Source organism: Medicago sativa, chromosome 3 (genome assembly GCF_051527215.1).
Source record: "Medicago sativa cultivar Bolivia chromosome 3, Bolivia_mono, whole genome shotgun sequence".
NCBI lineage: Eukaryota > Viridiplantae > Streptophyta > Magnoliopsida > Fabales > Fabaceae > Medicago > Medicago sativa.
In genome coordinates, this window is record NC_140751.1 from 99,102,610 (window position 1) to 99,174,698 (window position 72,089).

At 33.2% G+C, this 72,089-nt stretch overlaps 8 protein-coding genes and 1 pseudogene across 12 annotated transcripts; 4 read left to right on the forward strand and 5 right to left on the reverse strand.

Moving 5' to 3' along the window:
* Positions 1–2,938: 2,938 nt before the first annotated feature.
* Positions 2,939–8,930, forward strand: LOC146942751 (xyloglucan O-acetyltransferase 1 pseudogene; annotated as a pseudogene). The gene is made up of 3 exons (XR_015030047.1): positions 2,939–3,334; positions 4,656–5,537; positions 8,632–8,930. The product of XR_015030047.1 is annotated as a xyloglucan O-acetyltransferase 1 pseudogene (transcript).
* Positions 8,931–12,188: 3,258 nt separating this feature from the next.
* On the reverse strand, positions 12,189–19,172 carry LOC146942752 (uncharacterized). Its single transcript, XM_085750056.1, has 2 exons — positions 19,158–19,172; positions 12,189–12,629 (listed from the first exon to the last, which is right to left on the reverse strand). Exons 1-2 carry the CDS (start codon positions 19,170–19,172, stop codon positions 12,189–12,191), a joined length of 456 nt encoding a protein of 151 aa, XP_085606182.1.
* Positions 19,173–22,263: 3,091 nt separating this feature from the next.
* On the forward strand, positions 22,264–26,486 carry LOC146942753 (alpha/beta-Hydrolases superfamily protein). Its single transcript, XM_085756820.1, has 7 exons — positions 22,264–22,763; positions 23,606–23,644; positions 23,883–23,953; positions 24,049–24,113; positions 24,269–24,358; positions 24,449–24,541; positions 25,756–26,486. Exons 1-7 carry the CDS (start codon positions 22,405–22,407, stop codon positions 26,167–26,169), a joined length of 1,131 nt encoding a protein of 376 aa, XP_085612946.1. The 5' UTR covers positions 22,264–22,404; the 3' UTR covers positions 26,170–26,486.
* A 3,274-nt stretch (positions 26,487–29,760) lies between these two features.
* On the reverse strand, positions 29,761–30,490 carry LOC146942754 (lachrymatory-factor synthase-like). Its single transcript, XM_085756821.1, has one exon. It carries the CDS (start codon positions 30,406–30,408, stop codon positions 29,890–29,892), a length of 519 nt encoding a protein of 172 aa, XP_085612947.1. The 5' UTR covers positions 30,409–30,490; the 3' UTR covers positions 29,761–29,889.
* Positions 30,491–39,148: 8,658 nt separating this feature from the next.
* Positions 39,149–46,609, forward strand: LOC146942755 (uncharacterized). 4 transcript variants are annotated; one of them, XM_085756824.1, is made up of 13 exons: positions 39,149–39,871; positions 40,291–41,132; positions 42,014–42,135; positions 43,264–43,341; positions 43,902–44,067; positions 44,145–44,789; positions 44,916–45,110; positions 45,190–45,270; positions 45,373–45,456; positions 45,571–45,711; positions 45,792–45,916; positions 46,008–46,083; positions 46,200–46,609. In XM_085756824.1, the coding sequence occupies exons 3-13, from the start codon at positions 42,119–42,121 to the stop codon at positions 46,350–46,352; spliced, it is 1,761 nt and encodes a 586-aa protein (XP_085612950.1). In that variant the 5' UTR covers positions 39,149–39,871; positions 40,291–41,132; positions 42,014–42,118; the 3' UTR covers positions 46,353–46,609. The 4 variants fall into 4 exon arrangements, with proteins under 4 accessions (XP_085612950.1, XP_085612951.1, XP_085612952.1 ...); XM_085756825.1 differs by having other exon boundaries at positions 40,291–40,366; XM_085756826.1 differs by lacking the exon at positions 43,264–43,341.
* A 6,553-nt stretch (positions 46,610–53,162) lies between these two features.
* On the reverse strand, positions 53,163–55,451 carry LOC146942756 (protein FAR1-RELATED SEQUENCE 5-like). The gene is made up of 2 exons (XM_085750057.1): positions 55,243–55,451; positions 53,163–55,124 (listed from the first exon to the last, which is right to left on the reverse strand). The coding sequence occupies exons 1-2, from the start codon at positions 55,351–55,353 to the stop codon at positions 53,163–53,165; spliced, it is 2,073 nt and encodes a 690-aa protein (XP_085606183.1). The 5' UTR covers positions 55,354–55,451.
* Positions 55,452–61,867: 6,416 nt separating this feature from the next.
* Positions 61,868–62,720, reverse strand: LOC146942757 (lachrymatory-factor synthase-like). Its single transcript, XM_085756827.1, has one exon. It carries the CDS (start codon positions 62,625–62,627, stop codon positions 62,118–62,120), a length of 510 nt encoding a protein of 169 aa, XP_085612953.1. The 5' UTR covers positions 62,628–62,720; the 3' UTR covers positions 61,868–62,117.
* A 2,436-nt stretch (positions 62,721–65,156) lies between these two features.
* LOC146942758 (lachrymatory-factor synthase-like) lies at positions 65,157–66,036 on the reverse strand. The gene has a single exon (XM_085756828.1). The coding sequence runs from the start codon at positions 65,854–65,856 to the stop codon at positions 65,335–65,337; it is 522 nt and encodes a 173-aa protein (XP_085612954.1). The 5' UTR covers positions 65,857–66,036; the 3' UTR covers positions 65,157–65,334.
* A 4,785-nt stretch (positions 66,037–70,821) lies between these two features.
* LOC146942759 (uncharacterized) lies at positions 70,822–71,885 on the forward strand. Its single transcript, XM_085756829.1, has one exon. It carries the CDS (start codon positions 71,041–71,043, stop codon positions 71,629–71,631), a length of 591 nt encoding a protein of 196 aa, XP_085612955.1. The 5' UTR covers positions 70,822–71,040; the 3' UTR covers positions 71,632–71,885.
* Positions 71,886–72,089: the final 204 nt, after the last annotated feature.

The window sequence follows — 72,089 nt, forward strand, 5'->3', positions numbered from 1 at the left end:
AGTGTCAAAATTCCACAGCTTCGTACTAGAAAAAGTGCTTAATTATAATGAATTTCTCTGTTTTTTATGCACATGAAACCCATCTAGAAACACACCCTATTGGGAATTAAGCTGGCAAGGATCCACAAGATCACAAATATATCATATTGAAAACAAGAAATATTGGACCAAATAAAGTTGATGTTGATCGATTAGTCCTAATTTCTTGCTTTCTTGCCCTTGCATTGCCTCTGCTTGTCTTTTTTATAGACAAATATTAGGTTATGTGAATTTTTGTACGGGACTAGACTACATCCAACCTCATTGCTGTCTCTATAATGTTTCTGGTTAACATTCTGTTCTCTAAAGACTGTATTGAGTAAAATTTACTAATTTATATTCGATCTTTATAAAAAATCTATTATCAACTTAATTTTTATATTTCTTCGGTGGAGTTTAACATGGGAAAGGGGAATCCTTTCCCACCATAGGAAAGTTTTTTTTTACCATCAGATTAAAGAGGAGCATAGATGTTATTATGGTCTGTCCACACTATATATTTTTCCATCATCATCTTCAACTATGAGAATGCAAATCTGCAATTCACCACCACCAAGAGACTACAATCTTCATCAACTTGTTCCTAAGAAACTCAGAAAATTAAAATCAAGGAACAATCCAAAAACAATCTTCATGTAATTAAAGAAACACGCTCCAATTTCTTCGACCTCACCATCCTCTCTTTATATGTTCACTTTCTTTCCCGTTTCAAAACCCATTTTCCCTTTATCAATCTCAAATTTCAACGATGATCTTGATTTATATTTTCGTCTTTTGTAAATGGGATTTGGGTATTGAGAACCAATTTAAAATGGTTCAAAAATATCCAATTAGAAGAAGAAAAAAAAACATAAAAAACAATTATTCATAACCAGATCTGATGGTTCTTTGATGAGGGGGATGGAGAAGGACTGTTCTTGATGATTCAACTCAACCAAATGTATGTAGTTATACAGTGTACAATTTGGTAAAGAACCTGTGATTGCAAATTGTGATTTAAGATTCATAAACACAAACAAAAACCAATGTTCAATTTAACGAAAAAATTGTGACCCATTTGGCTCTCAAAATTGAAGTAACAAATATAGAGAGAATAAAAATACTGGGAGAAGTTTGTCAAGATTTGTGTGATTTAAGTTGTTGGAATGGTAGTCATGATTGGTGTGATCTTGCAAAAGCTACTGGTGGTGGGTGAGTGATGAAGGTGAGACAAAAAAATATGGTAGAGAGAAGTCTATGATAAAGCTATGTTCCTTGCTTAATCTAAGGGTCAAAAAAACTTTCCCATGGTGGGAAAGGATTAACCTTTCCCATGTTAAACTCCACCTATTTCTTCCATATATTTTCTCAAATATGAAAAAGTTTTTATGATAATTATAAAGACAGTGTTTTTTTTCCTTCAAAAAAAAAAAGACAGTTTTTTTTTTTCTTGTTGAAAAATGGATAAATTGTTGAATTAATTGAGCAATCTGTTTAGAAAAGCAACTCTTCTGACTTATATTTTTTCTCTTCACACACGGTGAAAATACCAAAATACTCCCAAAAGTAGTTAACTGCCGTGGAAATATTTTAGTATTTTCGTAGTGTGTGGGAGTAAAAAGAGAAAGCGATGAGAGCAATTTCCTCTATTTGGGCCGTAAGTTTTGTAGCCCACCACACGTAGCCCACGAACCAAACATTTTAAAGCCCAACCGCCAATGAGTTGCTTATAGGGGAAGAAGAACATTATACCCTATACCCATACATTTGTACCTTCACCCCTACAAATCACTTATAATTCCAATTTTACCCCTTTTTCTATTTAATTGTTTGCACATTTATTTTCACCCTTATTTTTAACATATCCAAATTCAAAGTTCACCCCTACAAGACATTCAAGATATGTATGTTTCGGATAACTTTAATTCAAGTGACATTTACGATTCAAATTTCTTACCGAATTACTGTCAAAATAGTTTCCGCTGTGTTTTAATTTCACAAAATTCATATTACCTTTCCAAATATTCAAACCGTAAAACAAAAATAAAGCTACATCCAGTTTGTTGTTAATTCTCATAAAACTAAGCATAACACTTCTAGAATTGGTACCTGTGTTCTTTATGATCATTTCCATGTTCATTGTTTACAAACACAACGTTTCTGAACTCCTTTCCAATCATTTTAGAAAACAATTAATAATAAAAAAACTCTGTCAGAATCCATCATATTCATTTTGGAATCCTTTATAATCTTTTCCGGTAAACGCCTAAACACAAACAAGAACCGTCAAAAAATCATAGAACCGTCGCAAAGTCGTGTCAAAATTGCAGAAAAGTCGTAACAGATCTGAACCAAAATCGTGATATGCGTTGAAATTGTTGTTAACCAGATCCTAACCTGAAACACATATTGCTATTTTCGGATGTCGTAGGGTGATGTTTCCGGCAGTAAAACACAAACTGGAAGATTGAGATTAGTTATTCTAGAACTCACTCTCATTGATGTTTGAAATCAGTGATTCGATGATTTTTGGGATAAAAAAGTTTATGTAAGGGATGAATATTGTTGGGGTGCAACCTGAGTTTTGTTTTTCGGAAAAGTTGAAACATGTTGTCCGGTGTAGAATTGTTGGGGTGAACTGTTGGGACAAAACAAACACTGAAGTAGTTTGAGGGTAAAATGGGTAATTTGTGTAAAATTTTAGGGTGAGAGTATAATTGTAGGGGTATGGGGTATAATTTCCGGGGAAGAATAGGGGAATTATTTATTTCCTTAATTGTAATGTACACAAATTTGTAAACACGGTCAATATTTCATTTCCCAAAAAAAAAAAAGATTTTAATTAAAAGGTTTTCCTTAGTCAAAAAAAAGTTAAAAGGTTTTCCCATAAATACAGTTTTCAAATTGCAATGGACACAAATTTGTAAACACGGTCAATATTTTATTTCCCAAAAAAACGATTTTAATTAAAAGGATTTCCTTAGTAAAAAAAAAAGTTAAAAGGTTTTCCGAAAAATACAGATTTCAATTAATGTCAAAAAGTTAGCTAGAGATCCGAGGAATCTTCAACTTTAATATAGAATTAGAGAAGTGTTGATGTAGAACGAAGCCAGAAAAAATAAGAGGAAAATACTTTGAAGGAAGATGATACGTACAAGCACATTCAAACATAATCTCATCAGAAGATTTGATCCCTCTATTTTATATGCTCTGCCACCCATAGGTTTAATATGCCTATATTTTTACTGTCACTCTTTTGCTCCATTTTTAAGTACCATCACTCACCACTCTTCACTTTCTGCTTCTATACCTGCAGGTAAATTCTCTAGAATTGATATTGTTACTCGCTAGTGTATATAATGATTTCAATCTTCTATGTTTATTTTATTATAGGTTTTAAATTGCACTCTTGCTACAATCTCTGAAAGTATTAAATAGAATAGGAGTGTTAAGAACATTCTTTTTTCAATACTCACTCGAATATTTACTCCTTTATAAAATGAAATTCATAAAAGACCTATCACTCTATGTCAGATCCATTTCAAAAGGGATGATGAGATCTAAATTTCATCCAATAATAGAATGAGTAGTAGAGAGAGTATTGGAAAGAGAGTAGGTATGACAACAGGACGAAAACAAATTTTGCCTTTCTCGTTTCGCAGCTGTTGAGGTTTAGGTATCCTCATGCACACTTCGATTCCAATGGGGTGAAAAATAGAACCCTAAACCCATATGCAATCGGATTTGGGTATCCCCACTCCGCCTAATTTCCGTATGAGCTTGGATCGTATTTTGTATTTTCTTATTAAATAATAATTAAAAAGCTAAAACTATGGAGATGTAAATAAATTATCTGTCAGTGCCAATAAACATTTTGTCAACGGTATGATCTATCTATTCCCTTTAATAATTGGGAAATGTTAACGAGTGTCCCGCGCACTCTTTAAGACCTTTAAAAGGTAACTTTTCTTGAATTTTTTGTAATCAATGCATTGAAAATTGAAATATTTGCCTTTTTTTATAGAATAATTTCTCCTTTTGGAATGTTTAAAGAGTGTCCCAGGGCACTCGTTAACAAGACCCTTAATAATTTTGGAGTTGTCAGCGTCAATATACATTTTGGAAAAGAAAATGTTGGGAGTGCCTTGGGCATGTTTGGATAAACAACTTATTTTTTGCTTACGGCACAAGCACTTATTATGATAAGTTCTTATGTACTACAAGCTTACATAAGCGATTTCTTTAACAGATGATGAAATAAAGTTAAATTGTTTTACCTGTATCTTTTAAGCTGTTTTCATAACCTATTTTGAAGAATTTATGAAAATAAGTTGAAAAAAGTTTATGAAACTTGCACAAATTAACTATTGAGAAGTGGAAAATTGCATATTTGAATTTATGTTTTCGTATAAAAAATGTCTTCGTAAGCTCTTAATTTTTTTTTTCAGTTTCACTTAGTCTAACTGCAAAACTTGTCCATACTAAGTACTATTGAAAAGTGGAAAATTGTAGATTTCACTCCGCATATCATCATATCAAATATTTATGTAGCCTTTTAAAGGTAGTTACTTGACTTAATAACTGGTTTATATCCATCAGTTTGTTGGCCTATATCTTTTATTTTATCTTTTTGGCAGAAAAGGAAAAAGCCTATGAGAATACATGCGACTATTCCAATGGCAAATGGGTTCGTGACAATAGAGCTCCTTTGTATAATGGAACAACATGCAAGATCAAGAAAAGTCAAAATTGCATCGTCAATGGAAGACCGGACTCAAGCTACCTTCATTGGAGATGGAAACCAAGTGAGTGTCATCTTCCAAATTTTGAACCAAACACATTTCTTAAACTCATCAACAACATGCACATAGCTTTTGTTGGAGACTCTTTATCTAGGAACCAAATTGAGTCCCTTATATGCTTATTATCCACTACTTCAAAACCTAAACGTGTCCGCCATTTAGGCTCTAGAAAGTGGTACTTTCCTTCTCACAATGCAAACTTGTCCTTTTATTGGTCGCCTTTTCTTGTGAGGGGTGTTCAAAGAAAAAACAAAGGGCCAATTTATAATACATTGTATTTGGATCATGTCAATGAGAGGTGGGCTAGAGATATAGATCAAATGGACTTGATTGTGTTATCATTTGGTCATTGGTTTAAGATTCCTTCAATTTACTATGAGGGTGAGTCTATTATAGGTTGTTTTAAATGCCACGATCTTAAATTTAACTATACCGATATTGGATTTTATGTTCCCATGAGAAAGGCTTTAAGGACTACTCTTAATAGTATAATTGAAAGGAGAGTTGTTATAGGGAATGGAAATGATGTGATTGTGAGAACATTTTCACCATCTCATTTTGAAGGTGATTGGGATAAGGGAGGCACTTGTTTAAGGAGTGAGCCATATGAAAATGGGGAGAAGAAACTTGAAGGAATGGATGCTGAGATAAGAAGTATTGAGATAGAGGAAGTGAAAAATGCTAAGGCAAAAGCTAAATGTACTTGCAAAAAGTACGGTAAGGGATACTAGGGTTAAGTATCGTAATCTAGGGTTTAGACTGATTATTGGATGCCTTGAGAATGCTCTCAAGAGTAGTATTTATAGCCTGTTATGGGCTTGGGTTTCGGTTGCTTGGCTCCCAAGCAACATGGGTATTTATGTATTTTGGGCGGTTTCTGGAAGCTTTTGGAAGCTAAGGAAGGCGGCATCCTTAAGAGGACGCGCCTGGACCTTGGCAGCCTTTCTGGAGGGCGTCTGAGCCCTTCTAGAGGGCGTCTAAGCCCTTAGGAATATTATGACGGTTCACAGCCCCCCAAGCACGAGTCTTGGGACAAGGCGAAGTGATGATTTATGCTGTTTTGCGTAGATCTGTTTTAGATAGGTATTTCGTATAGGGGTACTCGTAGTCCTTGTTTAAGTCTCAGTGAAGTTATTCTGATGGTCCACTAAACAATTTGGATTTAATTTGGAGGTGCTTGATATAACAAAATTGGCATTGTTGAGACCAGATGGTCATGCAGGAGCCTACATGAATCCTTTTCCATTTGCTAATGGAATTCCAAGGTATGTACAAAATGATTGTGTTCATTGGTGTTTGCCAGGACCTATAGACACTTGGAATGAGATTTTTTTGGAGATCATGAAGAAGGGGAAGAACCACCCACATAAGTGAGACATTTCTCAATTGTTAATTATGACCGATGAATGATTTATTATTTTTACTTTTATTATGATCTCTTAACGCTTAATAGAAAATACACTATTAATATTATATATAAATTCTAAGTTACGAGTTCTTACTTGTACCAAAAAAAAAGTTACCAATTCTTACAAAATGATGTATGTATATACCACCATTAGTGTTTGATAGATACCTTAAAACAAAATCGTAGGTTTTTTTTTTTTTTTTTTTTTTTTTTTTTTTTTAAGGAAAAACAAGATAGTAGATGTTATCAACAAACATTCAAATTCAATTACAAGTTGAGCATACCTACTCACAAGTAAGTGTCTATCTGTGAAGCCCGGATACGAGATACGATACGGATACGATACTGCACCGATACGCCGATACGAGAAAATTTCAAAAATCAAGATACGATACGGCTGAGATACGTTAATAAAAAAATTATATAATTAAATTTACAATATAATTATAACCATTTTTTTAATATGCAAATATATTAACAAACACAAGAAACCAGGCTCGTAGCACATTAACATAAATATAAATAATATTGACGATTAAGAGAGTGGTCATTAGTCAATTACATACGCAATATATACCAAAAAGAGCATCATCAGTGCTATACATCAATGCTACACTATATCCAAAAGGAACATTGTTAGTGATATACTATATTGATCCAAAAAAGAAGCACTATATCCAAAAAAGATCACATCACTACTAAGAGTTAACACTAACATGTAACTAACTTGTACAATATAATGTTTTTATTCTTATTATTTTTTTTTTAAAAAAAGAAAAGAAATCAAAATAATATAAAAAAAACACAAGTATCCATGAGTATCGGGACGTATCGGAAAATATCGGATAATTATTTTTTAAAAAAATAAAATTTAATATTTGGATACTCTCCGGATACGTATCGGGAAGTATCGGGCAGGTATCGGTGCAGGATACGCAGGGGATACGATATGTCATCCATTTTAAAGTATCGGGGCTTCACAGGTGTCTATAGGTCCTAAGAAAAATAAGTCATTCCCTCTCTACCCCTCCAAAATCCGGCATTCAAACATATTCTAAGAAAATCAAACAATAATAAAAGTCAACTAGCCTTATGGATAACATGTACTCCTAGTGTGCTTAGTTATTCCCAATCCCTTACAATTCCTTTTGTCTAAACTTCTTTTAGCTATATCCCTCATAGACAAAGTTAATGAGAGTTTGGGGTTAAGTCTGATTGTGGCATTATATTCCTGGCTGAAATCAATCTGAGACTTCAAAGCATCAACAAGTGTAATAACTTTAGTGCTTCACCCTACTCTATGTTTAACAGCTTCACAACAAAGTCCACACACCCACTTCCCACAATAATCTTCTTCAACTTCACTCATATAAACTCCCTTAATAATAAATGAATAATTAGGCGTAAATGAATTTGCAGTGTTTTTAAATAATGCAATTAAATGACTCCGAAAATTTTGATATCTAAAATAAATGTAATTGAATGACTCCGAAAATTTTCATATCTAAAAAAAATTATGACCCAAACATTCTTGACGAAATTAATTTCACGCGCACCATTCTTTCTATAAATACCCATATGTGCACACTGTGATACTCACTCATACTCTTACTCAACACTTTATTCTTTCACACCACACATTGCTTGCTATTGCTATGGATTTCTTTGGTGAACCTAAAATCACTTAATGCTCCAATTGGTCAAGCAACAAACAAAATGATAAAGACATGTAAGTAGTACCACTAATCTCACTTTTTCTACTTTCTACATTCTTTTTCTTTTCTTCCTATTTTTATTCTCAGCATTTATACAAGTTACAACACAGTATCATTTTCTTGTTTTATGTTACTATATCAATAATCTTTCATGCAATTGCACAATCATGATGTCGGTGTTTGTTTGATCTCGTTTGGGCAGTCCAAACAACGATCTCGATTGGACAATCCAAACAAGCATATTATTTTTATTTTTTTTTATAATTCCAAACTTATGGAGCTTGAATCTAGACCTTCTGAATTGTGATTGGCAAAAGATTTGTTTTCTTGTTTTTTCTACCATATAAAACGTATTTCGGATTTTTTTTATTTGTTATTTTGTTTTGTTTTTATGTGACTTTATTTTTTTGGTTTGTGAATTCTTTTGTTGGGTACGATATTTCATTATTGGATGTCATTTTATTTGCTTTTATATTTTAAAATTTAGTAAAATAAAATAAAATTTAATAATTTACAAATTTTGAAATAAACTTTAGTTTAAAATGAATTTTGCCTAATTATTCAACAAAACTATAGAGTATCAAATGATTTTTGATTTTATTTTTACTTTTTACTTGTGTTTTTAATGTTTACAAAACAAAGGATATTGGTTTGTTGGAGTCTCAATGGCAAACTTAACTTTACATAGATCTTAAAAATTTCACCTATGACTTCATCACCCCAGACCTTGCAGAAATTTTGAAGATAGATAAGGTGAAGAAAGAAGAGGAATTTGGAAATGAAGTGTTGCCAATGACATACACATTGCCTATCAGTAAGAAAGAGGTGAAGAAACAAGAAGAAACGGAAAATGAAATGTTTCCAATGTCATCATCATTGCCTCCTACTAGCTTTAGGAAGAATAGATCACCTTCTTTGCAATTTGATGAAATAAAGAAATATTTTAATGTTCCTCAGACAACGACTGCTACGAATATGAATAATTAGGAAAATTGGGAATGGCATAAATATTCCAATTTTTGACGCGCCTTGGCTAAGGAATGGAGGAAGCATCTCGGGTGTAGGACAATCAAGTGAGGTAATTCAGCAAACGAGAGTGCACTCTCTTATTGATCATAATAAGTGTTGGAATGATTATGTTATTAACTATTATTTTGATCAAGACACCGTTCAAGAAATTCTTAGATATCCTCTTTTTCATCAAGTTGAAGAGAACAAATTGATTTGGAGAGTTGAGAAAAATGGGCAATACTCTATTAAGAGTGCATATAGATTGTGTATGGAAAGTATAGCCGATAACTCTCATTTGACTCGACTGGGAAACTGGTCTAGTATTTGGAAGCTTAAAGTTCCTCCGAAGGTAAAGAATATGTTATGGAGAGTTTGTAGGGGAAGTTTACCAACAAGGGCAAGATTATTGGATAAAGGGGTGAATTGTTCTTCTATGTGTGTCATGTGTGAAGAAAGCTATGAAGATGTGAGCCATGTGTTGTTTGATTGCCCACGAGTAAGAAAGGTTTGGCAGGATAGTTTACTTTTCAGCAAGGTAATTTCGGTGATGCGAAGGAATAATACAGCGGCTGAAATCACTCTTGCACTGATGCAAGAACTGTCACAAGGTCAAGCTGAGTTATTTGCAACAATTGTGTGGAGTTTGTGGAAGTCTCGCAACCTAAAGTTATGGCAGAATGTTGAGGAGACATGCCAAACTATTTTGGAGCGAGCTAGGCAGTTGTTGACTAATTGGAGAGTTGCAAATAATATGCGAATGCAGCGAGGGCTGGATGATGTTGTTGCTGTCGCGAACACAGCAGATCAGCGAGCTGCTGTTGCTGCCACGAACATAGCAGAACAGCGGGCTGCTGTTGCTGCTGTCACGAATACAGCAGATCAGCTGGCAGCTGCCGTCACAAACACTACATATCAGTTGGCAGCAAGTGCTATTGGTGTTGGGCAGCAGGAACAAATTCGGTGGAAGAAACCGGGTATTGGAAGGCTTAAGTGTAATGTAGATGCGTCATTCTCGGATAATTTAAACCGTGTAGGATTTGGTTTTTGCATTCGAGATGAAGCTGGAAATTTTATAAGAGCAAAAACAATGTGGTTAAACCCCGTTTGTACACCGGAAGTTGGAGAAGCCTTGGGTCTTTCATATGCTATTATTTGGGTGCATGATTTACAACTTACAAATGTGGATTTTGAGTTGGATGCGAAGAAAGTTGTAGATTATTTTAACAAAGGTCATAATGTCGGAGAAATCGTGCTACTTATTTTGAAAACTCTAAGGTAGAGTTTAGTCGGAGACAAGCGAATGAGGTCGCTCACACACTTGCTCGAGAGGCCAATTTCTTAGTTAGTCCCTAAAATTTTAATGTTGCACCTCTTTGTATTTCGACTTTGATTATTAATGAAAAACTATAAGCTATTTTCTCTCCAAAAAAAAAGTAATTTTAGGTTCACCAAAGAAATCCATAGCAAGCAATGTGTGTGAAAGAATAAAGATTGTTGAGTGAGTGAGTATCACAGTGTGTAGAATGGGGGTATTTATAGAAGGAATGGTGCGCATGAAATTAAATCGGTCGAGATTGTTTGGTTCATACTTTTTTCAGATATCAAAATTTTCGAAGTCATTCAATTGCATTTGTTTTATATATCAAAATTTTCGGAGTCATTTAATTGCATTTATTAAAAAAAAACCTGCAAATCCATTTACGCCTAATTTATTCATTCATTATTAAGGGAGGGTAATCCTTAATTTTTTCACTCTGCTACGTTTTTCTTTCATCCCACAACTTTGGCATTCAGCTTCTTCTAACTCTTCAACGTCATCAAACTTTCTTTCTACTTCCAAATGATTGTGTTTATTGGTGTTTGCCACGACTTATAGATAGTTGTAATGAGATTTTTTTGGAGATGATGAAGGGGAAGAACCACATCCACATAAGTGAGACATTTTTCATACATTAATTCCGACGGACGAATGATTTATTATGTTTACTCTGTGAAGCACGGACACCTCTAGGACCAGGTGTGTCGCGGTATCCGACACTCCTATGACACCCGTACGACACGTGTTGAACCGGTGTCCTAAATAATTGTTTTTTCTTTACTTCGACACTTCTATGATCGGTGTCCGACACGTGTATTACTCTCATACGAGCCGTGTCAGACAACTAAGACAAATATCTAAACCAATTTTTTTTCTCTCTTGCTTCTGCACACCATAGATACAAGAGTTACATATGTTTTGAGAAATGTTGATCAATTAGGGGTTATATACATTATAGTTGATTATATCATTTCTAGCTTTTTTGATAGTAGATGAATAAATAGAGGTCAAATACTATGAAATCTTGTTGTCGAACTTTTTCTAATGAAATAAATTACTCAAGTTAGATGTTTATATATGTATTTTAATTTTCTTTTTAGACTGTGTTTAAATAAATTAACATATGTGTAGCGGTGTCGGTGTCCTATATTTTTTACATTAGCGGTGTCGACGTGTCCGTATCAGTGTCGTGTCAGGTGTCCGTGCTTCATAGTGTTTACTTCTATCATGATCTCTTCACACCTAATAGAAAGGACATTATTTACATTATATATTAATGACAGCAATTTTTTACAAAATAATGTATGTAGCTACGACCATCAGTGTTTGATAGATACATTAAATCAAGACAGTAGATACTATATAGATGTTATCAACAAACATTCAAATTCAAGTACAAGTTGGACGGACTCACTCACAAGTAAGTGTTTTCACTTGCACCTTTGAACTCTTTAGTATTGCATATGATTGTATATATATATATATATATATATATTTTTGGTTTTACTACCCTTAGTATAGGAGAGGATAACCATTAATGAATAATACTAAGTAATTAATCCATATGGGGTATATATATATAGTGTGATTCAGGCCAATTATAACCAAACATTAGGATCTTCAAATTTGTTCAATCCTAAAGACATCCTTAATTAAAACAAAAAACATTTCAACAAATTCAAAACTACAAGAAGAGCATCTGGTAGCTAAAATTTAATAAAAATAAAATAAAATAAAATAAAAGGCTTATGCCAATTCAAATACTAGTGTTGCTGCCATTTTAAACACTTCATAGTAGATGATAATAATTCAACATTTCAAATCCAACTTAATTTTATTTTTAAAAATATATAGTTCAGAATCCTACATTCAAACATATACAAAGACAATAAAACAATAATGAAAATCAATTAGCCTTATGGATAACTTACACTCCTAGTGAGCTTAGTTATTCCCAATCCCTTACAATTCCTTTTGTCTAAACTTCTCTTAGCTATATCCCTCATAGACAAAGTTAACGAGAGTTTAGGGTTAAGTCTGATTGTGGCATTATATTCCTGGCTGAAATCCATCTGAGACTTCAAAGCATCAACAAGTGTAATAACTTTAGAACTTCGCCCTACTTTATCTTTAACAGCTTCACAACAAAGTCCACACACCCACTTTCCACAATAATCTTCTTCAACTTCACTCATATAAACTTTGCTACATTCTTCTTTCATCCCACAACATTGGCATTCAGCTTCTTCTAACTCTTCAATGTCATCAAACTTTCTTTCTACTTCCAAGTTATAGTATTTGTTAATTTCTTGAGACACGTCCGAGACCGCCTTTCGTAGCCTTTGCTGACTCTCCTCCTATATATGGAAACAGAAAATTAGTATTGTCAAGTATAAGTATGACAAACTATATAGATAATTAAATCAGTGACAAAATGAATAAATTAGAGATTAATGGGTAGAGCTAATCACCATGAATGAAAGAAAAAACTTGAGAGCTAAATTAAAGTTGTTTTTTATGCTTGCTTTGTAAGTCTAGCAATTGTTGCAGTTGCGTCAGCATGCTTATATATGTGCCTATTTATACATTACGTGTGTGTGGATGAGTGATACATAAATTGACAACAAAGACCAATTTGTCCACCACTAGCAATGCAAAGGGTTTCTACTTGGCTTGATGTGGAACAATGGTCTTCAATGCTTTACACAACTATAGCTTGCTTTTCATCTTTACTCGTGAAAGATTCAGACATATATGTTGCATGCATGATGCATGTGGAACAAGTTGTACTGCTGGAAATAACAAACTTTATGCATGGATGGATGGTTGTGTTCTGCTGGAATGTCACAAAGTTAGCAGTCTAATCAAATGAAAGATAAATAGATGTATCACATGTATATAGTTGAAGGTGTATTAAAAAGAGGATAATTCTTGCATGATGACTACAAATCCAACTCATTTAAACACACACATAAAATTACATATTGATCAATGTTTTTAATAATAATAATAACAATAAATTGATTTTTTTTTATTTCAATCTTTTTTTCTTTTCGTGAATGTGTCTAAATCATTTGAATTTATGACCACACAATCACTGCTCCTAAAAAGCAAGGTAGATAAGTTTGAGGCACTGTCACCCTGCAAAACCAGAGCACACAAATACTCCACTATTTGTAAACTCTTTTAAAACATTATATAGCTCTTTTTTAATGTGATACTTGAAATTTTCGTAATCAAAAGACAAATTCACAATATTTAGATCATACAATTGATCACTCTATGTTGTACTATGTCAGTTGTGCAAATAAAATCTCTTTTTTCTTTAAACAAAAATTTGTTTGAAAAAGAATCAAAAAACTATAAGGAGTACAAGAATTAGTTAGGTATTACAACAAAGTTAAAAATGATAAAGTAAATTATAAAAATAAAATAAACCAGACCTGCAATAAACAAAGTACAGAGAAATAACCTAACAGGCCAAGCTCGAACCAATAAAATACTACCTTTGTACAATTGAGTATTGTTCTTCAATTTTTGGTTGTGAAATTATTATGGATTCGTTCATAATCAAGATTTTCAAAAAAAAATATATCTTCAATGGAAATCAAAGTGAGGCTAATTAATAATCTACTATGTGACATATTAGATCACAAATAACATTTTAAAAAATTTAGTATAACAAAGCTTCTTTCAACAATAAAATAAATAGTTAATAGTATTTTAAAAGTCGTACATGTATTAAAAAACATTTAAAAATAAAAAATAATGCATATGCAATATACTGATCAATTTTTTTTTTTGATGGTGATCGGGATTTGAACCTGGACCTTGTGTATATTATGCATTGTCTCTGCCAACTGAGCTAAGCTCACGAGGAGTGATCAAATCTTTTAGTAAGAGAGTCAAGTGATTGATCTACAATATAAATAAAAAAAAATATCTAAAAGATTCAACCGTAGACTCAAGGTTTTTTTTTTATTGGATAAATTTTTTTTAGCACTTTTTTTTTGAATGGCAAATATATAAATAAATAAAACGATAAACTGTACAGATACATCAAAAGGCCGTCCGAAGATGCCACACCAAAACACCCCTTGGGGAAACTCCACGCCTCACAAACGAGGAAGGAGAAACAGCCCAGGGGCACCACCAAAAACAAGAAAACACCAAGAAAAAGGACAAAATCACCCAAACTGCAACCCCGCAAACGAACACAACGAACACGCCAAGCCCTGCAGAGAAACAGAATACAAGGAGAAACCCAGGAAGCCGGGCAGGAAGGATAGAGGCAAACAGACCCCCATCCAACCCCCCATAACCCCAGGAGCACAACCACCACGACACCATACCGCTGCCAACAAAGGACGGGCTGCAACTCCCGCTCATAAAAAGAGCAGGGACTAGCAGGGCACTTAGCCAGGAACCACTTCCACGCTAAGAGTTTTGCACGGTCCACCACAGACTCCTCTCGACGGGCGCCACCAGAAAAAATAAGGTCATTCCGGGGCGTCCAGATGGTCCAAATAACAGCATGTCAAACCAGAAGCAACCCTAATCAAACACGCTTCCCCCTACAATAGGAGACCTTGGTCGGTCACCCATCTCGTCCATGCTCAGGGTCACAGGTCACTTTGGTACTAGGATGTGTGCTTGTATTTTTATGTAGTCTTTGTTGAAATATTAATTATTTAATTAATCAATTATATGGATTGACAATAAGCAATTATTAAAATTCCTCTAAAAAAAGCAATTATGAAAATCTTTATCAATATAAATTACGGTCTATTTTCTTTTTTTAGGGAAAATTACGGTGTATTGTTATTAAGCACTAATTAATAAATAGATGAATATGTGTTGAGTTTTGATTCTAAATGAAAAATGACAGGTTTGACCGCATCCAATTAAGTCCAATGAGAGATCTATCTTCAATCATTTAGATATTTAATCGCTTCTCCATTAAAAGGTGGGTCATGTTAACTTGTACCCTGAGGGCACAAGTTAAGGAGTTTAAAATAGAATTAACAAATAAATTTTATATTTAAATGATAACTTTTGAAACTTTCAAAGCATTGAATGCACAACTTTTAAGAAAAAGTTTCTATATTTGCTTCCTTAACTTATGCCCCAAGGGCACAAGTTAACATTTCCCTTAAAAGGTTAATAGCGTGGTTGAAAAACCTAGGGGACAACGTCATCTTACACTCCTACTCTCTCATCGGTCTCTTTTGAATTTTAAAAGGTTTGTCGTTCATGATCATCTCTAAGCATATGATAATATTTTATAATTTATATGTATGATTTGTTTTTGAATAATATATGTATGATTTTATTAAAATCCACCATTCTTCTCTTTTTGTATAAATTCTTCATGATTAAATAGTATTGCTCTCTCCAAAAATAGTCAAACCCAATATTAAACATATTTTTTCAATTTAATATCAAAGTCTATTTATTTATTCAAATCACCCACCAAATTAAGGACACACAAGCTTAAAAGAATATACTGATACTATGAGGTTGGTTTGTAAATTTTGAGAGCAAGAAAATTGGCATATACTTCCTTATCTCTTTTTTTTGTCGAAAATATACTTCCTTATCTTGAATTTGCGATAAGCACGACATGGGTGAAGGTTAACCAATTTTTTGTTGGATAGCAACAAACATATAAAAGGTTATCAACACACGTAATTCACGAGGGAAACTTGGATCTATGTACCCATATGTATGTTGAATATGACTTGGGAAACTAAAAAATATAAACTAGTCACCTTAATCAGGATCCCTATAGCGCTAGTAGCTATCTCAAAGCATTTACCAGGTTCTATATTCCATTTTGAGGAATGATATTTGCACTACTATTTTATAAATAATTTTGAAAAAATTCTTTCTCTTATATTCTCATTGTATTTTACTTTTTTTTTCTTTCTTTATTGCTTTAAATTTTAAATCAAAGCCAAATTTTGTTAGTAGTATGCTAAAATAAAATATCCACAAGAGTATTGTGTTTGATTGTCTTGTAACCTATAGTAAGAGAGATGTGTTTGACAAATTAATAATGAATTAATTATTTAGTGATTCAAGAACACGAAACCGTGAAGAGGATAATTGTAGAGTATGCGTGTGTCTAACTTATGGACTTATAATCTCAGCCATCTATTTTAATCCAAAGGCTGAAAACATTCTCATCATTCTCACATAAGATGGTCATTCTCATGTGATATGTCCTATATATATATATATATATATATATATATATATATATATATATATATATATATATATATATATAAGTTTGAACATTGTGACCCAGGGTCACGCATCGGATATCAATGTAAATGAAAAAAAAACATTTGATAGAGTTGTAACATGACTTTATCGTGGGAAAAGATACAGAATTCAACAATGAGAATCATCGTCAACTTGAGGGAGAGTCTCATGGTTCAAAGAAACCTAAACAAAGGAGATTTCTCAAATCGTTTATTGGGAGTCAAAAATCTTAATTATGGCAGATTAAACAAGTTATAAATTTCGATTGTATTTGACATCTTCTTCGGCAATACCTTAGTATATCTTCTGTTTTTAATTTAAGTTGATTTTCGTGTGTCCGAGTGATTTGAAAAGAACGTAATAATAGAACAAAATATTTAACAACTAGAAATCTTTAGTTCAAGAAATGTTTGATAAAATTAAGTTTTGGTCCTTTTGGTGGCTGAAGGCAAATTTTTACTTTTTGTTATTATAGATGATGGTTTAGCCATTAGTTTGTTTGTGCATTGGTTTACAACTATTTTGTTTTATTGGCATTGTTGTCATTGTAATTGACTGTGAACTGGTTGCATTCTGTCTTGGTAAACCATGTATTAGATAGAATGCATTTTCAGTAATAAACATATTTTATTTTACCTTGTTAAAAAATAATAAAACTATAAGTTTCAGTTAATTTATGAGATTGGTTTTTTAAATTTGTCTTTTTTTTTTCCGTCAATAACTTGTATTGTATGCGAATTTCTTTTTTATTTTTTTTAGGGAAAATTCCTTTTTTATTTTGTTAATAAACCTTGTAGGCAAATTCTTGATTTTGAAGCCTGCTTGCACCGTCATGTTCGAAAATGAGAAAGCTGGATTAAAAAAGCAAATAATTTTAACTTTGTGCTAATTGACTAGCTGAGGCTTTCAAACCACAAAAATTCAAATAAATACGTGATAATCTGAACCCGTAACAATTTACAAAGGTGACGAAACTCAACGATGTATAGTTCTAGTTCATACCAACCAATCAATTTTTGTCATGGTACAAAAAGAAACACGTTGTGCATGTCGTGAATATCCAATTGTTGGGATTGACAAAGATTGTTCTGAGTTCTGTTATCTACTTTTTTTTTTAAGAATATTAGTTATAAAATAGTAAGAGCATCTCCAGCGGAACAATATTGATGTTCTCAAGGTAATTTTTGTGGGCCAATAATTGCCACATAAAATTCAAGAACTTTTATCATTTTCACTCCAATGCATTTAAGTTCTTAGTTTGTTTTAGAGAAATGATATTTTGACAACCACTTTTTGATAACTTTTGGACAACTTTCTCTCTCATACTCTTCCTTTTTCTCTCTCCATTGTTTTTGACCAATAAGAAGTGAGAAAAACAAGGTTGTCAACAAAGTTGTCATCAAATGGATGTCAAAATATCATTACTCTTTGTTTTATATGGGGTCCACCATGAACTTCACATAGTATTATACTCCCTCCGTTTCAAAATGAGTGTCGTTTTAGCCAATTGCACACATATTAAGGAATGAAATAAAGTAGTCAAATGTCATAACAATTTTACCAAATTATCCTAATCAACTATTGGTTTGTTTTCCATTAAAGAAAAAACAATACTTTGGAAGTAGTGTAACATAGTATTAAATGAATGGTACAATTGAAAAGAAAAAGTTATTATTGCATTGGAAACCGAAAGTGACATTCATTTTGAAACAATTTTTTTTGCTAAAACGACACTCATTTTGAAACGGAGGGAGTATATTCATTTCCTTTCCTCTTCTCTCTCCTTGCTTTTGTTTTCTCTGACAGAACAGTGCAAGAACGTGTTCCTCTAGGAGAACAGTTCTCCAGTTTGTACTTCCATGTCATTCTTCTCCAATGGCTAGAACAAAATTCTATGTTCTTGTCTCTTAAGAACATAGTGTAGAACATGCATTGGAGTTGCTCTAATGCACTCAACAGACTTGCATGTTTTACGGGAAAATCATATTTGATGAATTTTCAAATATAAACAAAGGGTCATGTTAACCAGTGCCCCGGGGCACTGGTTAAAGAAGCCAAACATTTTCCATAAACAAAATATGATGAACCTCATTTTAAAAAAGGACAAATAAATAAGGTTTATGTGTTTTTTTTAGGGGAAATAAGGTTTATATGAATGTTTATAAGATAGAGATAAAAGTATGAATATAAGATAGACAAGTAGAATGATAAAAAAAAAAAAAAAATTGCAATGGTAGTATTTGAGAAAAAGATTAATGAAAATAAATGACCAAACCCGTATTTTAAGGTAAAAAAGTTAATTATTATTACCAAACTGTCATTTTTTATATTTGATTTTTCAGAATAACTTGTGTTAGGATAATATTAATATAAGAATATTTTTGAAATGTTAAATATATTAAAAGTTTAATTTCCGCATTGTTATTGTAACAAGTTTTACACCGCTAATTCATCACAATCAATCATGCATGTGATTTTAGAGTTGGTTAAAATGGATGTCAAATATTTGATAATGATATGATGATTATGATTGCAAATTGCAATGTATGTGGTGTTGGAGGTTGTCAACCATAGCTACCATTTCAAGTCTAAAAACACATTTCCCTATCATATACCTTCATCCATGTCATTTTGGAACTATTAAAGCTCGTTCTTGAAGATTTTGAGCTAGAAAGAGGATTTCCTACGGTGGGACTATCGTCATTGCACTTTTTTTTTTTTTTTTTTATCTTGTAACTCTTACTTCTCTTTGAATATGGTTGTAATGAATTCCTCCATGATTCATTCCATTTTCATTTTATTTTCTAAACTCACCATGAGCTAAACTCTAATGTAGTTAAGGGTTAATGGGGTTTTAATTGACGTTTGTATTTTAGTATGCTGTTGTGTGCTTATCCACCTATTTTAATATTAATCTCTGAAACTTAGTTTGCTCATTTAAGTTTTATTGCTAGTCCTTAGAGTTTGGAAAACGATAAAGATGAAAATGTTTGTTTAATGTGGATTAAGCTATCATAATTGAAAACGATGGTAACTTTGGATCCTAGTGATTTTAAAAGACTAAGAATAACTTTTAAGTCCATAGGAAACTTCGTACAATTATTTTGCATGATTTGATTTATAGTGTGTGAAACTTAAAAGAGATAACCCAAAGATAATTATGATGGATAAATTGAAAAAAAAAACCTCGAGGTCTCATAATAAAAATAAGCCCCTAATAAAAAAAACATATTTTTTTTAAAAGAGCAATCTTCTGTTTAAATTGAAAATAACATCCGTGTAATGATTATTAGCCATCAAAATCAAAATTAACAATTATTTTTACTAAGAAAACACGATTTTTTAGTTAGAAATAGGAACATAGAACATGTTTTTTACTTAGAAATAGAAACATTGAACATATTTTTTTACTTAGAAATTAGGCTGGTTGAGTCTATTCTCACATTTACCTGAAGACTAAATCACCTAATTTTTTTCTATAAAAAAATTTATAAATGTGATTTTTCATTTGTTTTATTAATAAAAGAACCCACTGCATTTATTCATAAGCAATGACAAAAAAGGTAAAAAAAATTATAGATGTAACAGACAGGAGTTATGATTTAATTTCATTGCATATTTGTATATTTGTCCTTTGCGGCCTAATCCGGTAAAAAGAAAGAAAAACAAATTAGTACCAAAAAAATAATATTTTTAATTTTGATGAATAAAAAAAGGAAAATGTTAACTTGTGCCCTCAGGGCACAAGATAAGGATCTTAAAATAGAATATAGAAATAAATAGGGTTAATAAGCTTTTACCCCCTGTAATATAGGTGACTTTTGATTTTGCCCCCTAGGAAAAAAAAATTTTAGATTCCGACCTCGTAAAATGAAGATTCTTTGGTTTTGCCCCCGACCCCAATGAGTCACCAGAATCTCCTACGTGGCACGTGACGTTAGCAGATTCTGCTGACGTGGCGCGCTGACTGTATAATTATTTTTATTTTTTTATTTTTTTTTATTGGGGTACACGTGGCATTTTTGTTTTTTTTTAAAAAAAATTAAAAAATTCTGGAAAATTGAAAAATTAATAAAAAAAATTTAAAAAAATTTTAAAAATTCGGGAAAAATTAAAAATTAATAAAAAAAATTGAAAAAAATATTAAAAAATTGTGGAAAATCGAAAAATTAATTAAAAAAAATCTGGAAAAATGAAAAATTAATAAAAAATATTAAAAAATTATGGAAAATTGAAAAATTAATAAAAATGAAAAAAATTGAAAAAAAAGGAAAAAATAAAAAAAAATCTGGGAAAATTAATAAAAATAAAATAATCTAATAAAATGAAAAATAATGAAAAAATTCTGAAAAAAATAAAAAAGATTAAAAAATTCTAAAAAAATTCTGGAAAAAATAAAATTTCTAAATTTTAAATAAAATTCTGGAAAAAATAAAATTCTGGAAAAATGAAATTTTCAAAATTTTAAATTTTAATGAAATTTTGGAAAATAAAAATTCTGGAAATTCTCGAAAATAAAAAATTCTGGAAAATAAATTTTAATAAATTTTAAATTTTCGAAAATAAAAATGAAATTCTGGAAAAATGAGCTTAGGTTTTTTGTGTATTTTTCGAAATTTCGAAATTTTCATTAGTATTTTTTCCAGGAAGTTTTGTGTATTTATAAACCGGGAACTTTTGTGTATTTATAAACCGAGAATAAGGGAAAAAATACACTGAAAAAACCTAAGCTCGAGATATATACTAATCAAAATTTTGAAAAATACGAATGAAAATTTCAAAAATTTCATTTTTTTAAAAATGATTAATCTTTTTTAATTTTTTTTTAAAATTTCAAATTTTTTTTAAATATTTTCCAGAATTTTTTTATTTTCCATAATTTTTTCATTATTTTCATTTTATTAGATTATTTTATTTTTTATTCATTTTTTATTTTTATTAATTTTTCCAAATTTTTTTAATTTTTTCTGTTTTTTTCAATTTTTTCATTTTTATTAATTTTTCAATTTTCCAGAATTTTTTAATATTTTTCATTTTTCCAGAATTTTTAATTTTTTTTTAAAAAAAAAACAAAAATGCCACATGTACCCCAATAAAAAAATAAAAAATAAAAATAATTATACAGTCAGCGCGCCACGTCAGCAGAATCTGCTGACGTTGCGTGCCACGTAGGAGATTATGCTGACTCATTGGGGTCATGGGCAAAACCAAAGAATCTTCATTTTACGAGGACGGAATCTAAAAAAAAAAATTCCTAGGGGGCAAAACCAAAAGTCGCCTATATTACAGGGGGTAAAAGCCTATTAACCCAAATAAATATTCGCATTAAAAATATAAGTTTTGAAGTTTTTAAGGTTATGAATGTACATTTTCCAAAATTAAATTTCTACATTTAGTTTCTTATCTTGTGCCTTAAGGGCACAAGTTAACGAGACTCATAAAAAAAGGAAGGATTTGATTTTCTCAACGCGTATTTTCCTCCGCCATATCTGAAAAAAGAAAGAACGCCACGTGTCCATTCTTAGCCAATCAACGCATCGCAACGACTATTTGCTGTATTATTTATTACAGATATCACCGTTCCTTCCTCATCCCACGAAGTTTTTCTTTTACTTTTTCTCATCTTCACAAACATACACTAACCGTTAGATCATCAATAAACGGACAAGATTCATTTAACAAAAACTATAAATATAAACACAACTGTAGGAAAAAAAACACTTGTATGTATTATTGTAATTGTATCTGTAATTGTTCTGTTTTTGTAACGCGTCTCTGTTCTGTTCATTCATTCATTTCCGCTTCTTCCGCCACCGCCACTTTCCTCCGCCACCACCACCACCACCGCCGCCGCCGTTAGCGATGTCTTCCATCGATGCGCCGATGGAGCCACTAACGTCGGGAGCCAGCAACCGTATAATTCCTCTTCTCAAAGCGTTCAGAGCCTCTCTCATCTTCGTCTACACATTCTTCCTCTCTTTTCTCTTGTTCGTTCTCCCTCGTCGGAATAGGGCGGCTCCACCGTCTTCTCCGAGGAAGAATTTGAAGAGACGGTGGCTGGTTAGGGAAGAAGAGGATACGTTTAGGAGAAGAGCGTTGGCGCAGGATGTTGGAATGGGTCATGATGATGGTTGTTGCCGGTGGAATACTTCGATTTTCTATGGTGTTAGAAATAATGCTTTGTTTTGTCGCTCTTGGTTCCCGGTTTACGGTGATCTTAAGTAAGGATTTTCTGTTTTTTTCTCATTTTTAGAAATGTTTTTGTTTTGTTTAGCTTTGCATGTTGAAATTTGAATTTGAAGGAATCTTGATAATTATGTATGTTGTTAAGGAATTTTTATGCATGTTTGTTAATTTTTAAGCTTCATAGTGTGAAAAGAGGGTTTTGGTTTAGATTTTTGGTGGTTCTAGTTGCCAAATTTGTGAAATTGAAGTTCAATTGGACACAAAGTGATGAAAGAAAATTTAAGTGATTGAAATTGTGAGATTTCTAAGGAAAATTTAGAAACTGGGTAGATCGAATTATTGCATTATGTTTATGTTCTTCAGGATGGAAGAGTTTCGTTTAGTATATTGATATGTTATATTGGTGACTAGAGTTTTTTATTAAACATATAACAAAATTATATTGGATGCCTTCACATGCAGTTGTTTTATGCCTTAAAGGATCACCATCTCCACAATTTGGTTTTGAAGTATATAAAATTCATCATATTTGTCTCTAAAGTATACAAAAGTTATCATGTTAGTCTCTAGGATCTTAACTGAAGAGACTAAAGTTTATGTTTATGATAAAAATGGGGTAATGTATTGGTTATTGTTGAGATTGTCTGCAGTTATTTTGTACTGAAGAGTGTTAGATGGCCCAAATCCTCGATTAAAATCTCCCTTTTTTAACTTAATATGTTTTTTAAATTGATTGATTTGCCTTTGCATGAGGAATGGATAGAAAACTCTTGCCTATTGGCAGCCCTTTCTTTCTTTTATTTGGGTTCTATTCCATACAGTTGTGCAGCTCTTTTTAAACATTTGGCTCAAGTTATTTTCGCTTATGTTCTTTCAGGGGTATTATGATCATCATTCACGGGCTTAATGAACACAGGTAATTATGCTTTGTGTGCTTTTAATTTATTTTTTCAGAGCTCAATAGTTGTTACTTGTTGTGGGACTAGTCTAATCCTTTACTTACTTTTTCCCAAAATATGATTTTTTTTTCAGCTTTTGTTGGGGGTCTTCGGGTTCCCCAATACATATAAATAAATATTTCTTATGGTTGTTTCTAAGATAAGCCGTAACATACATGCTTTCCACCCAATTCTGACTCGGTACTCATTTTTCAGCGGAAGATATGCAGATTTCGCTAGGCAGTTAACATTGTGCAACTTTGGTGTCTATGCAATGGACTGGATAGGTAATTTAATTTTTATTATGTATACATTTGAAATCCTTATACTTCATATCATCATCTTTGTGTCCGGTCTGAAGTTATTTGTTTTATTGCTACAGGTCATGGAGGTAGCGATGGATTACATGGTTATGTTCCTTCTCTTGATCAAGTGGTTGCAGACACAGTAAGTATATTTCTACTTTCTGTAGTTGTATAAATATTTGTTTTTATACTTGGAATGAAAAGAACTTTAGGCATTAGTGAAGTTTCTATAATTTCCAAATACCATTTAATGTTTTCGCTATGCACTTTGCATACTGATCGTAATAATATTAACAGGGAGCTTTCTTGGAAAAGATTAGATCAGAGAATCCTGGAATACCATGCTTTCTCTTTGGTCACTCAACTGGAGGGGCTGTGGTTTTGAAAGTATGATTGAAATCTTCTGCATACCTTCTGTTATTAAATTTCTGAAATTTTTGTTGGATTTTGAATTTTAATTTCTGCATTTTTATGTAGGCGGCATCGCGCCCTCACATTGAAGTGATGGTAGAAGGAATCATTTTAACATCACCAGCTTTGCGTGTGAAGCCATCTCATCCAATAGTTGGCGTAAGTTTTGCACTTCTTGGTTGTGCATGATGTTTGACATTGATGTGTTTCTGTTTTGTTGCTTCTGTGCTCAGTTTGGTTGTACTCATTTCATAAGCTTGCTATAAAAACGTCATACAATACAAATTTACCATGAAAGAAACATCCCTGCCTTCTTTTCAACTGTTAATGTCGAGCCCTGACTGTCAAATGCAAATAAAACAGTAGTATGATGTGAGCTTTGGCTACATCAGTAATGCCTAATTCATTTGAATTTATCGATTAGAAGCAGATCAAGCACAATCCTAGCTGTTATTTTACATAGTATTGATAAACCTGACTAGATCTGAGGCACTCAGACTTTCAATTCACATGTATGATGTCTCTTATGATACATGTGTGTCTTAGTATCTTGATTTGGTACAAAACTGAACTCAATGGATACTAATCTCTAGTGTGTATCTTTATTGGATGTGAATCGAATTTTGAACCCCTATCATTCTAATTGTTATAAATCACTATATAAAGGTAGTATAGCCAACCGCTTTTTTTGTTAAATTTGTACAGCCAACCACTTTTTTTTTCATTTGGTTTATGACTTGGATCTTGAAATATTTTGAGATTAGTAGATGATATATGAGCTTGTAGGTTTGCTATGTTGCTTGTTTTTACTTAAAAATATCATATTTTTATTGGAAATATATCTTATGATTCTGTTAGTTACTTATGCCCTTAGGAGTCCTATATCTAGCAGATTCATATTAGGATTCGATTCAGGATTTAGATAATAAGTTTTCCGATTCATAATTGAATCCTGATTTAACCACTCACAGTGTAAATGTGACTGGTTAATTGTTTCTCAGCAGTACTTTCCCAGCATCGCGTCCCCTGCATCTAGTGCTCTTATTTCTGATCTGTTGGCATGAATGATGCTAAAACCGGCCTTTATTTCCCAGGCTTATTTAAAATGTCTTGTTTACTCATGAAGCGTGCAAGTTCAACCACATCCCTTCTCATATTTAGGCTCATACTTCCTTTCCATTTAAGCATTGATCATGCTTTCTTTGATGAAGGGAACTACTTGTCATCGATAGAGTATAAGATACAGAAAATCTTAAGATTATGTGGCTGTACTGAATCATGTTTATTGTAATGGATCATCCTTTGAATGTACTTTGTGCTTTTTGCTTATTCCTGCCTTAAAACTTAAAAGGATGTGTAACGTGTTGATGCAGGCTGTTGCTCCAATATTTTCTCTGGTAGCTCCAAGGTTCCAATTTAAAGGAGCAAACAAAAGAGGCATTCCAGTTTCTAGGGATCCAGCAGCTTTGTTGGCAAAGTACTCTGATCCTCTGGTCTACACAGGACCTATTAGAGTTCGAACTGGCCATGAAATACTGCGAATATCATCATACTTAATGCGAAACTTCAAGTCTGTGACAGTACCATTCTTTGTCCTGCATGGAACTGCTGATAAAGTAACTGATCCATTGGCTTCACAAGATTTATACAATAAGGCAGCTTCTGAGTTCAAAGACATAAAGCTTTATGATGGTTTCTTGCACGACCTTTTGTTTGAGCCGGAGCGTGAAGAGATAGCTCAGGACATTATCAACTGGATGGAAAACAGATTATTTACTAGCATTTGAAAATGTCAATAATGGAAGGTTGATAGAGAAGTCAGCACCAAAAAAAAAGGGGGGGTTGCCAACTTTCTAACTACCAAAGTTGGCAAGTGTGTAGAAAGTGAAGTCGCCCCGAAGAGTGGGTGGCGGAAGCAGATAGGCTATTCATATTTTATTTTATTTAGGTGTTGGACATATTTATTAATTAAATTATATATTGTGTGTAGGGATTGTCGTCCATTGAGAAATTTGTACATTCAGCTGGCTTAAATTTCAGTGATTTTCCGTGGCCCTAAATCCTGATAATAAATCCCACAATATATCGTGTAGTATGTTTCAAATTTTTCGATTGATTGGTTGTATATTTTTTGAAGAACTGCATTTGCTTTCAGACTTGCAATTAACATGAGTTGTTTGGCATAAAGATTAAGTATGCGGGTAGGGGTGAGTGTGGTGTTACCAAATGGTAGCGCACTTCTAATTCAGTTTTCGAATTTAGTTCAAAGAGGGGATAGTAGAAGAAAGGATTGCAACAATATGGTTTGCAAGTGTGTCGGTGTATGATTGATTTGGAAATTTTAGAAATAAAACGGTATTCTAACATGAACTGGTTGAAACGTGAAAGCAAGGATGTCTTGGGAGAATTATACAGAATTTTTAGATCTTCATGTTGTAATGCTTCGGCAAAGCATATTAGCAATATATATCATGCATCTCTCATCATATTCTTATATTTCAAGGGGCTATTGTATCTGCTGTAGTTTTATTTATAAAGATTGGGTGTATAATTTTGCTCTATTATGAATTTATGATGGATGTAAATGTGAAACTGTATCGCCATCTAGAAATGTAATAATGTTTTATTTTTTAGAAGGAAGTAATGTAATAATGTTAGGTGCAAGTGTGAGTTATATGTCCCACATCGAATAGAAAAAGTGGAAGTTGAATACTTTATCGTCTCTCTCACTTTTTCATACCCACAATTGTTCTGTTATTTTCTTTCCCGTACAATTTTTCTGCTGTTTTATTTCTCGGTATGATTTTCTTCCGAAATCAGGAGGGAGCACCACAAAATAGAAAAGTGAGAAAACACGTTACAGTATAAGTAAAACTTTTCTTTTCTAGTCTAATAATAAAAAAAATGGTTAAATATGTTTTTGATCCCTCTAAAATTGGGAACTTCTAAGTATAGTCCTTACTTAATTTTAATAGGTTTTTTAGTCCCTACAAAAAATAATTACTTCTAATTTTAGTCCCTGTTACAACAAAGTTTGTTTAATTATCCTTAAACTCTTAAATTTTTGAACGATTTTTTTGAGACAAGTTTAGAACATTAAGAAAGGTTCATTTACTAAAATTTAGAATTTTTTAACATGAAACAAATTAAATATGAGTTTTTTAAAACGGCAAAAGTTAAAAATAAAATTCACAAAATCTGAATGTAGAAATCAAATTTTGCGACAATTTTTTGCAGAGGAACTTTTAGTAATGTTCTTAACACATCTGCAAAAAATTGTTCAAAAATTCAAGAGTTTAACCATAAATTAAACAAATTTGAATTGAGGAGAGACTAATACTGAATACAGAAAAGATTTTTAAGGACTAAAAGAACTATTAAAATTAAGTAAGGACTAAACTTAAAAGGCCCCAATTGTATAGGGACCAAAAACATATTTAACCTTAAAAAAATCAGCAGGGCACAAAAACATATTTAACCTTAAAAAAATCAGCAGGGCACATTCAAAATGCATATATATGATATCTTCATTACTATGTTCATGTAGACTAATTAACGGTCTCGTTCCAATTCTTCATCAACACATTTTGCTTCCTTAGCATGTACTCTAATACAGCTAACACATGGTCGCTGATTAAGAAATGTGATAACATTCCTTCCAAAAAAAATCAAAAGATGAGATAACATTGTTCAACTAGTATCCTTCCAAACACTATATTAAGTTTGGTTGAATTCATATTTTCTTTTGAGAATTGAATACATATTTATTATTTAAGATTATCACTTTTAATAAAAGAAAAATAGATGGATACCCAAAAAAATAAACACTGCAGGACAGAAACAAATCTTTGTAATCATATCTCAGTTGATAAAGACATTGTAATATCGATGCCCATAGATCTATGGTTCAAGCACTCCACTGACTTTGGCTGGTTGAAGAGTATACAAGCAAGATTGAGTATCGTTGGCCAAACGGCAAAGACAGACAAAGTCAATGATAGACGAATAGACCACTGTTTCCATAATACAGAAGATAATGGTTTTTTATTTGTTGACAAATCTTTACATGCGAGACTAGTATCTGATTTCCTTACAGTGATTGTCTCTTATAGCAATGACTTTGACCAGTTCAAATATTTAAAGAATTCTTTTATTCCCATTTACTTATCGTTTTTAAATTTTTAATATGGTTTTAATATCATTTTGTCATTATTGATCTTAGTTGTTTATTGTGAAAATTTTGGTTTTAATCCTTGCAAGTTTTTTTCTTAGTTTAATCCTCACAAATTCAAAAATCTTTGCATTTTAGTTTCTTATTACGACAACTTATTAGGCTAAGTAGCACCATAAGACGTGACTATATTAAGCCATGTATGACGTTAAAGACTAAACATTAATTTTTGAATTTATTGAACCCAAACAAAAATAATTATTTTCGAATACTTTCTCTAACATTGATTAGTTAATTGGATGTAATTCAGGTAAGTTCTAACATTTTATTTGAAACATATTTTCAAAATGTATGACACATATTCATTTCATTCAATAAATTGACGAGTGTTCAAAAAAAAATGTTCATAACACTCATTTAAAATCATATTTAGACCATAACTCTATCAAAAGTAAAGAAAATTATTGGTTGTCTAGAAATCTGTAAAAAGTCATAAAATGAGAAATAAAAAACAATGAAGAGAGTAATATATAATTAGTTAAAAAATTAAAATACATTTTTGATCTCATTTTATCAAGCACGACGATCCTCTTTTTAAAGGTGAATGTTTGACTCTAGAATGAGGTGTGGCGTAGCAAGTTTTTAAATGGTGTTACATTTAAAATGCTAACGTGGTTAAATTGAATATAAAAAAAATGAAGTTTTGAAACGTTATTCCAAAATCTCTTGAGTTTGAGAATCTTAAACACTTTCAAAATGAAATGAAGAAGAAAACGAATCGGGACGAAAGAAGTGTTAAAAAAATTCAATCTAAAGGTTATAAAGTGATACTTGTGTGACAAAAAATCTTTCCAACTCCACTTTTGGGGTTAAAAATTTAAGTTGGATCAAAACTGAAACAATGTGATAATTGAGAGCGTAGCAAAATATATAGACACGACAAATGCAATTAAAATATGTAATATGATAAAACAAAGATCCAATAAATCAATTAATTAACCAACTCCACTATTAACCAATGAATTAACCAACTCCACTATTAACCAATGAATTAATTAATTATATAAAACAAAGATCCAATAACATTTACATCATTTCAAAGAATAAATTACATGTTCCAAACCACACCATGCATAAAGCTTTAACTATAATTGATAAAACCTCCCAGCAGAGCCAACCAAAAAAAAGTTACAAAACGAAGTAATAACACAAACAACACAAATTGATACATATAGAGAGATAGAAATAGTAAGCACAACATGCACACAATTAAACAAACCACATTACAAAAATAGTATCACAACTGCAATTGAACATCATTTGTTCTTAATTTTGACTAGGTGGAGAGTGGAGAATATGCAAGCTCAATGTTTTTGGCCATGCAATTGAGAAAGTTTCCAATGTAGGATTTCAAATTTTGCAAAGTCCACCCTTCCACAGGATCACAAGCACACTCCCATTCGATCATACAACCTACACGTTTAGCATCATCACCACCGTCCATTTGCAGTGGCAGTACTTTCATTGTAGCCACGTAATTCTTAAATCCCATGTTGTTATCAACAATTTCATAGGACAAACAACGTTGTACGGGATCAATTGTCAAAAGCTTCTCTTTGAAAAACTTAACAACTGGTTCAGAATTTTCATCAACACTTTTTTTTGTGGAAGCACAATAACGAATGAGACCAGGTTGGCCTTCAATTCCTTCAAATTTATAACAAGTATCAATTGGGAGCCATTTGTGTAGGTTACAAAAATCATCTAACACTTGCCACACTATTTCCTCTTCGGTTCCTCTTACCTCAACGGTGGCTTTACCTTCCCATCTTTTTAGCTTATTTTCCCCTGCCATTATTCTTGCCGAGTGTATTGCTTGATTGATGAGGAACGTTTTTTTTTTTTGTTTAATACTTAAGATGGAATTTTTGTTTTTTGATATGAATTTGAGAGGGATTAGATATCTTTATATACACACACAAATCCATATAGTATATATTAGTCAACCCATGCAGTACTCTATAAGAACGCAACCATCAACTATAATAATACCCGGTCAAGATAAAAAAAAAGTTTCAATATAATTTTATAGTATTTTATTTACAAAGTTGACAGGTTATGCGACTAAATCTAATTCCTTTATCATTACAAGTTACAACTTTCCTTATCTCTTCCTTGCACAAGTTGTGCATGATGGCTAGCTGCTAATTAAGCCTGCTGTAAAAACGGGTGGCATTTAGTATGCACACTACACAAATTTGTGCACCATAAATAAGTTTTAGAAAGTTATTTTTAACCATAAGATGAAAGAGGAACATTGATCTTTAGTGTAATCTGTCTACACCATATATTTCTCACTTTATCTTCAACCTCTACCATCTCCTTCTTTTCACCACCACCACCACCACGACCACCAAACACAACAGCACCTGTCAGCAAACTCAAAACTTCAATTGTTCAACCCAATATCCATTATCAATTCCAATCGAGTTTGAATATTGTTCTCAATTTTGACAATTATTAAAACACCAACAACAATTATTAGCACAATTTTCACCCCACTGCAGATCCAGTAAAAACCCCAACATTTTCATATCGTTCAGCACCACCATGAGATTTATGAGACACTGTTGTTGCCTCTGGAAACTTTTCAGTGTGATAAATAGCTACACCAACAACAATCACAACCCAGAAAGAAATTAAATTCAATTTATGGTAAATTTCTCATAAAGGAAAAAATTAAAATCGTGAAAATTATGTCTCTATATTTTTGTCAAAATTGAGAGCAATATTCATACTCGATTGGAATTGATAATGGGTATTGGGTTGAATAATCTATAGTTGCATATTTTAATTGGGGAAAAAGAATTAGAGTCAAGCATGAGAAAGAAGATGAACTAAATTGAGTCCTAATTATAGTTAAGATTCAAATTTATTGGTTATTTTTTTATTTTTTTGTTGAGCGATGGAACATAAATATAAGTGTTTTTGCTGTTCTGTAATAGCAGGTGAGTGGGGGCATGAAAGAGCGTGGTGGAAGAACAGTGTAGGTGAGGGCGTTGAAGACAAGTGAAAAAGATATAGCGTGGAGAGACTATAATAAAGATCGGTGTTCCTTTTAATCTAATGGTTAAAATAAAACTTTCCTTAATTTGTGCATTGTGCACAAATTTGTGCATTGTGTATACTAAATGCCACCGTAAAAACGTGTTATAATAGGTGGGATTTACAATGCACAAGCAAAAGACTTGTGCACAACACAAACTTGTGCATTTTGTGGGCCCAAATCAAATCTGGACCGTTCATATATTATTATTTTAATGCCAACGGTTGAGATTTGTTTGGATTGAGAAATGGGTGACCTGCTGCCACAAAGGGAGAGATGGCATGTGGGTCCCACGCGGGACCCACTCCTTTGATTAAATCTGAATTTTATATTGCAATTTTTTTGGTGGGGTTTGTATTGGACTTGGGCTTGACATTTGTGAGTAAAATTTTATATATGGGCTGCCAAATTTAATATTCTTGGCCCGAAAATAGGAAATATTTTTTCCATGCATAATTTTATTTATTTGTTGACAATTCAAATTCAATTGAATTGAATATTGAAAAATCTGAAAATTAGTAGAAGTTGTTTTATTAAATTGGACGGTTGTAATTGGATTTGAAGTTTTTGGGAAAAATAAATGGGAGAAACTATAAGATGAATAAATTGGGTGTTATATTTGGGTAGTAAAATTGTTGTGGAAAAATTACAAGATGAAGAATTATGATGTTTTGGAAAAATAAATTGGAGAAATTATAAGATGTTTTGTTGGTATAACATAATATTAATAATGTTTATTTATATTGTGAGTCAATCACTACCAAAAAAATATTGTAAGTCAATGATGAATGATTGAATTATGAGAAATTATGGTATCAGAAATTAAACATTGGAGTATTATTAATTGTACAGTTAATAGAAGGAAATTATGTAGAAAGTAAACTATATTAATAATATTAAGATGTAACATTGAATTAACAAATAATTAGATATTATTTTATTTGGAAATTAATATTTTTGTATGTTATTTTATTTGGAAATTAGTTGACAATTTTTATACTAAAAAAAGTAAACTATAAGAGTTAATAGAAAGCTAAAAAATCCCGAAAAAAAAAAAAGCAATGACAGGTGAGCACGACCGTGCTTTATAATGACACGGTCGTGCTTAAAGTGACTGGAGTTGGATTTGAAAAAGTAGTGGAAGGTTCGCACGGCCGTGCTTTAAATAGGCACGGTCGTGCCTTAAACCACTGGCTGTTGCCTTGAAATTGTTTTGGGACAGACGCACGACCGTGCGTGTAATAACACGGTCGTGTAAGAAAGACAGAAAGTGACTGGTGTTCTGTCTGCAATAGCTGCACGACCGTGCTTGAATTAGACACGGTCGTGTGTGTATCAGGTGCCATATCCAGTAGAACCAACAATCATTAGTGAAATAAAAATGTGCACAACATACCAGAGCATGCCAATTACTAGCACGAGCCATGTGTTTTGTTAACATGCAAACAAGTTCAGCAAGTTCAGAGCTAATATAATTTACAACATAATTATATTTGGATCATTGTTCACACAAAGCATTAAAGTTTATTATTCTGGACCGGGTGGAGGATAATGGAAGTTGAGTCGCTGCATCGTTTCTGCAAGCATTCGTTTGATGCATGCAACCTCATCATACGTCCTGTCAGCCTTCGCCTCCATTCTTCGACGCCAATCATCGTCGTCGTCTTTCATTCCAGTCGCAGGTTGTTGCTCCTCCCGGTAATCACCCATCTCTTCATCTCTGCCAGCCTGCTCTTTAGGTACCCGTGAATCTAAATCCATATAAAGCCAATTTGCTGGATTTGTTACGTCAGTTCTCGATGGATCTGGCAACAAGATTGAATCTTCGTTGAATACCTGCAATATAAAAGTCTTGTTGTCCCCATCTAGATCTCTTACCATATGTATATTTTTACAGAAATCGATATCAATGGCATAGTTCCCGTCAATGCCAATTTCTTGTGTTGCAGTTCTCGCACCCAGCTTCCATGCAATGAAACTTACCAATCCCCCCGCCACTATCTTACCTTTTGGTTGTGCCGCCACATATGCCAAATGGTCTAATAGGTAGTAGCCAGTGTTTACGGGACATTTGTTAATCATGGCCCATAAAAGGAATAGCTCATCAGACCTCACAGTTGCAGTTTCCGGCCTACCGAAAATGGTGCAGGCCATAACTCTATGCAAGTATTTGAAAACAGGGTTTTGTATCATGCTGGCCTTGGCAGTTTTGCCATTAAAACGGTTCCGGCCAGTTATTTTAAACCAAAACTCCTGTTTGTCAAAATGTCGATGCTTTTTATCATGAATGATCCCCGTGCTTTCGAAGCCCATTATGTCATTAAATTGAGTGAGGGACATGTTATATTCCACGTTGCCCAAACTAAATGAAACGGTGTGGTTTGGGTTTTTGTAATTGTCTGCATCATGAACAAAAGAGATGGTACTTAAAAATTCTAGTGTACTAGTTTCGAAGGCAAAGTGCGTCTCGCCTACGAAATCTTTCCAGCCTACATTACTAATCAATGTCGTGACATTGTCCTCTATACCCAATGCCTGTAGAGCGGCTGAATCGGGGTACCTATTGGGTACAACGTCTCTTTTCACAAGCATACTGTACCTCACCTTTTCAGATTTGTGAAGAATAAGTCCCCTCTCATTGAGTCTACCCTGTTTCTGCGTTCCGGAAGAAGTGCTGCCAACATGAACACCCTTTCCTTTAGAAGCCATTTTTTCAAAATTTCTGTTCCTGTCGCAAACAAAAAGTAGTAACAATTTACATACATTAATTGTACACCCACATATGGCAGTACTAGTAACAACAAGATTCATAAGCAGAAAAAAAAATGAAATAGTAGTATTTAACATTTCCTGATAACAATTAATCAGAAGCCCTATATAAGAAACAAACAGGAGTAACAATACCCACCAATCAGAAACTCATTCCTAATAAGAATAATGAAAGCAAAAAGAACCTAACAATCTCTATCAATGTAGTGCTTCAACATTCAATAAAAAGCAACCAACTGCATGAAATTAAGTAAAAGGAAAGAAAGAAATGGAGGTTAATTACCTAATAGTGAGTGTAGATTTCGAAAGGGGAAAACCTAAGGTTGATGATGGTGATGATTTCTGGCGCTGCAGGAGGAAGAAGAAGAAGGAATTATAATAAGAAGGAAGTAAAAGAAGAAGATTGAGGTAGGAGACACCTTTAAATGTTTTGGTGAGTTGGTGGAATTGTGGGTTGTTGACAAATCATTAATAATCATTAATATGAAAATGATTATCATAAATGAAAACAAATCATTAGTATGAAAATCATTAAAACATAATTGGTAAATGATTAAAAATAAGGGATATGCACATTTAATTATGAAACGTTCCGAACACGACCGTGTGTAAGTATGACACGGTCGTGTGTATTTGTACTGGACTAAAAAAAAGGGAATTAATGGACAAAAAAAGTGGTTGTAGGGACTCGAACCCAAACCCTCAAAGTTGCAAGGACAAGTCTGTAACCATTAAGCCACATGGGCGCGCTTTCGTCAAGTAAACAAGTTCACTTGTATATAATTGAGATTTTTTTAAATTTTCACAATTTTGTTTGTTCTATTAGGATTGGACTTTATTTGATATTAATTTTCAAATTCATCATTTTTCTAATTTTCACAATTATTTTTATTCTATTTGGGTTGGATTTTATTTGATATTCTTTTTAAAATTCATCATAGTAAGTTTTAAGTGAGATTCGTTTATTAGACATGTCAAGTCAGTGTAATGTTTCAGAAACATGCTAGTAATAGTTTGGAAAACGATGCTTTGAGACACTTATACACGTTAACGAAAATTTAATTTTCTGTCATACTGTGTTTATAACTTATGGACATGTCAGAAGCTCTAATAACAGTTTCAATTCCATGTCATACTGTATCATAAATGATTAAAAAAAGGAATGCACTTTTAATTATGACACGTTTCGGGCACGACCGTGTGTAATAATGACACGGTCGTGTTTAGTTCAAGTGGCCTAAGAAAAAAGGGAATTAGTGGGAAAAAAAAAAGTGGTTTCGGGCACGACCGTTTGTAATAATTACACGGTCGTGTTTAGTTCAAGTGGCCTAAGAAAAACGTGAATTAATGGTCGTGTTGTATATTGACATGGTCGTGCTGACATATAAACTGAAAGGCACGGTCGTGTGTATACGTAACACGACCGTGCAAGAGTATATTGTTATGTTTTAATCAAAGTTTTTAATACCTTATTTTAAAAATGCAAAACAACAATGTCTCATACAGGCATGTTCCCTTCCAATGATAGTAAGTTTAAGAGACTTACAGTGTTCAAAGTACACAATAGCTATATAATTTTTGTTTTTTAATGGATTTTATTGTAATATCTATAGATTAAAGCCTAAAAAAGCCTAATTACAAATAAAATGATTAAAACATAAATGATTAAATCATTTATATGAGGGTTTAATAAGTTTTCTTATTAATGATTATACGAGGGTTTAATAAGTTTTTGGTCCATATAAATATAGTCTAGTATTCTCTGAAGTACTTTAGGTCAAAGAATTACGTCATTGCGGTTAGAGTTGTAAGTTGCTTCATTAGCCGGTGAACTATCTTCTTATTAATGATTAAATAATGTAGTATTATGTTATTTAAATTTTAATGTGTATAAAAAATAGTTGTGTATAAAATATCTTGATTGATTAATTACCATCTGTCAACAGTGTTACAGATGCAAGCTAGGGTAATCGATAACAAGAGTTTGAGTAGTCAATGAAGAAAAATCCAAGTATTTTGACTCGAAGATTCTTCCAGTTAGGGTAAGAGTTTCTAGTTTGATCGGTCTTGGTGACATCTTTGAACTAGTTTAGGTAGAGGAATCATGCAGTTAAGGCGTGAGTTTAATTCGAACACTATGGTCGTTAGGGTTAGAGTTGTCGGCAAGATAGGTTGGTGAATAGTTTGATTAGGCATTAAACATTCATCAAAATACTTATCGTATATTATTCTACTTGTCGGGGTAAGAGTTGAGAGTTTGATCAGTCGTTCAGACATTGATGACGTAGTTTAGGAAAAAGTTAATTGTCATTACTATGAGAGTTACAAGCTTGATTAGTCGGTAAATATTTTGATTAGTTATTGAACAGTTATCCAAGTAATCTTTATAGTAGTGTAGGTCTAAGAAAATTGTCATTAGGGTGAGAGTTACAAGCTTGACTAGTCGATAAAGTGTTTGATTAGTCATTGAACTTTGATCCAATTACTTTGACTCCAAGATTATTTTAGGTTAACCTAAAAATCTTGAGTTTGATTAGTCGTTAAGAAGTCTTTGTAGTAGTTTAGGTCAAAGAATCTTGTCATTAGGGTTAGAGTTGTAAGCATGATTAGTCGATAAATAGTTTGATTAGCCGTTGAACATTCATCCAACTACTTTGACTACAAGATTCATCACCCGTTTTGAGGTCTTTGTAGTAGTTTAGGTCAAAGAATATTGTCATTAGGGTTGGAGTTGTGAGTTTCATCACTCGTTTTGTGGTCTTTCTACTAGGGTTGGACTTTATTTGATATTCATTTTCAAAATCATCATTTTTCTAATTTTCACAATTATTTTTCTTCTATTTGGGTTGGACTTTATTTGATCTTCTTTTTAAAATTCATCATATTTTTTTTTTTAATTTTCACAATTTTGTTTCTTCATCCAAGTACTTTGACTCGAAGTTTCTTCTAGTTATGGTGAGAGTTTCTAGTTTGATCGGTTTTGATGACATATTTGAACTAGTCCGGTTAAATGGTATTTTGGTAAAACATACAAGGCATGCGATAAGGCAGTACGGTGGGAAAAGTAAATCTCATAGTAAAGTCTAGCTACTCATACATATTATGTCATAGTAAAGTATAGCTACTCATACCTATTCAGTCATAGTAAAGTCTACCTACTCATACCTTTTTGAGTAGCTGAGTAAAGAACAAGAGAACAACTATTTATTTATGATTCGTGTTTTGAAAATTGCTATTGACACATTTGGCTTGGCTGATAAACACATTTAAGACAGGTTTAGGGTTGCAAGATAAATTGTTTAGTTAGGCTTTATTTTAATTATTTTAATTATTTTAGCTATTAAATAAATTTACATCTATCCTATTTATATATAACCAAGCACTCTTCATAAACAAACATATCATATAAGCTTGATTATGATATATTGGGTAAAATTGATGGTAAAATTGATGGTGGCTGTTACATATTAAAATAAAAACATGACATACATCAAAATTACATTAAAACGTGGCATTAAAATAAAAATAAAAATAAAAATATAACAAAAATTACATTCAACGCGTGCCTGAAAAAATAAAAATATAACAAAAATTTTAGATACTAAAATATAAGGAAGAAGATAACAGCTGAAGCCGAAATAAATTTTGGATGTTGTTAAATTAGGGGTAGAGAAATGTACCTTAAACGATAATTTGACTGCACCAAAAAATGTCTCTGGGGAATCTGGAATCATAACTTGTATGTGATTGTGTGTATGGGTGAGAGCCATAGTGGAATAGTTGGTTTTTTTTTTTTTAAGGAAAGGAAGAAAGAGTTGAGTAGTGGTATACTCAAATGTAACAATGTGAATGTATTTATAGTACAAGGCAATTGAAGTTAAGTTGTAGTATATCAAAGAATATTGTCATTAGGGTTGGAGTTGTGAGATTGGTTAGTCGATAAAAAGTTTGGTTAGTCCCTGAACGTTCATCCAACTACTTTGACTCTAAGATTCTTTCAGTTAGAGTAAGAATCTTGAGTTTCATCACTCGTTTTGAGGTCTTTGTAGTACTTTAGGTCAAAGAATATTGTCATTAGGGTAAGAGTTGTGAGATTGGTTAGTCGATAAAAAGTTTGGTTAGTCCCTGAACGTTCATCCAACTACTTTGACTCTAAGATTCTTTCAGTTAGAGTAAGAATCTTGAGTTTCATCACCGTTTTGAGGTCTTTGTAGTACTTTAGGTCAAATAATATTGTCATTAGGGTTGGAGTTGTGAGATTGGTTAGTCGATAAAAAGTTTGGTTAGTCCCTGAACGTTCATCCAACTACTTTGACTCTAAGATTCTTTCAGTTAGAGTAAGAATCTTGAGTTTCATCACTCGTTTTGAGGTCTTTGTAGTACTTTAGGTCAAAGAATATTGTCATTAGGGTAAGAGTTGTGAGTTTCATCACTCGTTTTGTGGTCTTTCTACTAGGGTTGGAATTTATTTGTTCTTCCTTTTCAAAATCATAATTTTTCTAATTTTCACAATTTTGTTCCTTTTACTAAGGTTTGACTTTATTTTATCTTCCTTTTCAAATTCATCATTTTTTTTAAATTTCCACAATTTTGTTTGTTCTGTTAGGAATGGAGTTTATTTGATATTCATTTTCAAATTCATCATTTTTCTAATTTTCACAATTATTTTTCTTCTATTTGGGTTGGACTTTATTTTATCCTACTATCCTAACAGGTTAGACACCTCAATTCCTTTTATCATTTGAAGCTTTTGAAACTATGAAGGTCCTCAATTCCTTTTACCATTTGATCTTCTTTGTAAAATCCATGATATTTTTTTTTTTAATTTTCACAATTTTGTTTCTTCTAATAGGGTTGGACTTTATTTGATATTCATTTTCAAAATCATCATTTTTCTAGCTACTCATACCTATTCAGTCATAGTAAAGTCTAGCTACTCATACCTATTTGAGTAGCTGAGTAAAGAACAAGAGAGTAACTATTTATTTATGATTTGTGTTTTGAAAATTGCTCTTGACACATTTGGCTTGGCTGAGAAACACATTTAAAAGATAGATTTAGGGTTGCAAGATAAATTGTTTAGTTAGGCTTTATTTTAATTATTTTAATTATGTTAGCTATTAAATAAATTCACATCTATCCTATTTATATATAACCGAACACTCTTCATAAACAAACATATCATATAAGTCTTTTTCCATCTACCTTTAAGCACCAACCAAACAAACATTTAGGGTATATGGTTGAAATAATAATTGGGGATCCAATTACTTTCATATGTTGCATTCATTACCTTGAGCTACTAAGATCCATAAAAACACTTAAACCAAATTCCAAATTTGTTCTCAATTTCTTGAAGTGAGCAAGAGCAACTGAAGCCATCTTCTTCTCATCATTCAGATCCGAATTCTTCTTCTCCTGACAACATTAACTCCACACAATTGTAAGTTTTCCATTGTAATAACTTTTTCCCATCCTCTTGTTATTCAATTCCTTTTGGACTTACTTTTGAATTAGATATCTAGTTTGATTTTGTAATTTGTTGCTTCAATGTTGAATATGTCAGATAAGTTGTTGTGTTGTTGAATTTCACTTTGCTGATGATGGTTCTTAAACTTTATCCTTTGCTTCAATTTCGTGTGTTGTAATTTGTTGCTTCAATTTTGTAATTTGTTGCTTCATTTTGATTTGATATGTGGTCTTATAATATTGTTAAATTGTAGTTTAAAGGTAGTTGAAGAAGTTGCAGAAATTCTGTCACTTTGTTTTGGAAGTTGATGAAATGTAAATATTATTATAATTGATTGTTTGATTTTTAGGTTTATTGATTGACTCATTATTAATATTATTTGATTGTAACAGTGCAACCATGAATGTCTCAAAGGCCTCATCAAGCAACATGGGAGAGAGACAGAGCTGGATTAAATATGCCAACAAGGTATGCCATTGTAACAAAATAGCAGCGATAAAGGTTTCAATGACTAATGAAAATCCAAACCGGCTGTTTTACGTTTGCAAGAACAACAACAAAAAAAACAAAAGCAAACAAAGGTGTGAATTTTTCAAGTGGTGTGAACCAATTGGATGTGAAAAGGATTCAACCCAAGTTCTGGAAAGTAAGTTGACGGATTTTGGTTCTAAAAATTCTACCTTAGAACATGAATTGGAGTGTGTACTAGTTGATCAAGCTATGAAGTTTGATGCTTTGAATAAAGAATTGGATGCTAAATTGGTGGATATGAAACATTTAATTGAGGAGGATATTCAGCATGTGAAGATTCAATCTGAGATTGAATTATTATTCCTCCAAAAACAGTTTGAAGAATGTAACCAGCAACTGTTGGAAATTAAAAGAGAAGTTAGGAATGAATCACTACATGTTCACAAGAGATTAATGGATGATATTGTTTTTGTCAAAAAAAACCATTGTTATGAGTTGTCTATATTGAAGGAAGATTTGAGGAAGGCAAAATATTCAATGTGTAAGATCAAATGTTTAATTGTTGTACTGGTGTTGGTTCTGGGTTCTCTAGCATTCATCACAAACTGAAGACCATCTTCACTGAGAATAAAGAACAAGCAGCTATATTGCTAACAATGATGTTAAGCACGGTCGTGTCGTTGTGAAGTACGCTCGTGTCTAATAACCAGTGAAGTGATGCACGATCGTGTCCATGTTACGCACGGTCGTGCTTAATCTCCAGGTCAAATTTACTATGGTATTTGTATTTAGGCTATTTTTCCATTTAGGTTTATAAGTTAATTATCTCATGCACGGTCGTGCAATAATCGTGCACGGTCGTGCGTATATTTTAATTGAAAAGAAGGTTGTTACCAGTGTTTGGTAACACGCCCGTGTCATAATTGTGCACGACCGTTCTCATATGTAGTAGTATAACTCAGTCAGTTAGTGCACGACCGTGCTGTATTGTAGCACGACCGTGCGCAAAGAAACCTAGACCCTACATTAAGATGTATTTTTATATTATTGTTGTTGTTAATTAAGTGACTTATTTATTTAGTGACCTATTTAACTATGTTATTAATTACAAAATATTGCCACCTAAACCCTACATTAAGCATTTCGAAATTTGGCCAAAAGCAAAGAGGGAAAAATTGGCCAAAATCCAAGTGGGAACCAAAATTATTTTGATTTGAATTGAGTGAGTACATGAGACACTGGTTTATCCAATGGACAAAACAGTGTTGACAGAAAGTCAGCTTTGATGGGTACCTTATAGTGAAAAAGCTGTTTTGGATTGTGATTTGGACATAGAAAAAGCTGTCTCCCATGTGTAGTAGTACAAGGAAAAAAGTACATTGTAGATAAGAAGGAGATTTTTCTATTTTCTGGTTTGTAGTAATCAAATATTTTTGACAGACTTTGGTTGGTGTAACCATACCATTAACATTTATCATTTGTTGGTTGGATATTAAATACTAACATTTAATTTACAGACCAATAATTTTATACAAAAGTCTATATTTAGATGCACAATCTCATAATTTTGTTAGACTAGTTCTGATAAAATGAATTTACAGAACATTGTATATTGCATAATATTTTTTTTTTATTCATTTGTAGTGGAAAAAATCAATGTTCTTATCATCTATTGGGGCAAAGGTTTCATTAAGATAATGGTTATAAAGAAGGAAAATAGGAATGTAACAATTCTAACAGGATGTGGCCATGGACATGAAGAAAAGGTATGAAAACTAAATGTACTTTTTTACTTATGTCATTTAGACTTCTGTTGGTTTTTTTGTTTTTTTTTACAAAAACTCTTGTTGGTTTTTTATTATTTATGATGATTTACATCAATGTTTGACCACAAATTATGTATATCAATTTCTGCACCTCAACTGATTTAAATGTACCTAACAAAACAATATTATTTTTGTTGATGGAGCTTAACAAAACAACATTGAATTCTGTAAAACTTCTTGCAAAGACAACATGATAATATAACAATAATTAAACGATTACATGAGGTTCACATCACAAATGCCAAAATACATAAAAAAAAAATACGATACATTGAGTAGGATAACAATAATTGGTGGGATCTACTAGTTGGATAATTGACTTGTAACATACAAATACAAAGGGTCCCCTACGTTTGTCCTCCATCGAAACATGTTTTCAACCTCACGGTCGGTTTCAAGATGCTTGACATCGTAGCTTAATTTCCAGTCGTTATGGACAGTTTCCAACGAGTAGTATGGTGTTATGCAATAAATTTTTTTCACCCTACGAGTTGGTTCATAGTACCTCATGAAATATTCGTTGAAGTAGCGAAATAGTTCGGATAGCGTCTCGACTGGTATCAAGTACCAAGCGTCGTGGACAGAACCATCATTTTCCAACTTGACGTTGCACTTTACTGGTCCAGGCGCCGATGGTTGAGTTGACATGTTGAGAATGAAAATTTAGTATGTTAGGAAGAGAGTAATTGTGTAAGAAATTGAGAACTAAGGGTGTGTATTTATAGGGAAGAAAATATAATATTCAATACAATTTAAGTTAATATTTTTTTTTATATAAAAGTAGTTGATGGTGACTCCATGTAACTACATGGGCCCACTAATTAGATTGATAACCTAGTACCATACTTTGGCCATTAGATTGCACGTGACAGTGTAAATGAAATGCCAAAATGACACTTTTCTTTACACATCAACATAAGACATATATTGGTTTTTTAATAACCAATGGACCAATGCTAGTGAGACACATCATATGGTAGGCTTTTTGCACAGAGTTATGTCTATGTTTAAGCAAAGTTTCTCTTTATTCTCTATCCATTGTAACATTAACATATCAGAAAATCTTAGAGAAACAAAATATCTGAACACAATGGCTGAAGAAAATGATTTCCAACTTGAAGAACTTCAACATCCTCCTTCATTACGGTAGGTGTACAATAAACTTTTTGTTAAGTTATTTTGTGTGTTGATAAAGCTCTTACAAAGTTTCCTTAAAATCACTTTTTATGAAAGGGAAAAACTTGATGTTCTTAACATTATCCTTTTTTAGTGTCCTTTTTGTTGATGTTCTACTTGATGTTCTTAAAACTTGAAAGGAAAAAAACAAAAGTTCTTTATGAAAATAGCAAACACCTAACATAAAGGGTTTATTCCTTTTGTGTGATCATAATGTGTTTTTTTCCTAGTAGTGAATGATGTATACCATGATGTTATTAATAAAAAAATGTACAAATAAGCTATAATTTGGTGCTGCATAATGTACACGGTCGTGCGTATGGTCGACACGACCGTGTCAGTAGCTACTGGACTTGTAGTGTGCTAGTCTGCCTTTTAAATGGCACGGTCGTGCAAGATATGGACACGGTCGTGTTGGCCATAGACTGTGTTGTACATGTGTTTTTGGTTATGTGGTGTACGAAGTTCATGATAATCATATTGTGTTTTGAACATCATAACAACACATCTGAAAACATATGTTTTTGTAGACAACATACAATGGATAGCATAGATGACTTTGATGAATCGGCCGCGAATAAGGATTCGCCAGCACCTACCCCAAAAGGATTAACTCTAGAAGATGTGATGGAAGAGATCAAAGGCTTGAAACTAATTGTGTATGAAGTGGCTAATAAACAAAACACAGTTGAAAAGGTACACCTCTTTTATCTTCATGTATGGTACTATTTCGACAATGTTGCTTGAAACTAAATTTTTATGTTGTATAACAGGGAATTACGGATCAGGTGGTAGGATTACGGGGTTCTCTATTTGCCATTCAAGCCACTGTTGAAGCTCTGGAAGTGATTGCAGTTTCACAAGGGAAAGATGATTCCACTAACTTTGAAAAGCAACCAACTAATGACCCGGACTTGCTTACTGAACAAGAACGTTTCGATAAGGAACTTGCTGACATGGATTGGAGTTCTAAATCTGGAAATGACGAAGATTACTTCGGTGGAGGGAGGTTTGGGTGTAGCAGCAGCGTGTTCGCTGGAGTGGAAAGTATGGATGATCGTAGTGTTGATCTAAGTGTAATGCAGAGGAATGTTTCAAAATCTGTTGAGAGACCATTCGTTCCTGATTACTGGTTGAAGGAAGATACACCAGCCAAGAGTTATAACTCTGAGAAACAAACTTTGCTGGTAAGTCGTAGCGACTTCAAAAGACACACACGAAATAGTAAGACACCTCCAACAATCTCTGGAGATGGTGTAAACAAGAAATTGTTTAAAGAAACCCCTTCACCAAATCCAACGATGCGTGGTTCGTTGAAAACAAGTACCAAACTGTCTCAATCCGAGAAGAAGGTCACGGTAAAACTGGAGGAAGCTACACCAAAAAGGGCAAGGAAGTCGGATGGGGAAACGTCAAAGGTAAACAAATACTATTATTATTAAACTTAAGTTTATCTTAAACATGTAATATGATAACGGGGTACATGGGTTACATGCATATACCATTTTTTTTATTTTTATTTTTATTTTTTTGTAACATTTCAGGGAAAGGAGACAGCTGACCCAACTTCATTAGAAATGAAAAGACTTGTTGTTAGAGATGCACAAGTGTGCACCTATCTTTTTCATCATGCATCTGATAGTAATTTGAGAAATGAGAGACTAGTGTGGACAATGGGGTTGACGGCAACAAGAGCTGAGCTTAAATGCCTGACGCCTGGTGAATCAATTAATGAAGTGGTATGAACCCAATTCAACTTAAAATTTACATTATTTGATTATATTGACATTAACTACTGTTATTAAATTTATATCGAAGGCAATTGCATTAGCTGCTGCAAGGATCACACGTAACCAAGTTGATAGGCAATCTGTGTGGACATTACCCCCTTCGTTTGCGGTGAACTTACAAATCAATAGTTAACTTTTCAAATTTTGTACAAGTTATGTAATCAAAAATGTAGTGATGCAATAGATTTGATTTTATTTTGTTTACAATTAGTTGGACTTGGAGGACAGAGTCAGCGTCACACAAATAAGAGAAAAGTACAAAGATTGGATGACTCCTTTCCCAAATTTGAAGTTTGTAAGTCTGCAACACACTATTGGATTATATGCATATGTTGTGTAGGCAATGTTATACATTTTAAACCGGAGTCGATTATAATTCTAATTTTAATTGCACCATATTTTTGTACAGATTTACATTCCATTGAGGGTTGCCCCAGATTTTCAATGGTACCTGATGGTTGTAGATGTTGAAGCCATGATCACCTACCGGCTTGACTCAAATTGTCCACTTATAAGTTCTTCAACCAGACAAATGAAAGTGAAACAAATTGTGAGTGTGTTATTAAAGTATTTAGATATATACTTCCCGCGAGTTTTATACTTTAAAAGCTGATGCAAACTTCATTATAGGGGGTGTTGCTGTATCACATTGTACGTGCTGGTGGACATAGCAATGTCTTTCGCAATAAGTCCATTGGTTTTCAGTACAACAAAATTGTTGAGGCTACTCTAGGAATGCCCAATCCTCCCAGCTGGTAATGAACTATAATTGTTATATATTTATGAATCATCTTGGATAGGGTCGCCATATGATTGTAGAGATAACTTAAGTTGTTGTCCATACAGGGACAATTCAGGGGTATGGGTGATTCACTGGATGAACATGGAACACCTATTCCACCCGAACTGTTTGATTCACCCGGTAAGTACTAATACATTATAGGTTGATACATTGACGGCATCCTTTAGTTTACAGTAAAGTTAATGTTCGTTTTCCATTTTTACTGTTGATTAATTACTCCATTTTATCATATGTAGCTGAATGAGAAGGCGGTAAGGATGAAGATTGCAGCTGACTTGCTCATTGGGGACCACAACATTTTACGCCTTGAGGTTTTGGAAAAGACTGATGCATATTTGAAGACCATAGATAGCCCGGCTAATAAACCCATCCATATAGACGACGATTAGTGTTGTCGTTAGGTTCCTAACAAACCATTATTGCAGTGAAGTAGTGGTTTGATCGGAAGCTGAAATATCATTATCGCTTATGGTTTTATCCGAACTTTGAATATTATTAATATGTTTTGATTATGGAGCCCATATATTTTGTTGGTACGTACCGCTGACTGTTGACTATCTACTTGTAATGATTGTTGATGAACACATTTTATCCTTGGTTTATCATGAATTTGGTAGACCTTAATTATGTTATTTCGCTTTTAGCTATGCTATAATGTCCATGCAATTGTGTATGAAAAGTTGATTCTATACAGAACCATTAGCACGATCGTGCAATTGTAACGCATGGCCGTGTTAAAGAATATGTAGGTTGTTAAATGTTGAACAGAACGTTTAAGCACGACCGTGTTAGTATACAACACGACCGTGCCATTCACAGCATTCTTTTTTATTAACATTCAGTTGTTTAGTTCCAGTACGTTTAAACACGACCGTGTCATATTTACACACGGCCGTGCTCGAAAAATGGCATATATTATAAGGTGCATCCAGTTTAAAGAAGCACGACCGTGTTTGTTTACAACACGACCGTGCCGGTCCAAGTGTTTTAAAGAACTAATAATTATATACATATGAAGTTGTTAACTTAACGAACGCGCCCCATGTGGCTCAAGGGTTATGATTGTCCCAGCCTCCACCTTTTTTTTTTTATTAACATTAATTTTTTTAGTTTCATTGGTTGTTACATATTGAAAATGATAAAACGATAATTATAAACTACCTTAAAATAAAAACGTCTCATACATCATAATTATACGGTGGTTGTTACATATTGAAAATGATAAAACGATAATTATAAACTAGCCTAAAATAAACACATGACATACATCATAATTATTCTGGATAAACTTAAATCTAATCGTTGTACCACTTTGAAAATTATTATTTCGGCAAAATCTATTCCACTTTGGTCCGATTTTTGCTATGCAGTTTGGAGTGTAGTTTCCGTCACTGTTTGAAACGATATTAAAAAGCTGATGATCTCCGTTATCTCCACATAACATTAAAGTTCGACATACATTATGTTCGATGTATTGACTAAAGTCCGAAGGTAACTTCTGCATAAGGACATTAAAAATAAACTCATTAATATATTATTAAAAGAATATGTAATAATAATTACCAATAATAAATATTTTAAAGTAAGTATAGTTGACTTTACCAACTTGTTTCTCATTGTTAGACCCTCCCGTAATTGAATATCAAAAAACTTGATTTCATTTCGCTTCAAACTTCTACTGTGAAAGGCAGGCAGTTGGCTGAAGATATTGACTTGACGAAATTCGTGGACTTTGAATATATTCATTCCATAGTAAGCAAACTTTACAACCACGTTGGTTGGGAAATTGTGGTATTGTTGCAGTGTGTTCCAACCATTGGTTATAGTTGGATTAAAGAAGTTTTTTGTTAACTCAAGTGTTACGATATTTCCATAAGGTGTGACAACGTTCCAGACGTCATCAAAATCATTAGTGTATGCCTCGACAAAACCCGGATCAACTTCAACACGTGCCTGAAAAAATTGTAATATAACAAAAATATTACATACTAAAATATAAGGAAGAATGTAATAGATGAAGCCGAAATAAATGTTTCAATGTTGATAAAATAGGGGTAGAGAAATAGACCATAAACGATAATTTGACAGCACCAAAAAATGCCTCTGGGGAATCTGGAATCATAACATGTATATGATTGTGTGTATGGGTGAGAGCCATAGTGGAAGAGTTGTATTTTTTTTAAGGAAAGGAAGAAAGAGTTGAGTAGTGGTATACTCAAGTGTAACAATGTGAATGTATTTATAGTGTAAGGCAATTGAAATTTAGTTCAAAACCATGTATAAAACAATTAAAGATTGAGTGAGGGAGCATCCACTTTATGGAATCTCTGCCATGGCAGTTGAAAGACATATGCATGGTGTAGGAAAGTATTCAAAAGCAAAGGTATGTGCCATCAAATCGTTAATAGACTGTAATCTATACCTATTGCAATCAAATCCAGAATAAATAAATATATATATAGCTATTATAGTGCTTGGAAATGGCATAGGATTAAAGGGTGTGCATCCATTTTCAAGCAGCACGGCCGTGTTAGTTTACAGAACGACCGTGCAATTCATATGTTGACAAAAAAACGAATGTTTATATACATCCCAAGTTGATACCATAACGAAAGCGCGCCCATGTGGCTTAATGGTTATGAATGAGTCTATAAGTGTGCCTTGCCTAAGTAACGAGGTGGTGGGTATGGGTTCGACTCCCAGCCACCACTTTTTCCATTGTATGAACATTTTTTTTTCCATTTTATACGTGTAAACACGACCGTGTCATTTTTACACACGGTCGTGCTTGGAAATGGCATAGGATTAAAGGGTGTGCATCCATTTTCAAGCAGCACGACCGTGTTAGTATACAGCACGACCGTGCAATTCATATGTTGACAAAAAAACAAATGTTTAGATACATCCCAAGTTGATACCATAACGAAAGCGCGCCCATGTGGCTTAATGGTTATGAATGAGTCTATAAGTGTGCCTTGCCTAAGTAACGAGGTGGTGGGTATGGGTTCGACTCCCAGCCACCACTTTTTCCATTTGTATGAACATTTTTTTATTCCTATCAAGTACGTGTAAACACGACCGTGTCATTTTTACACACGGTCGTGCTTGGAAATGACTGGTTTTATGTTTTACCAGAACAAGTACGCACGACCGTGTCAATATACAGCACGGTCGTGCTCGAAAATCTATTTGGTTTTTTAGTTCTTACCAGATTCTATACGCACGACCGTGTCATTTTACAACACGGTCGTGTGCGTTTCGCAGACTTATATATCAATATTGTCTTTGGTAACCGTTCCTCATTCTCACCACACTCATTCAACTTCCATCCAAAACCTAAACCTCCATTAACCTCCATCAACTTCTCTTCCAACCCAACCTCCATATAAACAACTGCTAACTTCACCAAATCTTAACAAAAACAACAACAAGCAACAAGTATAACACATTCAATCCAAACCACAATCAAAAATCATCCAATCTTCAAACAAATGTCCAAATTCGTGTACCCTCCAAACCTAAATTAAAACCAACCAAATTAAAGTTTAAACATCAATCAAAGACAAATCCTCATACCCAATCTATAAACCCAACATCAATTCAACCTTTCCCTACCAAAATCAATCTTAAAAACCAAACTTGTATCCCAAAACCCAATTTTTCTTCCTTTTGTGAAATTCAAAAATGACAAAAAAGAGAAAGGATGATGTTGTTGATGATGCTGTTGATGATGCTTCATATGATGATGATCATGGTTCATCTAAAGTAAAGAAGAAAAAGGTTGCTGATGATGGCTCTTCTCATGCCAAGAAGAAAAAGGTTGCTGATGATGGTACTTCTCATGCTAAGAAGAAAAAGGGAAAGGAAGTTGCTACTGATGGCAAGGGAAAGGAAGTTGCTACTGATGCTGGCTCTGGTGATGGCAAGGAAAAGAAGGGTAAGCCTTATGCACTTGGAATTATCCTAAAGAAAGCAGAGGAAAGGGAGAGGTTCGACATACTTGCTGGAAGAGGTCTCTTAATGAGCAGGTATCCCGATAAAACTACTCTAGATGATTTAGGTATGAGAGAAAATGTTAGGGATCTGGTTGGTAACATAGGATGGGGGAAATTTATAGGACATTCATACTCCACAAAGGTATACCTTACCCTAGAATTCCTTAGTACATTGTGTTTTAGAAAAGATAAAGATAATGTTGATGACCCACAACACAACAATGTGTCATTTAGCCTGGATAACCGTGAATTTAGCATGTCACTAACTGAATTTTGTGAACGGATGGGGTTCGCAAGCACGGGACTCATCCACGATTCTCATAACCCGAACAATAGGCCTGAGAATTATGATCCTGATGAGTTTTGGCATCAAATAACTGGAATGAGGAAATTTGTGCCTAAATCTGCTAAGGCTAGTTCCATCCACAACCCTGTTTTCCGCTACATTCACAGGGTTATGGCTTGCTCCATCTTCGGTCGAAAGGAAACGGGGACGGTTAGGACCGATGAACTATTCATATTATGGGCTATGGTCAACAAGCAACAAGTAAACACAGGTTACTATCTTTTAAGCCATATGGCGTCTGTTGCGACACAGGACAGTGGTAAGATTGTGGTGGGGGGACCGATAGAGTTCATGGCCAAGACGTTAAATATTAAATTGTATCGTGATGAACATCCACTTCATGGTTGCAATGGAATCAATATTGACACACTGATTCAAATGAAAATGATTAAGGATGTGAGTGGGGGGAAGAGAGAACAATTTCAATTGAGGGTTGCGAACCATGACTCATTTCTATTGCCAAATCCTGATAGGACTGACACATCAAATGTAGAAAACTGGATTTATTCCGATTTAGGTACAGAAGTTCCTGCAGAGCAGCATGATGGAGATGACGTACATGCTGATGACCAGGAGGAAGACCAACCGCTGCCGGAGGTTCAACATGACCATGATTGGCGTGCAAGGATAGAGGCTGAGGTTCAAGGGACAAGGGCCGACCTTCAACAGATGAGGATGGAGCATCAAAGGCATTATGAAGAGGAGCAGGAATGGCGTGGAATGATGATGGCTGAGGTGCAGCAGATGAGGCAGGACAACCAAACGCAACAACATATGCTCAACATAATGATGCAGCACCTAAAAATTGAATACCAACCTCCAGGTGGAGTCTAATGTTGGGAATCTGTGTTCGTGACTTACGGAGTAGGGAGGATAGGTTTTTTGCTTGCTTATGCTTCTTGGATGATTGCTACTGGTTTTTTATTTAAGTTTCTTGCTTCTATTATGGAACTGTTATGTTGGGTTATTTTGAACTTGCTAACGCTACTTTTGTTTACATATCTTTCATCAACTACTGGTACTGTTATATTGGGTTCTATTTGAATTTTGTATAAGTTTCTTTGAACATGCACTATCAAAAATTCTGTTCAAAACTTAATTGTGTTCAATTTAAGTTTGTTTAACTTCATATGTAAATCTTTGTCGGTGTCATAATCTATAATTCTGTTCAGGTTGTATTGTAAATGATTCCAAATTGTATGTGGTATTATTTACGTATGTGGTAAGGAAATACAATTTGAGCATGCTGTGGTGACAACTTTGTAAAAAATATGTAGCACGACCGTGCCCAATTTACACACGATCGTGTGTATTCCTTTCACATTACTAACTAATGACCAGATTGTAATGACACGACCGTGCCAAAAATTAACACGGTCGTGCTTGATTATCAGCTATAAATTTCATTAGGTTTAAATATGTGATCAGTCCTTGCACTTTCACCAATTTTTGGTATTGGTCCTTGCACTTTTTTTTGTTTGGTTTAAGTCCTTGCACTTTGTAAAAAAATTGGAATTGATCCCTACCGTTAGTCAACCGTTAAAAAAAAGGAAAAGGTAACAGAGTGCCACATGTCATCCTATTATTGGGTAACATGGCACTATATAAATGTGGTTTTATAGTTTTTTTTTTGTTTCAAAATTCAAGCAATCTTCCGCTGGATATTAGGAATGGACTAGAGGACAAGTTCAATTGTATTATTTGATGAAGCACACATCATAACAAGGAACAGAGAAACTTTCTTCCACAATCTGATGTTCTTCTGCTCATAAGTTTTCCCATGTTTGTTTACATTTTAATGCTAATAATAACAAGCAATAAAAGCCTAATAAACGAAAGGCAAAGCAAAATACAGTTGTAGTTCACATGAAGTTTGATTAAGGAAAATTAACAAAACATAACAGCTTGAATATAGGCATTCCTCCACGGGAAAATGGACTCAAACGCCTCAACTTTTGGTTCATCTTTCCCCACTCAATCCCTCTAGTAGACTCACTAACAATAACTGGTTACACAAAATGACGAGATTTCTGATAACTGGCTTGGGTTGTGGGAGAATTGATCGAAGATCGAATGACAGATCAATATGGCGCTGAGAGATGACAAAGTTGATGAAGGCGGCATCGATTTTAAAGCTTAGGAGCAGAGATGGAGTTGGAAGATGGAGGTCTAAGTTCTTGCATCATTAATTTTGTGTTACGTGTAAGAAGGGAGTAGGTGATAGATGGATGTGTGAGTGACCTTGTTGTCAAAGAAGGATATGATATTGGTACGTTTCCAGGAAGCTCATGTTGAAGAGGATTTTTTTCCTAGAATTAATTAATATTTTTTTTTTGTTGAAAAAGCTCCGTTACCTTTTTCCTTTTTTTTAACAGTTGGCTAACGGTAGGGACCAGATCCAATTTTTTTACAAAGTGCAAGGACTTAAGCCAAACAAAAAAAAGTGCAGGGGCTAATACCAAAAACTGATGAAAGTGCAGGGACTGATCGCATATTTAAGCCATTTCATTAGCATCAGTGCTCATAAGCACGACCGTGCTAAACTATCACACGGGCGTGCCTTCTATTCCCATTCTGGTTCAACTTAGAACATAGTATGTTGACACGACCGTGCCCAATTTACACACGATCGTGTGTATTCCATTCACATTACTAACTAATGACCAGATTGTAATGACACGACCGTGCAAAATATAAACACGGTCGTGCTTGATTATCAGCTATAAATTTCATTAGCATCAGTACTCATAAGCACGACCGTGCTAATATATCACACGGGCGTGCCTTCTATTCCCATTCTGGATCAACTTAGAACATAGTGTATTGACACGACCGTGTCACTTTCAAACACGCCCGTGCTAAGTACGAATGTAAAATGTTTCCTTCAACACGGCATTGGCCATCCTCTTACATCGCTCAACGAACATCACATACGTAGTTACAAATGCAGGATCACGGTGACTTGAACTATTAGCATTTTGAGCATTGATTCCATCTTTAGCACGTTTGGTCCATCGTTCCATCACAAGACATTCTGGCAGTACAACAATGTTCAAATGCACTAGAACATGTAAGATATGTTCACAAGGAATACCAAATGTCTCGAATCTTTTGCATGAACATTTAAATGTCAACCGTTCTTGGCAAAATGTCACGATCCAATGAATATCATCCCTAGGGTATTTGAAAACATTGTAGGTAAAAATGGAACCACTGCGCACATCACCTTCGACTTTGCACCGACTAGATCTCTCCAATACGGGCCTAAACTGCTTAAACACTGACCTTGTATATATTCTTGAAGCTGACTTCTCTAATTTTCTATGTTGAGTTTGCAAAACGGGGTCACCAAAAGAAGATGCATAATCCGCCTCAATTTCTCTGTATCTAACATAATTCAGCCACCGCAAAAAATGCTGTAAAAAATCCACCAAATTCGACAAGACGGTAACATATTTTCCAAATTCAGAATGAAGTCCTTCACACCTTGAGGTTGTTCTGAAACCAGCATAAAATCTACCACGGATATGGGCAGTTGACCATTGCTCCCGCTTCTCATACAGCTCACGAATCCACTTATTATTTTCCAACCCAAACTCTGCAACCAACAAATCCCACATAGTTTCAAACTCTTCAATATCAAAATCACCGAACATACACCGTTTGAACTTCGGGACAAATTTTGGATTTTTTATATTGCTCGTTGCATTTCTAGCCAAGTGCCAGGCACACAAACGGTGATGAGCATGTGGAAATACTCTTCTAATTGCATTTCTCATTGATAGATCTCCGTCAGTTATAACTGACACAGGTGCCTTCCCGCCCATTGCCTCAAGAAATTGTTGCAGCAGCCACACGTAAGTGTCCTCAGTTTCATCACCAACAATCGCACTACCAAATATGACACTTTGATTATGATGGTTCACACCGGAAAAAATAACTAACGGTGTGTTGTACTTAATTTTTCGATATGTAGCATCAAATGCCAAAACATCTCCAAACACCGAGTAGTCCATACGGCTAACCCCATCACACCAAAATAAATGTCGAAGTGTTCCATCCTCTTTAACTGTGTGCCTCCAAAACATCATATCATCCGTACTACACAAACCCTTAAGGAAATCAATTGCATCCTCTGCATCTGTACTCTTCCTCTCCCTGTTCTTGAATTGCTCGTTGTACATGTCTCTTCTTGTATATCCAAGATTTTTAAATCCACCAGCCTGTGAAGCAAAAAAACCATAGATGCGTGACGTAGGAATGCCAGCTTTCCTCATCATTTTCATTTGGTATTTGTCATAATCGCTCATCTTCCTATGTGCAGGTAGCATTCCCTCATACTTCCCATCCAAAAAGGTGTGATTGTGAATATCGTCAACAGATTTTATGTACCATCGACCGCTACCAGCGTCAACGTGTACTTGAATTTTTGCCATGCAACCACACCTACTAGTTGCCTTCTGCTCTCTTTTCCTATCGGCAGCATTACTTCCAACCCTGTAACCTTCTCTATGACAAACAAAGGTTTGTTGAACAACATCGCCATCCCTGTTCTTAACAACACGGCTTTTTCTACCGGAAAATCCACGTACACAACCGTACAAATTGTAAAACTTGAATGCAACTAAACGATCCTGAAAATGGTACCGCATGATTTCATCCGACCCTATTTCCTTAAAATTAATTCTGTCAAGGTCAGCCATGCAATCAACCGCCGTTTCATCGTCAAAGTTGCACCCATACAACGAACTGTACATGTCTTCGACATCTTCATCCGAGGAACATACATCACTCTCCGAACAAGAGCTATTGTCCATGTCCTGTACAATAAAAATTGCAAAATAACTTAGTAATTGACAATCCTCAGATCAGAATTACACTACGATTTTCGCTAACTTCAAAAATAATTTACACAATAATGTAATCACATCAACATACCTCTACCTCTGAACCTTCCGCATTAAGGTTGCATCCCCCAGTTATGTCGCTTACATTGGGAATTCCGAAAATTTCTAGAATTTCATGAATATCCATCTTCCTGTTCATCATACATACATGGATTTAAATAATCACAATCACAAATTCGCCAAAACACACACTACCTTTACATGAACAAAATTGCAGGAACCAGACAAATACAACACTACATAGCAATACTAGTAGAAAGCAAAAACAATTACTTCCAGGATGTCAAGCACGACCGTGTCTATAATCAGCACGACCGTGCTCCAAAACATTCAAGATTATAACTTCATGCATGGAATTTTGGCACGACCGTGTCAGTAAAACGCACGACCGTGCTAGATTGCAGTTCAGAATTTTTCTCACAAAACCTAGCATAAACCAACCACCTAGCATAAACCAACCATATTTACTTCCATTACCACAAGCACGACCGTGTCATTATTGAGCACGATGGTCATGGTGATAGTAAACAAAATGCATCCAATCTCCAGTGAGTTTGAGCACGGTCGTGTGTAACTTAAGCACGACCATGCACAACACCATCTCATAAACTTGGTGTTGCAGCCATTGTTGTCTTCTTACCCTCTTTCATTGACAAAAAACTAACTCAAAAATTCATTATTTATTCTTTCAGTTATGGTATCTCAGAATCTTATATTAGCCAACAACACTAACCCACTACTTCTATACAACAACCACATAGCATAATAAAACATTTAAAATGATAAACAAAGTTATGTTCATACCTTTAAGTTGAAAATGAATTTAGATCTATAAACCAAACTAAGCTGCAATCTCCAGATCAATATAGGAAAGTGAAATAATGTTGAACAATTTTGTTGATGGATAAGAACTTTAACTTAAGCATGAAGGAGAAAGCATATCTGGAAATATCAAGAGCATGGGTGGCTATGGAGATGAAGAAACATGTTAAGCATGAAGGAGAAGGGAAACAAAACTCAAAATGAGATTTATGGTGGTGTTTCACGTGTATAACGAAAATATGAATTACTACTCTCCATGTTTCAATTTTAGCAGGGGGTGTACAAGTAATTGCTGATAACTGATGGTGTTTTAGGGGGTGTGAGCAGCAGAAACAATAAATGGAATAGTTTATAATATAATATGTTTTCATTAAAATATTCCAGCAGGTAAAAAGTGCTTTTTTACCGCCAGCTGTCCTTCATTTCCAGGCCACTAAATGTGCACAAGTCTTTTGCTTGTGCATGCTAAATGCCACCTAGTTTTTGGTGACGGGGCCTAGTCTTGCAAAGCAAACATCTTTGACGAATGTGCACATCTACTTTTCATTACCCAGTGTTATGCGCCCTAGGCGATGATGTTAATATTTATGCTTTCAAGGTTTGTTTGTCCTTTTAAGGTTTATTTGTCCTTCCCTTCAATAATTTTTTTTGGAGTGAATAGGCAATTTTCCCCCGAAATTGTAAGTTTCATCAATTATCCTCTGTAGTTAACGAAACATCAATTACCCTCCTGAAATTGCATAACGTTAATCAATTTACCCCCTCCGTCAATTTTTCTGTTAACTATTTACGGTTATGATCAATTACCCCCCTGAAATTTTACGCTTATGTGCAAAATGACCCCTGAACTTGAAAAAAATTGAAAAAATTCTGGAAAAATATTAAAAAAAAAAATTCTGGAAAAATGAAAAATCAATAAAAAAATTGAAAAAAAATATTAAAAAATTCTGGAAAATTGAAAAATTAATAAAAATGAAAAAAACGGAAAAAATTAAAAAAATTAATAAAAATAAAAAAAATATGAATTTTTTTTAAAATTCTGGAAAATTTTAAAAAAAATCTGAAAAAATTTAAAATTCTGAAAAAATTAATAAAAATAAAAAATTATTAAAAAAATAAAATAATCTAATGAAATGAAAAATAATGAAAAAATTCAGGAAAATAAAAAATATTCTGATTAGTATATATGTCGAAATTTTGAAATTCTGGTTTTTTTATGTATTTTTCGAAATTCCGAAATTTTGATTAGTATATATGTCGAGCTTAGGTTTTTTCAGTGTATTTTTTCCCTTATTCTCGGTTTATAAATACACAAAAATTCCCGGAAAAAATACTAATGAAAATTTCGAAATTTCGAAAAATACATAAAAAACCTAAGCTCGGTTTATAAATACACATATTTTTTCCCTTATTCTCGGTTTATAAATACACAAAAATTCCCAGAATTTTTTTGAGAAATACTAATGAAAATTTCAAAAATTTCGAAAATTGATGTTATGCAATTTCAGGGTTGTAATTGATGTTTCGTTAACTACAGGGGGTAATTGATGAAACTTACAATTTCGGGGGGGGGGGGGGGGGGGGGGGGGGGTGGAAATTGCCTATTCACTCTTTTTTTTTGGGTGTATTATACTAACGTGATATTTAATCTGGGAAGATAAGTCTTTCTGTAGAAGAATGTGGATTAAAAACCAAAAGAAAACAACCTTAATTTTAAACATTCTCGTCCGAGGGGACCATTATCTTCACCAAGCAAAGACAACGAAAATCAAATTGCTTTTCAATTTCTTAATGCGTCAAAAACTTAATGTTCTTGAATAATGAAGAATACAATTCAGCCCTAAGGAGTTAGATAAAACTTAGTCTGTTATACTAGTTTATTAGTTAGCTACCAAATTAGTTAATACTCTCATTAGCTATATTTGTGTACATTAGACTTGGCTTTCTCATGGTGCACCATCACCAAATATATAAATACACTTTAATGTACATTTTTTCCGTTGAGATGAATACACGTTGTTTCTTATTTTATGGGCTGACAATGAACCAAGTCAACTCAAATATAGATTGAGTTCTTGACTCGACAATTAAACATTGACATTCAACTCACTTTCATCTATAATCAATTCATTCAAAACCAATTTTTATCAACTTAGAACCAAACACACACTTAATTTTCGATTAAAAATTAATTGATTCTAAGCATGTCTATACCCTGTTGGACCCATTGTGAAACTGTACAAGGATGGTGGTACTACCTATATTAATGTTGATGCATATAGATGTCTCATTAATAGATGAGTATTACTTTTCCCACCCTATGGTTTTCCTCGCGCGCCCTATTTTTTTTCAATTTTACCCCTAGTCCGGATTTCGTAATCCGGAATGTATTGTTAGTAATTTTCAGATGTCTCCGGATTATAAAATCCGGATATGTATTTTAGCAGAACATTTGCAATTTTAAGCTCTACAATTTGTAAAATAAAATGCGAATAAAATAAAAAACATAAATAAAAAGACACAAACATAAAAACAACTCATTTTATTAATATATGAACAATACATTACAATAATTTTCAAGCTTTTTAAGCTTATTACATAACATCATAAATCTATTTCTAATCTCCTAAGAGCCTAATTCTAATCTCCTAAGAGCCTAACCACTGCTATGTGATAGGACATAGCAGTAGCTTGGATATTGGAGGAAAACCGGAGGAGGGGGGAAGAGGAGGGCGGGAAGAAGAAACCAATGCCCCTGAGGGAGGTGGGGGTGCTCAGACTTACGCCCCGACAGGCGAAGCTAATAACCACACTGACCCACATGACCCTCAGATGAACCGCCCTTCGTTGCAGCGCGGTTCCATCCTCATTGACCGTTCATACAAACCCTGAAAGTTTTCAACGAGGCCCTTATCTATGAAAGGCCAACGATGGAAAACCATGGTTGTAGAATGAAGAAGAGGAGGAGAGGGATGGTGTGAGAAATGGTGGGGTTTGGAAGGGTATTTATAGGGAGGGGTGGGTGAAAAATGGTTGGGAAACCATTAATGCAGTCAAAAAACGTGGTAAAACACGTTTTTTTGACTTGACCACCGACAAATGCGTGTGGTGTAGACCACCGGCCATGGCACTGAGGCGTTCCGGAATATACAATCCAGAATGCACCTTTGAATTCCGGAATATATTTTCCGGATTAGTGCGATTATGGTGCTCTTATGGTGAACGAGGGGAACGTTTGTACTTCTTTGTAGGGCTAAGGACATTCCGGAATGTATAATCCGGAATGCTTCAGCATTGGCTTCTTTTGAAAAATTGCTTGGCTTCTTTTGAAAGAGTGCCATCAATTAGTGGTTGGACGGTTACAACTACTAACACGTTTTCATTGACTGTATTAATGACCTAGGATTGCTTGGCTTCTTTTGAAAGAGTGCCATCAATTAGTGGTTGGACGGTTACAACTACTAACACGTTTTCATTGACTGTATTAATGACCTAGGACTTGTTTAAGGCTATAAATAGGCTTCCATCTTCAACAAATACATTCATTCTTCACTTCACCTCTTTCCTTCCATTTTCTTCAAATTTTTTAAGTATTGTAGGAGTGTCGGTGGTGTCATGGTCATTGTTGACCGTTCCTATGAACCCTGCAATTGCATTTCAGCTTGTGTGGGGTTCATATAACGGTCAACAGAGACCCTTGACATCAAAGAAAGACACAAAATATTCATTTCGTCTTTGTTCGGATTATAATTTCTGGAACTCTCTTCACCTCTTTTCTGCCATTCTCTTCAAAATTTTTAAGTTTTGTAGCAGTGTTTGTGGTGTCATGGTCATTGTTGACTGTTCCTATGAACCCTGCAATAGCATTTCAGCTTGTGTGGGGTTCATATAACGGTCAACAGAGACCCTTGACATCAAAGAAAGACACAAAATATTCATATCGTCTTTGTTCGGATTTTATAATCCGGAAACACTAACAATATGGTCCGGAAAACATAATCCGGACCATGGGTATTTTTGGAATTTTTGCAGGGCACGCGAGAAGGCCATAGGGTGGGAAAAGTAACACTCTTAATAGATTACTATACTTAAATACAACATACTCCCTCCGGTCACATTTATAAGCAAAAAACACTTTGTTAGGTACATTGAATAATTGATGTATCTAACATATAAATGTGACTAGATACGTTAACTATTCAATATACCTAAAAAAGTTTTTTTTGCTTATAAATGTGACCGGAGGAAGTATTAGATATCACTTCATCACCCAACAACAGGGACGGACCCACGTCAATGACATTGAGGGCCAAGGCCCTCACTACTTTTTCAATAATTTTTTTTACCTATATCCATTGATGAATAAAGAGATGAATGGTAAAAAGCCTACATTTAATAAACTATGATAAAATTACACAATTTGTTCCTTAACTTAATTTTAGGTAACATTTTAGTTCCGATTTAGTTTTTTATGTTGTAAAATATCAGTATCCTTTTTTATGAAAAAAATAATCAAAAACTACAAAACGATTCATCAAACTCATAAACAAATTCAAATCTTCATATCATACAAACATAGATAATCAGATTTTATTGAAAAATCTCATAAAAAATGATAAGGTATTGTCATTTTATAACATAAAGGGTTAAATTAGGACGAAAAAAGATGAAGGGCGAAAGTGTTACCTAAAATTAAATTAAGAGATGAATTATGTAATTTTGCCATAAACTAAAAACCAAATACTGTATATCTCAATTCTCAAATTGCAAACCACATTCCACCAGAAAACATGGCAACTACAACTAATGAAATAGTTTTCTTTATTACGAGAATTGGATGCAAAATTGCATGGAAGATGAATGGTTTAATATTTGTTTACTTATATTTATGTGGCCTACACAACTTAAAATTTCTGGGTCCGTCACTGCGCAACAATTAAATCAATTTATTTTATGTCCTAGTAGAGGATTGCTCGTTCTGAGAATTCCCCACTGCAATTGTTGGACTTTTCTCACGTGGATTGTGTTGGTTGTATTGATTCTACATGCTTGTGTTTTTTTCCTCGGTTCCTCTCTAAGGCGTGTTTTTTCTTTTTTTGTAGTGATTTTTGAATGATTTACAAATACCAAAAATGGTGATGAAAAATGTAACAGGACTAAAATGTTTTTTTCCCTAAAATGATTGCAGCATATGCATATGCAGATGTTTTTTGTTTTAATTTTCCTTCAACTAATAAATATAGTTAATTTTGATCCAATAGATTTTCCACTATTTATTTTTCCAATTTTTAAAATAAATTATAGTATTTTAAGAAATTTTAAAAATGTCAAAACATTGTTTTTATTGTTTCTGAAAATGCTTTCTTTGAAAATTTGTCATTCACATGGTCTATATCACCCTCTTTGTCAATGGATGAATGTCTGTTCATACTAATTCAAGCGATGAAGCAGTGGAGGAAGATTTGATTTATCATTCTGTTGTTGGATTTTTGTTCATGGTGGAATTGTCCCTGTTTCTGCCCTGTGGCCTGGTGGTTCGTGTTTTTTCTTTTTTTGGGTTTCCTTATAGTTTTTTTTTTTTTTTTTTTTAAATATTTTTTATAGAATGCGTTCTTATTTCTTTTGGTTCGGTTCTCTTGTTTAATTGGATATTGGCTTAGTCTCACCAGTAATCAACTACGTTTTTAGTTTTACTAATTAGATAGTCCAAGGGTATGATTCAAATCAGATAGTACTTTGGTCGTAGCAGAAAAATAAAGAGATTAACATATGTGTTAGATAGTCCAATGCATATTAAACTAATGTTGGACACAAATAGAACCAGCAATACTTCACAACTGAAAGTCTGAAACTAGTCCAAAATATATAGTAACATAATTATGAAATTTTGATGAAAAATGAAGTTGTAAAAAGTTAAATGACAATGCCCACCCTTTCACTGGAGCACAAACACAACCCCATTCGATCATATAACCGCAAAGTAAACAATTCACACACAAATTAAGAAATTATTACGTTACACAAACACAAATCAAACAATGGGAGATCAATACACCCATATATTATGCTTTAGGAGCTCCCACACTAACTTTGACTAGCTAAAGAATATGTAAGCTCAATTTTGTTGGCCATGCCCTTAATAACGTTTCCAATGAAAGAATTCAAATCTTGAACTGTCCACCCTTCCACCGGATCACAAACACCCTCCCATTCGATCATACAACCTACACGTTTAGCATCATCATCAACGCCGCTGATTGGCAATGGCAATACTTTCATTATAGCCACGTAATTCTTAAACCCCATACTGTTATCAACAATTTCATAGGTCAAACAACGTTGGATGGGATCAATTTTCAGCAGCTTCTCTTTAACCCACTCAGAAGTTGGATTGGCACCCTTTTTTGTGAAAGCACAATAACGAACGAGACCAGGTTGACCTTCAATCCCTTCAAGCTTATAACAATCCATTGGGAGCCACTTGTGTAGGTTACAGAAATCCTCTAACACTTGCCATACTATATCCTCCTCAGTTCCTATTACCTCAGCCGTGGCTTTACCTTCCCATTTTGTTGGCTTATTTTCCTCTCCCATTATTGATCTCACTGATTGATGAAGAACTGTTTTTTTTTTTTTTTTTTGGAATACTTAAGATGAGTATAGGAAACTTTTATTTGTTGATAAAATTGGCGAGGGACTAGATATCTATTTATATACAAAATACTATATACTATTAGTCAACCATGCAGTATTCTAAGAACTCAACCTCTCTCTTTCAAGAGTTTATGATCAATTTAATACGCGGTCAAAAAAAGGAAAGTTTCAATATACTAATAACAATGTTATGTTATTTTTCATGTTTAAAGTCGACAAGTTGCATGTGCTTCTGTTTGACATTTAAGTTTTTGAATCACTGCTTCTGTTCTAGGTTGTTAACTATGCATATTTGCACTTGTTGATTAAGCAAAATATGCTGTGTGATCGATGTTGGCCGAAAAGGTAAAATTTTCGGGTACTTTGAAATATGATTGGTATGAACGTGTAAGCAAAATTCATATTTAAAATTTGAATTTATTTTAAATTAAATGATTGGATGATTAAATGATTGAAGGTAGGTGCATGTTAAGTCTATGTGTGACAAGGTCAATTTATGAAATGCATGTTATCTAGATGATAGTCAACTATATTGATAGCTAGGTTATGATTTGAAAAATCCTAAATTGGGTTTTGATATTGAAATTTGAAACTATATGATATCACTTGTCGTCAAAGAAAAATATTGACAGTGTCTATTTTGGGTGGCTTTTTCTCAAGCTGTAATTATATGTCCTTGAATAGGGTCATTGCATGATGAATCATGTGTGTTTCGTTGTGATGAAAAAAGTGAAGAGAGGTCTTCTAATTATACTTTAGATGGAAAAAACTGTATTTGATATGTTGGACGACAATCCGATATCACTTCATAATTCGCTGCTAGACTCTTTAGTTGAGTATAGGGTTGTCAAAATGGGACGAATTGAACGAGTCAATTCATTGATCCTATCCTATATTGAAATATGGGTTGGAGCGTAAAAAATAATCTCAAAATAATAAGGTTGGACCATACTTAATAATATACGGTCAAATAATAAGTGGGTTGGTTTTATCTAATCCATTTATGTATAGTTGGATCACTGAAACAAATTGGGTCAAACCATTTTGCAACTTCAAGTGAAAAAGATGTGAGGAATAAAGTTGATGTATTGTTCAACATAAGTAAGGGTTAAATACGTTTTTCGTCCTCATAAAATTAGCGAGTTTTGGTTTTCGCCCTTATAAAAAAAAATATAATGTTTTTGTCCTTACTTTATTTCTTAGTTAATGTTTTCAGCCCTCAAGTTAGGTCAACTAACTGTTAACTAACGCAATGTCACTTGGCTGTGACACATGGACTTTTAAATGACGTGGATGTCACCAAATCATGCCACATCAACATTAAATAAAATTAATAAAAAATCAGATTTTCCTATTTTTTTTCGTTTTTTAGATTATCTTTTTCAGTGCTTTACACCATTTGAAAGGAGAGGAACACGAGGATCTTCAATAATAAGGTTGATCATATTACATCTTTAATCGAAAAGGTTAAGATTCATACATATTGATGGTTAAAATCATATTATATGTGTTGTTCGATTTTGATTACCTCACATGGAGGCTAAATCCCCTACAATGTTTAGTAGCAGTCTCCTAATTTTTTTCTTCCTTTGATGTGTGTGCAGTTGTATTGTAATGTAAACTCTTTAGACTTTTAGTTCTTTTGGTACACCTGGTGCTAGAGGGGATTTTTGTGGTTAATAATATATTTTCGTAGTCTTTTTTAAAAAAATGTCATATTTGAGGAAAAAGATTGCAGGTTGTCATTTATTTGACGTATTCACGTATTCAGCGTATTCGTGATTGTTGGATTTAGATTGGAATGATCTAGAATGTTTTAATTTTTTTTATTACAAAGAGAGCTTTGGCTTTTAGCCCTTTTTGTAATAAATAAAAAAGACATTGAGCTTGAAATTTAGTATGTTTGATCTTGATCCAATCACCGCAGATACACCGACCTTGTAAATACGTCAAATTAATGACCATTGGAAATCCAAGTATTGTATTTGATGTGAAACTTTCATCTCTTACGGGATTTCTTCATTGTTTATTTAGAACGTGAGTTTGATAGTCAGCGTCTTCATTATGGATAGACTTTGATAGAATCCTACAATAGATTGATGTGAAATTAGGTTCGTTTTGGAGATGGAATGGGGGCTTTGGTGAGATAGAAGTGTAGGGGGAAAAATAGAGAATCTTTATTAAAAAAACTTAAAAGAGTGTTTTTTAGAGAGCGTTCTTGCCTCCCAAATTCCTTCTTCTTTTCCACTTCATCCTTTCTTTTTTTTCAAAGTCATCTCTTATCCTAAATTCCCAAATAAAATCATGTATAAAAATAAACTTTAAAGATTAGCCATACAAATGCTACCTTGAAACTAAAATCAATTTTAGAGGCAAATCTAATTATAATCTTGAACCTCAAATATAACCAAAATCAAATTATTTTAGAATAACTTTTTACTCTCTCAAAATGAATCCATACATTAAAAAAAAAAAAAAAAAAGTAGACACTTTTATTTTATTTATTTTTGATGTTTTGTGGACATTACATTTCACAAAGTGATGACAACAAAAGATGGAAGAAAAAAAAAAAAAAAACACAAACTCATTAGACACAGACAAAGCCTGATTTATTCTAACATCACCAAATATTTTTCAGGCTCTCCAATTAGCTCTGACTAGTTACAGAGCATTCAACCTCAATCTTCTTAGCCATGAACTGAAGACAGTACTCAATATAAGAGTTGAAATCTTGTAATGTCCACCCTTCTATTGGATCACAAACAAACTCCCACTCAATCCCACACCCTGCACTTTTAGCATCACCTTCGTTTGGAAGCACTTTCAGTGTTGCAACATAAGACTTAAACCCCATGTTGTTATCAACAATTTCATAGGACAAACAACGTTTGATTGGATCAATTTTCAACAGCTTCTCTTTTGCCCACTTGATCGTTGTCTCAGGCTCAGCAACAACATCATCTTCAACAACACCTTTTATGTTAGAAGCACAATAGCGTATGAGACCAGGTTGGCCTTGAACACCTTCAACATGGTAACATGTGTCTATTGGAATCCATTTGTGTAGGTTGCAGAAATCTTCTAACACTGCCCATACTTGTTCTTCAACGGTGTTTCTTACCTCAACAGTGACTTTACCTTCCCATTTTGGTATAGATTCCTCTCCCATCTCTCTCGCCGATTGTGTAGCTGGTTACTAGGAGTAGTGATGATACTGAGAAACAACGTGGGGACCAAGACCACTTTATACATATTTTTATCAACCACTCTATTCTAATTAATGTGGGGGAATCATTAGTGTACCACGCAAGTTCTTTGAACCGTAGATAAATAAAAAGGAAAAATATTATAGATAGAAAATAATTCATGTGAGTTATGTTATGGAGGAAAATGGATTCTCACCAAATTGGGGAATCCTTCGTACAGACCGTTGGTCAACTATTGTCCCTTGAATTTGGATCGAATGGTTCGTTTTTAAAATAGGTACTATATAGTAAGTATTTTTTTACAGAGAAAAAAAAAACTTAATAAAATTTTGGTATTTGAAATTAATTAGAATTAGAATTGTTTGATGTTGACCCAACAGTCACATGTTTAATTTTGTTTTCATTAAAATTCAGTATTTGAAATTAGAGCCCAATGATTTTGATACAACGGTCAGATGTATAATCTTGTGAAACAGTCACAAATGTGGTTGTACACAAATTTAGGTTATTCAAAAATCAAGGAAATTTGGTTTGTTTATGGCAGTTGAGAAGAGTTCTTCGGAGAATTGCTTAGATATGTACTATATCATCAAGATCATACATTTAGAACGAAATTGGAAATTTGTTTTCTCCCAGTATTAGAGAAGTGTAATTTGACATTTTCTCTATAAAAAAAATAATTATTTTATGTGTACAACCTAACATATATTACGGATACTCCCCTCGAAATATGTTAAATCACAATTTTTAACTAAAATAATTTGATAGAAAGATCAAAACTTAATTTAAAATGGAAGGATCAATTTCATGAATGAGTAGTAATAGAATTAATGACCAAAATTGTAATAAACCTGAGATTAAACAAAACAAATGCATGCACAAGACACTTGAAGATCCCACTAGTCTCACTCACATCATATTGATTTCTTGCATCTTTGGTTCCACGTTTAAACTTTGTTTCTCGCGTCCCAAACATTTTTTTACCGTGATTTACTAAAGCTTGATATTCAAGCTTTTAATCAAACGTGCAACTGCGTCCAATTTACGGTCAGGGCAAATACATGCTTTATCTAATTCAATTACTCTCAAAATGTACTGAGGATGTCATTGATATCTGAGTGTGTTTTGTTTCTCTTGCATAGATTCTTTTTAGTGAAGATTATCATATGTGAAACATTGATGGATGCTAATTGCTAAATGTGGACACATTTTTCAAACAAAATTTAAAGTTTGGTATGACATGTTACGGAGCTTAGTTTGTCTTTTCCGTTATCCAACCTCTGTTGGTTGCTTTACTTGTATAGTCGTATTTATAGGTAACCGTATTTGGTTTCAATTTAATGTTATTATTTATCATGAAATTTTAAATAGTAATGCGATAATCACTTAACCCCAATATTCACTTGGTTGGTTTCAATTTACTGTCTATTATTTATCATGAAATTATAAATAAATCGAGAAAATAAAAATATATTGATACAAAATAAAATGAAGTTATGAAAATATAAACTTAGTAAATCAAAATATATTAATTTTTGAATTTTTTACTTTATTATAAATTCAAATGTTTTTCAAGTTTCTACTTTCAAAATTTTAATAAAAATATATAACAAAATTTAGGAACTGTGCATGCTATTAAATTTGGAAAATTGTTATTTAGACTGCCAAAATTGTTCTCTCACACCGTAAAATGACAATTCTATTATCAACGGTAGTTAATTGTCGTTGAAAATAAACGACCAACAGTTAACTGTCACGGGATAACGAACGACAGTTAACTGTTATTGAGAGTATGGTGATCATTTTGAGGTGTCAGAAAGTCTGTTTGACATCTTAAAGTGCATTATTCTTAAATTTGAGTTTGAATCTATTTGTGCCTTATTAATCAGATTGGATAAAACCAAATTTTATTATTCGAGCTAGTCCAAACTAATGGGCTATGGGTAGACTGCAAGTATAAGGGTGAAGACTAAATAAAATAAATATCTAAGAAAGCACCATTTATAACTAAAAAAAATTCATAAAACTCCGTAAAAAAATTTAGATGTTTAGTGTATGCTCACTCGTCTAAACTGAGAGATATGAAAATTGAAAGGGAAATGTTAACCAATGCCTCCGAGACACTGATTAAGGAAACCAAATGTAGTAATGTTATATTGAAACTTGTGCATTCAAGATCTTAAAAATATAAAAAGTGACATTTTTAATTTAAAACTTTCTCTTTTAACTTCTTAACCCTTGACCCAAATTGAAATAGTCTCTCACCCCATGTGTTTGCCACCGGTAGACTACACTAGTTTACTCAAAGTACAAAGAATAAACACATTACACTTTCATAATTGCTGAGTATCCTCGATCACCGCAGGAAATTGAAGCATTGGCATTATTGGTTGCAAAGTGGTAGAATACATGATAACAAAATCTAATGCATGACTATTTTCGATAAGTACAAAATAAAAGATTTGTTGTATAGTTTATTGATTAGTGACCAGGTTAATTATAAATACATACTTAAGATGTACCGACTAGATAAAAGCTCTATGTGATTTTTTTATATATACCATCATCATGATAGTAGGCCATGAGGAAATAATAAAATAACAAAGTGCGCATTATACATATAGACTAGTGTGTCTTTCTCTGTAAGCTGACAATCAAAAATGAATAATATAGGGCTAAAGTAAAAATCACTCCTGATATAATATACCAAAAAGTTGTCATTTGAATTACCTCGAACTCTACATATTATTAGTTTATAATAGTGTGTGTAATATGTGAGTCACTATATTCAACAACAACAAAAAAATATGTGAGTCACTGTTGCTTTTCTCCTACTTGTATTAATATCCAGATTTATCATCATAAAAAAATGAAAAGAAACTATAAACTATATGGTACTTGGATGCTAAATTAAATATGTATATCAACACACGCCACTGCTCTACATACGAATTGGAATGCACCAAAAAAACATACGGATTGGATCCTCTTTATTTAGAATAAATAATAATAATAATTTTTTTTAAGATAGACATAAAGGCTCCAATTCATCAAAATTATATATTATATATTTTTGAAAATATTGAAATTTAATCTTTGTGTTTGTCTATCTTTTGATATGCTTTTTGAACAGAACCCTCTTCTTCTAGAATAGATGTCTTTTATCCTCGTGAGATTAGCTCAGTTGGTAGGGATAATGCATATTTTTTTTTGAGGGAATGAATAATGCATATTATATGCAAAGTCTGGGGTTCGAACCCAGCCACCACCAAAAAAAGAATAGATGCCTTTTTTTTTTGAGGGAGTATTCATAGACCTTATTAATCCTAAATTTTAAATTAACATTTTTGCAAACAACCAATTTTACCATGTTAATTTATAGAATCTGAAAATCACATTTTTAATCGACTTTCTAAATCTCCTTTTTTTTTAAAAAAAAAAACACTAAAGGTAGTTTAATTTCAATTACGGGTCAAATCTATAATGTGATATACTTTATTCTTATTCTTATATATTATAGTTGATATGACCTGTGCGATGCACGGGTCAATGGTCTAGTAGATAGTTAAAAATGGTAACAATCACCAACAATAAATGTTTTAAACGGCTGTAGAGGATTTAACCTTTTTTTTTTTTGGTAGTGCAGAGGATTTAACCTTTTAAACATGTAAGGATGTGTTCCGTATTTACTCTTGTATATGAAAAAAAATTGTAGGGCATGTTAATTAATTTGTTTCAAATTAATAGATTTATTATTTGAATATTTTTTCATGAATATAAAAATATGTGGGAGTTTTATTCCTACTTTGGTTAACATTTACTGTTATTTTTGAGAATTGTTTGAAGAGGAAGTTTTATAGATAGTTATACTTGTATTTATTTTCATGTATATGAGAATTCTTTGCCACCAAATTTCGTTAGAAAAATTATTTTCTCGCTGAAACATTTTATATCGAGGAATAAAAATTAATATACATGTAATAAGTGTAGGAGAAGTGGTGTAGGAGAAAAAAATTAATATACTTGTAAAAAAAAAGTGTAGGAGAAGGGGTGTGTTAACATAAATTGATCAAGAGATGTGGTGTCTCTCGGTGTCGGTTTCGAATCGAGTTTCTCAAGATTGAAGAGAGAAACTCTTAAACAAATGACTTCTTGAAAAACAGACAAGAGATGTAGTGTCTAGTAGATTTGACTAAACTCAAACAATATAGCATATCAATAAAATTTGAAATAGATGGGTGTTCAAAAATAAACACTCAACAAAGGATATATGTATACCTATAGAAAAGAAAAGAGAAATGATATTTGTACAACCATTTTATGACAACTTTTTGACAACTTTCTCTCTCTCATACTCACATGTTGTTTCTATCCTCTGTCTTTCTTTTTCTCTCTCCATTGTTTTTTATCAATAAGAAGAGAGAAAAACATGGGCGTCACCAAAGTTGTCATTAAATAAATGTTCGAATATCATCGCCCAAAACAAAAAGGAAAAAGCAATATATAAACATTCGTTTAATTCTTCTTTTTTTTAAGAAAATTAAAATATTGGTTTCTTTCAACTCCCGTGAGACACATGTGGGTCATATATAGGTGATAAAGTCTGGACCCCTGTTTGGTTGGTGTTATATATATTGTCAAGTTAATCAATTTATACCAAGTTATTTTAAAGTCGGCAGTGCTAATCAAGGCTTTTCTATACCCGATTGAAATCTTTAACATCAAGAGAGAGACTTGTTCAAGGACACATTTAATTAAATTATCAACTAACAAGAAAAAGCATGCCAAAGAAAAATAAAATAATTAAAAGGAATATATAAGTGCAATACTCTAATATTATTATAATTAAAAAAACATAATGATAACAAAAGAAGTTCCAATAACAAGGAAAGCAAGGAAAAAGAAAGACAAGCACAATGAAACTGTCATGATTATAGTTCACTACCACCTATCAATATCCAAAATAGCAACATTAAACCAACGTTCTCTTTCTCTGCCCTTATCCTACCTTTTTCTTTCCTTTAAATTCCAAAGTCTTTGCCAATAATCCTACATGCCTTCTTATAACTTCACTATATATACTTCTCTTGAATACTTGTTAGTTACATTGTTAATTAATATTAGTTATAACAGAAAACTACAGATCAATGAAACTTCATACAGAAACAGAGTGGTGTCTCCCAAACAATGTTACAGATATTACATGCATGGATAACCAACCAACGGTGGTAATTGAAAAAGTGAGCAAAACGGTGCGTTTACTAGGTTTCATGTTACAAAACGGTGTCTCTAAGAGTAACAGAGTGATGCAAGATATGCAAGAAATGATGAAGAGAGGAAAAAACATAGGGAAAACACTGAACAACGTGATGGTGAAGCACCATGAAGCACTCACGTGCCGACCACGTGATGCTGATATGTATTTCATTTCACCGTTGGAGTATCAGTTCAGCTGTAGTAGCAGTCCACCGCGTCTCTCTCGCGGTGGCGCCAGCAGTAGTAGGAGGAAGCTTTTGTCTCCGGCCAAGGAGGAAGGTCGCCGGCAAATGAAGGTGTGCCGTGGAAGCAGCAATGAAAGGAGGCGCGTGAAGATGACAACTTTGTCAAGGGAGACTGAGAAGGAGAAAGAGTTTCATGTTGACCAGGCGGCGGAGGAGTTCATAGACAAGTTTTACAGAGAGCTTAGGTTGCAGAAATGGTTGGATCATCATCATCATCATCATCAACATCGCTATTAATGCTGACGTGTCATGTGTGTTGTGTTTGACCCAGTTAGTAAATCATGTGCATGTGGCAGGTGAATCATATTCAAACTCAAGTGACAGCTCTGCTTCTGAGGCTCTCTCTTTGAATCTCTGTACTATGTATATGTTATGTTAATGTTAATGTTAGTTCATGTAATTGTAGGTACCTTATTATTGACCTGCAATGGTTTTCGTTTTCGTACTGTAGTGCTGTTATGCTATCAACAAAGCTAGCTTTTTTCACGTTACTACGTTTACTTCAATTACCTTCCCTTTCTAAATTCAACTGATTACTCTTTTGCTAACAAAAAAAAAAAAAATGAATTAATGTGTTTTGTTTACTCTCAAAATCATATATGTACAAGCCTGTCATCTCATCTCATCTAATCTTATAATTAGTCTTTAAAAAAATTATTTCATGTTTATAGAGATGATCCTTATCATTTTTAGAA

What these genes read in the sequence shown, in the direction of transcription:
- LOC146942754 (XM_085756821.1), bottom strand. Translation starts at nt 30,408, where the DNA reads ATGGCAGGGGAAAATAAGCTAAAAAGATGGGAAGGTAAAGCCACCGTT.
- LOC146942756 (XM_085750057.1), bottom strand. Translation starts at nt 55,353, where the DNA reads ATGATGAACAGGAAGATGGATATTCATGAAATTCTAGAAATTTTCGGA. An exon ending in CGGAAGGTTCAGAGGTAGAG is followed by an intron (nt 55,125 to 55,242) that starts GTATGTTGATGT and finishes TTTATTGTACAG; the next exon opens with GACATGGACAATAGCTCTTG.
- LOC146942759 (XM_085756829.1), top strand. Translation starts at nt 71,041, where the DNA reads ATGAAACTTCATACAGAAACAGAGTGGTGTCTCCCAAACAATGTTACA.
- LOC146942757 (XM_085756827.1), bottom strand. Translation starts at nt 62,627, where the DNA reads ATGGGAGAGGAAAATAAGCCAACAAAATGGGAAGGTAAAGCCACGGCT.
- LOC146942755 (XM_085756822.1), top strand. Translation starts at nt 43,169, where the DNA reads ATGGTAGGCTTTTTGCACAGAGTTATGTCTATGTTTAAGCAAAGTTTC. An exon ending in CTTTCCCAAATTTGAAGTTT is followed by an intron (nt 45,457 to 45,570) that starts GTAAGTCTGCAA and finishes ATTTTTGTACAG; the next exon opens with ATTTACATTCCATTGAGGGT. An exon ending in AAATGAAAGTGAAACAAATT is followed by an intron (nt 45,712 to 45,791) that starts GTGAGTGTGTTA and finishes ACTTCATTATAG; the next exon opens with GGGGTGTTGCTGTATCACAT.
- LOC146942758 (XM_085756828.1), bottom strand. Translation starts at nt 65,856, where the DNA reads ATGGGAGAGGAATCTATACCAAAATGGGAAGGTAAAGTCACTGTTGAG.
- LOC146942753 (XM_085756820.1), top strand. Translation starts at nt 22,405, where the DNA reads ATGTCTTCCATCGATGCGCCGATGGAGCCACTAACGTCGGGAGCCAGC. An exon ending in CTATGCAATGGACTGGATAG is followed by an intron (nt 23,954 to 24,048) that starts GTAATTTAATTT and finishes TTATTGCTACAG; the next exon opens with GTCATGGAGGTAGCGATGGA. An exon ending in GAGGGGCTGTGGTTTTGAAA is followed by an intron (nt 24,359 to 24,448) that starts GTATGATTGAAA and finishes ATTTTTATGTAG; the next exon opens with GCGGCATCGCGCCCTCACAT.